The sequence below is a fragment of the Miscanthus floridulus genome, chromosome 8 (genome assembly GCF_019320115.1).
Source record: "Miscanthus floridulus cultivar M001 chromosome 8, ASM1932011v1, whole genome shotgun sequence".
In the NCBI taxonomy this organism is placed as follows: Eukaryota; Viridiplantae; Streptophyta; class Magnoliopsida; order Poales; family Poaceae; genus Miscanthus; species Miscanthus floridulus.
In genome coordinates, this window is record NC_089587.1 from 152316512 (window position 1) to 152388600 (window position 72089).

Below are 72089 nucleotides of genomic sequence, written 5' to 3' on the forward strand. Positions count from 1 at the left end.
CGCCTCCTCCGTGGTCATGGTGATGCAGTTGTCGGAGCCAGTGGTCCAGGTGATCTGGCTGATGGTGAACGTGAGGCCGTTCGGTGTAGCCATGGAACTAGGGATGATGACCATCTTGTTCGTCTAGGGAGCAGTACGCACACCCCCTACCTGGCGCGCCACTGTCGACGAAATATGGTTGGCAGTCTACTTAGGGGTATGCCCAAGGTAGTAGATTGTCGGTAGACAGATGCGCAAGCTACAAACAAGATGGTGACGCAAGACAGACATGAGGTTTTATCCAGGTTTGGCTGCCGTGAAGGCGTAATACCTACATCCTGTGTCTGATTATATTGCTGTATGTCAATGAGAGATCGATGGATCATGATGGATCCTATATGCTAGGGGACCCCTACCTCTCCTTATATACTCTAGAGGAGGTAGGGTTACAAGTAAAGTAGCCTATTTGGTACTATACAATGTCTTGCGGTGCACGCTGAGTAGCGCCGTGCACGTGCATGCCTTGATCTTGTGGGCTGGGTCATCTTCGATAGTGCGGCCCATGTCTTGGGGGCCATACCCCCACACTCCACATTTCCACGTGGAGGTTTTGTGGCCCGGAGGCTCCATAGCCTAGCGTTGAGGCTTTGTGCCCTAACGGTTCAGTTAGGGTTTGGGTAAAAATCAAAATATTTTTCATCTTTCCCATTTTACCCCTCCTAGTAACTTCCCTGAGTTACTGGAACCACATTCGAGCCGCACTCGCATTCGCTCTTGCCATCATCATCGTCGCGCCATCACTTGCACCGCTGCTGCACCGTCGCTCAGTCTATCCTAGTTGTATGCGAGTGCACCGTGGTGGTGCCCACGGTCGGGACTCAGGGGGAGTCCGTGGAGAAGGAAGGAGTCGTCTTCACCATCTTTTGAAGGAGCAATCGTCGCCGGCCAAAATCCTTCGCTCTCGGCTACGCTCGCACTAGAGGAGTAGTCCTTGAGGCCATCTACGATCATCATCGTCCTCCTTCCCTTCAATTTCTCATATCCAAGGTGAAACCCTAATTCCACCATGGATTCAATTTGGGTTATCTTTTCAATCGATTTCTTGCGTAGACAGAGTTGTTTTAGTTATTTAGTGCTGGATTTGATGGTTCATTGTGCTAGGTTCGAGTTGATAGTTGAATCAAATTAAGGGCTCTTCCGCCAGAATGCAGAGGCTCTGGGCATCTGTGCAGAGGCTTTGGACCCTGGAGGCTCCGGGTCAGAGCGCGGAGGCTTCGTGATCTAGACAGACTTAGTGCCTTGATTTGCTTCAAAACTCAACTCAAACCTACTATGATGTTGCTATTATGTTTAAGCATTGTTTCTTATCCTCTCTACGTGTTATTTTCGTTAGATGGAACGTGATCTGGGTCGAAGAAATGAGAAGAGGTTGAAGCGCTCCAATGATCCTGTCGACCACCAGATCAGAGGGATAGTTGTTTGAGAGCTTGCTGGTGGTGGTGAAGATGTTGGTCAAGGCAATGGGCAGTAAGGCAGAGGTCGAGGTAGCCAAAAAGCTCAACCTAGAAGAGGTAGTGGCAGTGGTGCTGGTCATGGTGTTGGTACTGCTGGACTTGGAGAAGGACCTGCCAATGATGGAGGAAGAGAAGGGAAGACCATACCTGCAGTTGGTGCGCCAGACACACCCCCTTGGTTCCTAGAGTTTGATCAGTTCTATATGGTTTAGCATTAGGGTGCCCCAGTGAGGAGAGAGCCAGTGATCTATGATCATGGAGTCCAAAGGCAGCACAGTAACTATCACAATTTGGGAGTTCAAGTCAAGAGAGCTAGGGCAGAAAATCCCTATGTGTTGCTGAATGACAGAGGGATAGACTACATGTTTTGGTCTCTATTTCAGTTTGACTTCTACAAGACTGTGATTCTTGCCAAAGAAAAGAAGCTAGTGCGGATGAAGTACATTGACTGGGATCACATTGAGAGCATGAACACCCCATATTCCAAGAGAGTGGTAAATACAACGACTGAGCATGGGCTAAAGGACATCATGGGTTTCCAATATGATTGGAATTGAGAGATCCTAGCTCAGTTTCATGCCACTTTCTTCCATGATGTGGAAAATGAGACCATTCATTGGATGATGGAAGGAGTTCAATACAAGGTAGATTTCACTACTTTTGCTCATCTTCTTGAGTTTGGGAGTGGAGATAGATATGCAGACACCATTCAGACAAAGAATGTCATGAAAGCCAAGGATATTGTATTTGCATATTAGAGGAGAGATCTAGTTGATGGGAAAACAGTAGGGCTGAAGTCTTTCTACTATGCCATGAACAACCTTTTTAGAGAGACAATCAACCCAAAAGGTGGTGACTCCACTTCACTAAGGAAGTATGCAAAGAACTTGCTTGCAAGGATGGCTCCAGGGAGTGATGCTTTCTCTGTCAGTAGGTTTATTTGGTCTGAGTTGAGTGACTCACTAGATGATGCTAGGAATGATCTCCCATATGCTCCTTACATCATGTACATCATTGAGAGGGTGTCAAGCATCGAGTTTAAGAAGGATATGGAGCAAAGGCCATACAGGTTGACTCAATGGCAGCACACAGACTGGGAGGCACTGGTTGGGGCTGCTGGCACGTCAGTTGTAGCAGGGGCTTCACCCTCAGAGAGACCTAGCAGCAGCATGCCTTCCTCTTTTCACCAAAGATCTAGGGGAGCAAGCTCAAGGAGTTGCTCAAGAACATATTTTGCATGTGTTAATATGCTGTGGATGCCACTTATGAGGGAAGGAAGGACATCAATGACATGAAGAGGCAGCTAGGACTTGAGGTTAGAGAGATTCTGCCACCATCAGTGTTTCCACCCTATGAGGACAGTAGTGAGGATGATGAAGAGATGGAGTATCCTCATGACCAGGAGACACTTGGTGAGAGGATGAACATCCTTAGACATGAGAGAGGACAATCCAGGCCATAGAGGCACATAGCTACTACACATAGAGTCGGCAGGGCTGTTGTGAGTGACAGTGACGAGGAGTCCGATGATAGGACTATTTCAGGCAACAAGCAACAGACTGACCTAGTAGATGATGATGACAGTGACATTGGCAGTGACTGGAGCAGGGAGTAGTGAGACGATCGTGCCTTACCTCTCTTGTTCTTTCCCTTTTTGGCACTTGTTAACAAAGGGGGAGAGAGGCAAGATTGAGATGTTTCTTTTGTGTCGTCGTCTTTTGTCATAGTGTCGTCGTGGTAGTGTAGCGTTGATTCGTTTAGTTATGAGTTGTGAGAGTCGATGTCATTTTTGAACTCTTTTTCATCTTAGCGGTCTGTAAAAATACTTTGTTTCGCCTTTGTGTGGCGATTGGAGGTCATGGACATGGACATGTGGACTTTATGCTTGTAATGGATGCTAGAACTGTGGTAGAACTTGTTTATATTCATATGTTACTTGCATATTAGAATTGTGTGGTGTTTGTTTATTGAGATGCTTCTGTTGCTGTTGAAAAAGTTCTGTGTGTGCAGAACGCGGAGGCTCCGAGCTCAGGCCCGGAGGCTCCGGGGTCTGCAGACCCAAGATATTTTCTTTTGTGCATAAACTGTCATACGTATCTCAGATTATTATTTGACACACTTCTTTTGCACCCCACGATGGTATTAATACAATGTATCTTTCACACTTACTCTTAATATATGCAAAGTATGTCTTGAAGGGACATTTTTATAATTCCAAACAAATCTTGCATATATTAAGGGGAACCCTTGTATTCATGCTATCAAAAGCTCAATCTTTCAATTAAATGTAAGCTTTAATTATGTTGTCAACATTTACCAAAGGGGGAAGATTGTAAGTGCAATCAAGCTCTAAGTGGGTTTTGATGATGTTGACCACATAATTAAAGGACTAATGGCTTTGTCAAGTGTTTGATAGCATATCTTTAATCTTGGATGAAAAAAAGGAGGAGACCCCCCCAACTCAAATGGATGGCTTGCAACGGCTACCAAAGCTAGTTTAATTCATTTTATATTTTGAAATTAAGTCATAGGACAAGCCGTACTATCAAGGGGATACTAATGATCTGCCGGGTGGAACCAAGTGCTCAAAACTCCATCTACATCTCAAATAATCCCAGCCACAAAAAGCTAGCCGAGCTGAATTCTTATCTGCTCTGGCCTGCGCGGAACCTCCGCGCTCTGGCACGGAACCTCCGCGTCCTAACATGGAGGCTCCGGGGCCTGACAGACCCGATCAGTTTGTGGGTGACGTGGGTGGTATTTATACCATACCCCTTTGTCCCAACGGTCATCCTCTCCATTCCTTCATTCCTGACGAACAGAAGCTCTCTCTCTCTCCCAAGCTTGGTGCTTTCAACTCCCTTGCTCAAATCTTTGTGATTCCTTGAGGGATTTGACTCTAGAGAGTGTGAGAAAGCTCGAGAAGATCCTTATCCTCCATTCTTGTGCACTTGGTGAAGCCCTAGCTGATTGGTGTGTTCGTTACTCTTGGAGCTTGGCTCCTAGACGGCTAGCGGTCACCCGGTAGCTTCCAATCCGCTGTGGTTTAGCACCGGAAAAGTTTGTATTACCCTTTGTGACTTAGTGTAACCCTCTAACTAACCTATTGCCTTGGTGATAGGTTGGAAAAGAGGAGCGAGTTAAAGAGACTCCATAGCCTTTGTGGCTAACCTCAACAACGTGGATGTAGACAAGCTTTTGTGGCGAGTTGAACCACGGGATAAATCCTTGTGTTCACTGTGATTGTTGTTGTTTTTGCTATTACTTGTGATTTGGATTGATTTTTAGGGTTTGCACCCGATCTACGAATTCCTCATCTTCTAGGTACAACCGACTGTTTGGATAGCTCAACATACTCCCAGGAAGGCTGGTATTACATTCGATCTATTTTTCATTCGTTAAATTTCACAGTAGATCGATTTCGTACTCCTATCCCTGGAGGTTCCATGCTCAGTCCTGGAACCTCCGTGCCCTGGATCCTCCACGTTCAAACTCGGAGGTTCCACGTTTTGACTATTTTCATAAGTTAATTAAATTTAAAAAAAAAAGCCTATTCACTCCCCCTCTATGTCACTTGCTAGATCCTTTCAGTTCTGCAAAAGGCTCCATATATAAGCAGTTACTACCAAGCTAAATTCAACATTTCCTTATCATCCTTCGGTGCATGTATCTCCAGTTTCACAATATATATGTCCAGACGCCAGTAGCATGCACGGTCGTATTTCCCCCTGGATCACGCATGATTTTGTTATTCCTTTTTGAAATTTCTTTTCGAATTGTGCCGCTAAGCTAAGCAAGATATATTCAATTTCAAGAAAAACACTATCAGTCCTTGTATACCAGGTGCACGTGCTAGCTCGTTACGAGATAAGGCTTGCAAGCGCTTAGTACGAGCTTCCTTTAGAGTTGGGGCTGTCCAATTATACATGGCACTGACACTGTTGGTGCTTCAACGTGATCGCTGAAGCACCCTACACGATGGGTTCATGTGAGCGCGCCCTATTGGCTGTAGTCCGTGCCTGTTGGGCCACACCACAGTCCACAACCACTCTAACTTTTTGCAGGTACACGCACAGTTGGTCGGAAGGAAATGCGTCGCGTCGACCGCACTGTTCCCAGTAAAAGCCATGCCTCGCCGGAGTTGGCATAGCTCCTATTTGGTGATTGTAGTGTCATAGAGATGGAGCCCAGCGGCTGTTCATCCGGGCCAGGCCTGAGGCTGCACGGCTTTGTTGCGAGTTTTGGGCTGGCCATTGGGAGCTAAAATATCCGCCATCGAATGTTAATGGAAGCAGGACCGGGAGTACAGATCCACCAGGCCCAGCAGATTACGACAACACGGGCCTTGGCTCCTGGGCTTCTCCTGATTCCAAACGTGTAGCATCCGTTCGATTTATATAGGTGGTGCCGTGGTGCGTTGATGGTAGTGTATGTGCGATTGTGCGTGTTGGGTTGTGACCGGTAATTTTTTTTTAAAAAAATAAAAAATATAGGTCAGCGTCGTCATATCACGTGGTCGCGACGGCTGATGATCATGCAGGGACGCGCGCCTGCTCTCGCGCACCGTTTTCTTCGAACTGACGCAGGATAACGCTGCGGTCTGGCGCAATGCAGCCGGATCCCGGTCAGGGACTACTGGACTAGGGCGCGTGAGGGCGTGGCGTGCCGAGCTGGTGATAGTTGAGCGACGGCATTTGACTGAACCATCGTCGTCCATCGTGCATCCCGGATGGTTGGCGTCGGACTGTGCCCAGCGCCCCAGCTTGCATCGCGTCGCCATTAACGGAGGGATGGGCCAATTCGGCAAGCAAAACAAGCAACGTACGGAAGCCCAACTTGGTACTACTTGCGAACTTGCAATTGCGATACGAAATCGGAGTTGGACCGGATCGGTGACAGAAGAAAGGAGATGGCGATAAAAGATTGCAAGTTGACGGATAGAGTTGGGGATGATCTGTCAGCCACTCATCATGTGCAGGATGCACATCAGTCCGATGCACCGTGACGAAGCTTGTGTAGGAGAAACATAGGAAATTCACAGAAATTGGATTCCTATAAGGAAAATGTACTGTTCATCATTTTTTATTTTTTGATTCGTAGGATTGGGACAGAGGAATAACGTAGGAAAGAAATATTGCTTTTGCAACCAATTAATAAGAGGAAAGTATATATAGGAATAAAAGGAATCCACTGTAAGCTTTTTGTTTATTTATCTCTTGTGTAGTTGTGTAGGATCAAGGTAGGTTCATACGTGTTTCCTGGGGTTCATTCAAATAATATTCTCCAACGAAATTCCTATATTTCTATCATAATTCTATATTTTTTTCTATTTGTGTGTTTTTTGCAGTACTGCATTCCAAACAAAACCTTAAAACTAATGGAAGCCACTACACAACAGTTACTAGTCTTTATACCGTTACATGCATGGTCTCATTCTATATGTATCAACTGGACTGGACCACTGCAGCACTACTACACGACCCGTCGTTCATTCGTCTATGCACATCGATGCTAGCTACTTGTCTGTCTCTGCGTTGCCAGTGCTAATGACCTTTTGTTAAGCTCCTGTCCTCGTCGTCGTGCAACCAGGTAAACCAAGAAAGGGGAGAAAATCGTAAAATTCTGATGAGTGCGTTGTCGCATCTCTAACTTCTCTCAGCTGCCTAATCTTATCAGGACTCTGGAATGCAAACGATTGCCAGTGGCACGTGACGTGACCCTTACTTTGCAAAGCAAAACCCGACCGTACCGGGACTAGACAAAATTACTGTGGTCGTGGACATGCACATCTCGTCCACCAACGACCTGATGAAGTTACAGCCGGAATGAACAGGCCGGGGGCTTTGACCTCGCCTCGCCTGCGCAGTTTGCCTGTCATTGTTCAGATCAGACGGCCGTCTGCTACGCCCTCCTTTCAAGTTTCATCTGCTGCGGTCCGCGGCCTAATTTGACCGCCCATCCAGGTGCCACAGCCCACAAGTTCGCCTCGCAGTCGCATGTCATGGCATGCGCCTGCGCGCGCCGCCGCCGCGTGTGCCGGCTTCTCCTTCGCTTCTGCCGTTGATTTTTTACCTGTGCCCGCGGGCTAACGGAAGAGGATTTTCTCCCCCGTGGAGTGCGCCGCCAGTTTTCCAGCTAGAAAATCCATTGAATTCCAGGCAAGCCACTAGCAATTACCGCCGCCGGCGGCTGGCTCCGGCGCTCGGGGGCGACTCATCGGAATGCTAGGTGCTGCCGGCCGCCACTACCAGCTTACTGCCGCCTCCTCCTCCGCAGCACACTGAGGGACTCAATTTGCTGTCGCCGCAATCCGTCATCCTCCCCGGATTCGCATTTGGACTCTTTGGAGGCGGCTGGGCAAGTGGGATTTGTCTATCATCCCTACATAGTACAACCGTATGCAGTACAGTACTCCTACAAAAGATCAGGACGATCGAGCAGTTGTGGCAGGCCACCTAAGCCAACCAATGAACCAGGTAGCACAAGCATCATGGATTACGAAGTGGCTGTGGCCTGTGGGGATGTGGCTCTTGCTTTGTTTGGCGCCAGCTTCTCACGGTTCATGCAGTGTGGGTTGCCTCAGCGAGCACTTGGCTGGCGAGAGGCGGGTGGCGACGTAACATCGTCCGACACTTGGGACACGGCCTGCAAAAGGGCGGTCCACATGCTGAGGATTCTTTGTTCTCCTCTCCAACGCTGGGTCTTTTTTTATTTTTAATCCTTTTTTAAACAATGTTTTAATAGTAATTTCAAAAAAAAAGTATTTACAAATATATCCCTTTTGGTCGCACTAGCGCGAGTGGCGCGACTGCACCACTTTGTCGCGCCACATGCGGTGGCGCGACAAGGGGTGCCACGGTGGCACGCATCGTTGACCGGAGCTAGCGTAGCGTTTCGTGGGGCCCGCCCTGTCGCGCCATCGACTCAGGCGCGACAAGCTTGTCGTGACAGGCGAGCCAGCGCGACAGGGTCATATACGATTTGGCCGGCCCGGCCCATTTTCCTTTCTCTCTCGCTCTCCTTCTCCTTCACTCCACGCGCCTGGGCGCCGCCACCACCGCTGCCGCCACCCCGCATCCCCGGCCGCCCCAGCCATCTGAGGCCGCGCTGCCGGCAAGTTCAGCGGCTGCTCCTGCTACCCTCTCTCTCCCTCTCCCTCGTGCGGCAGGGGAGCGGCGCCAGAGGGAGCAGGCGGGTTCAAGGCTCGTCGGCGCCTTGTCGGTACGCCTTGCCGCAGCGGCGCCGCCGCTGAGGTTTGTCCCAGCGTGGTCCATGACCTCCCTGCTCCGTGGACTCAAGTACACCGCCAGGTTGATCTCCCCCCCCCCCCCCCCCCCCCCCCCCCTCTTTTCCTTAATTTCTTGCCTCATGAGTTTGAAGACTAGGGTTAGAAAATTAGGGATGGTGACAATGTTTTGATCGTTGCTTGTTAGTATTTGATGCGTAGATTAGGTTTAGGATATACTCTGCCCGTGGATTGGACGTAAACTATGTGTTGCATGGACTTTAGTAGTTGGTGCATGGTGGATTTAGATCGGAATGTTTGTTGCCTTTGTTGACATCACTGTGAAGTTTTTGTTATTGTAGTGTATTAGTGAATGGATATGATTTATTTCCGAAATGTGTAGTTCATGTGTTGTTGATGTGTTGGTTCGTATTTTGTAGATGGATCGGTTAGTGCGATTGTTTCATGGTGACAAAGTGAAAGGAAACGAGGAGTTCGAAAGCATGCACGAACATGTTGAGTTCTTTAGTGGACCTCCTACCTTTGATGCTTTGGTTAGCAAGTGTCGGGATAAATTTGTGTGGCCACTAAGTTTGAGAGGCAGATTTGACTATGGGAACAAACTGGCACATTATGTGTTGATGTGTTTGTCATGTGAGGATGAATGGAAGACCTACATAGAGGTTATCAAGGGTAGTAGTGTTAGTTGCTTGGAAATTATTATGGAGAAGGGGTGTAGCCGAATTGTGGTGGTTGTGGATGATAATGTGGATGTGGAGCCCGTAGAGAACCTTACCCAAGACGAAGAGTTGCAGGCAGTTGTTGTTAGAGAAGTTGATAGGTCATGTGAGCCCGGTGCCTTGAATGATGATTTCGATGAAGAAACGTTTGATGAGGACGATGGAAATGGAGATGGAACACATGATATGGATGACATATCCCAAGGATCGGAGGATGACGAAGTTGATGTTGTCTCCGCGGACGAAGATGACTTTACTTCAGGGCGAAGTACTTCGGATGATGTGTTAGAGGACGAGTATAGGTCTGAGCCTAGTAGCGAGGATGAAACCGATTGTTGTGAGGGAGGGTTTCCGGACGCAATAGGAGTCCTAGCTGACGGGTCATTAACAATGGAGTACAATGACATTGAATTGAGGCAAATGAAGGTTGTCCATGTGGAGGTACCCTCGGTACCAAATTTCATGGACATTAGTATGGTTGACCAGGCAATATGTGACACATGTTTGTTGTTGTTGCCCGATGAGGTACCAAATAGTGAGGAGGTGGAGATTAAGAAGGGAATTATATTTGATACGTTGGAGCATCTCAAGTATTTTCTGATGGATTATGCCGTTCAGTTTCATAGGTCGTATTATGTTAGCCACTCTGACAAGAACAAGAGGTACACGGTCAAACCTATTGGCATCTACCATATACAAGACCTATGAAATGCCAAACCTATTGGCATTTGCAAAATATGTACTGCACCTTGTAGTTGTTGAGACACTACTCATGGTCATCGCCATCGTCATGGTCATAGTCATGGTCATCGCTATCGTCATCGTCATCCTCCTCCTCCATGGGTGCGGGGATATGGCTGTCGTTCGGTAAATTATCAGGGACTACAAGAATGAAACAATGTCTCATTGGCAACAATTGTAAGAAGATGCACAAGTCGAAACAAATTTCTAAATCAATTACTCACATAATCGACGCAAATACCTGTGGAAAAAGGCCATCTCCCTCTTATCCTCGGCCTCCTTAAAGTCGTAGGCCTCCTTGTTTTGTCGCCAGAAGCTCATCAACTCGGCCTTGTTATTGTAAAAACTCAGTTGTCGACCGGTCACTCTAGGAAAGTCCTCTAAAATCCTGTTATGGGTATTCCATGATGGATCTCTATCCCGTACCTCATCCTCACCTCCATCTTCTTCTCCTCTCACATCCAACGCTTGCTCTCTTTTTGGAGTGGCGAATGTATATTTAGCCTTTCCACTAACTCTCCACGACCAGTGAAGTCCTCCCAATCGCATGTCCTCCCAACCTAAGCAAACACAAAGCAATGAGCAAACAAACCGGTGGCCTATGTTCATGTAGTAACTTCACCGGTTCAGTCAACTTACCCATAACTCAAACGACCCTCCATAAGCATTGCCACAGTAGTATCCATATCCTAGCTCAGATGGAACAACTCCTTCGCGAGCCTTGATGCCACACTTGCACTTATGGTCCGACATCTTTGTGTATGGCCATGGCTTAATGCCTGCTTGAAACTCTATAAATTCAAACTCAGAAGGCCAGTGCGATTTGGGTCCATAGTTGTACTCCTCAAAGTCACAAGATGGGAACCCTCTCTACAAAAAACACACGTTCCAATTGCAACATTGTATGTGCAAAACGCATACAAGCTTAGAGATAGATTGCTTTCATGAGAACTCACATAATCTGACAATCCACAACGATAGAAGGCAGTGAATGCTCAACATTGGCTGAGAGTAGTTAGTTGCGCCAACACTCCACAAGGGCATCTAGGAGGATTGGCTAGACGGCGCAAAGCAGCGTCAACCTTCTCCGCCTCTATCATTTCTGGAAGGTTCGGTGGTGGCGGAACCCAACGAACAAATTCTGAATATGGAACACTCTTCCAGGGGTCATAAGAAAACAACATAATCAACGGATCGAATATTTCATCGCCATCGATCCACTGATAGAAGCTGCATCCCTCTAGGTAGGCATCAAGTGTCGGGGGACGTCGCTTAAGTTGGCAACAGTAGAAAGCACGTCCAGCTGACGCGGGATGCCTCGACTGCTTCACAAATGCCGGTAACCCACAGTAACACAACGGTGTTGGCTCTGCTGGTAGGAAAGGATCGATAGCACCATGGTCCTTCGGATGGTGCACGAATTGGTTGTCGTTTCGAACCACCATTGAACCTATTACAAAGTAGTTCAAGAAAGCAAAGATATGAACCAATAATCATGTAAACCCATGAAGCCAAACCCTAAAACAAACTTATAAATGATGTCTATACATACATAGTCCAACTCATCTATACATCTAATCACCACAAAAACACACTTCGAACAGTGCAACCCATACTGTTGTATAAACCCTAATGCACTGCCAACCAAAACCAATCAAATATATCATAAAAGCTCAACAAGTACAACATGAACCATAATATATTAGACGTGATTAGCCAAAGCAATTTTCATTCAAGCAAACGAAAGCCGGTATTGCAAACAACAGTCTAAACCAGAGCAGTATATAAACATCAACTAAACACAAAAAAAAACAGAGGTGAGGGAGTCATACCTCATGCACAAGACGGTTCAAATCTAAAAAGCAGATGCAAACTTGATCAAAGGCAAATAGAAGATGGGAGGAGGAGAAGAGAGACAACACAGGACACAACGGTGACCTCGAGCTCGCCCAGAGTGGCCTCAGAGTGAAGGGAGATAGACAAGACGGAGGAAAAAGGTGGTGGGCCGCGGCCTTTATATGGGCCTGTCGACAGCGCTGGCGCGACAGGCCGGGGCCCACGCACCACCACGCCAGCTACGGTCAACGCCAGGTGTCACCGTGGCTGGGTTTGTCGCGCCAGCGCATGTGGCGCGATAGCGTGGTACTGTCACGCCAGCCGCGCCAAAAGGGTCACTTTCGCAAATACTTTTTTTTTAGATTAGTATTAAAATATTTATTTAAAAGGATTACAAATAAAAAAAAAATCCCCAACGCTGGATGCGACGCTGTCTACCTTGTCTCACAAAGAGCAATCCTATATGTATATGTTTTCAGCAAACTGAACCCACCATCACAAAAAAAAAAATGGTTGCTCTGTTATCCACCAAAATGACCCGAAACCACAAGGAATTAGTGCTGGTTCTGTGTGTTCATGTACTAGCACTAGGAGTAACCATTATTACCCGGACCGAGGCCTGTCGTTTGAGCTTGAGTTGACTTTGTGTTCATTGCTGCTTGTTCATTTTTGCATGAACTGGCTGGCGTCCGACCCAAGCGAAACTAACGTGTCTGGCACACGCCATAAAGCCAGAACTCACCACTCAAAAACAATATAATAAAAAAAGAAGACTACTGGTCCAAACCCAACGGTCTCGATAGGTACCGACGCGTGGAAAAGTAGAAAACATGCAGGGTAACGGTAGCTGTAGAAAATTGTTGCAGGCTGCAGCTGACCACTCTGTTCGGCCACCGCCTTCAGATTTCTGAATGTTGACGAACCGCAGCTGAACTAAGGAGCGCTGCCGCCACGCAGTGACCGGAGGCGTTACGTTGTTTCTTCTTCTTGTCAGCACCTTCTCTGAGGGGAAGGATTACTAGTAATTACCATCAGCTCCTGCTGGACCAAAACCACAGCTGTGCCTGTGCGTTTTGTCCAAGTGAAGTGGCTTCGTTTCATCGTTTCAGACCAAAACTAGCAGCTGTACGTGCGTAATCCATGGACGACACGTACGTTGCGACATGGTGGTCTTCGTGCGTGTGTGGTCAGCTACTCAGCTCTGTTGATGGTACGGGATCGCTGGCACTTTTCACTAGTGGTGGTAGCGACATAATTTTTTACAATTTAATCTTTTTTTAAAGAAAATTTATGTTTAACCCCTAGACGACGTAAACTGATCTTTGAACCCTGGGGCAGCGCCGTGGCCTACGGCGTAGAGGTAACACGTCTCGACGCCGTAGGCCTTGGTGCTGAGATGTCTGTCCGGGAAAAACGGGGCATCCAAGTGGTGCTGACGTGGTAGGAAGGTCGGCACCACCGACCCTGCCATCGAGGTCGGAGCCACAAATTTTAGCGCCGACCTCGGAGCCATAGATCTTGGCGCCGAGGTCTTATATATATATATATATATATATATATATATATATATATATATATATATATATATATATATATATATATATATATATATATCACGCGCCGTCTTCCTCTTCCTCTCGACTTAAATGCGACCTCTCTATCTCTCGTCATTGCGGCCGCTGCCCGCGCCACCGCAGCAGTCCGCGACACCCGCTCCGAAGAGCTCCGCGCCCCTGTCTGCTCCCTCGGCCGCCCTCATCGCCCCATCCTCCACGTGCACCGACGGCGAGGGCGGCCCCCGCCTCTCCCCGACGTCCCCGCCGCCCCCCCCCCCCCCATCGGCCACCCTGTGAGGCCACCCCTCTCCCTCGGTCGGCCGTCAGCCTCAGATAAGGTATTTTTTATTTTCTGTAATTTCATTTTACAATTTAGTTAGTTTAGATAGTTTAGTTAGCTAATTTATTTATATAGTGATGTAATTTAGTTAGTTAATTTAGGTATTTAGTGAGACAATTTAGTTATGTAGAGGTTATATATTTAGATAATTTAGATAGATTGTTTGATTGTTAGTTATTTATGTACTTTTGTAGGTAGTTAATTTAGTTATTTAGTTTATTTATAAGTTAGATAGTTAGGTAATTAAGTTATATATAGGTAGTACTTGTAGTAACTGTAGTTAGTAAAATTACTTATATAGTTAGATAGATAGCTAGGTAGTTTAGATACTTATTTATTTAGGTAGACAGTGGGATACTTAATTATATATGTAATTGAGTTATATCCATATTCGTTAAACCCGTAATAACTTTGATGTTGTACATACCAACTAGATGGACAACGTAGTCACCCTGTATCATGGAGGAAGTGTGGAGGAAGATGAGCTTGGGAATATCAGTTTTGTTGGAATACAAAGGGTGCCTCTCATGTTCGATGATCGGCCGTTATTTTCTGAGTTGTTTGGTAGTGCTCGTGATGAGCTTCATTGCAATTCAAATGAGGATGGCATCTCAGTTGAGGGGGTACTTCACTATTATAAATCAGGCCGTATTTTTAGGTGGTTGGTCCCAATTGTATCAGATTCTCAATGGGACAAATATGTCAAAACTATCATGAAGAATGAGTTTTAATGTTTGGATTTAGTTGTGTGGAAGTTGTCCAATGATCCCACTCCTCATGGGTATTCACCCCCTAATGGGCATTCACCCCCTCATGGGTTCTCTCCGGAACCAGAGAATCCGGCACCTTCTGACCCTTCGTTATCCAACCGCGAGGTGGATGTGGAAGATGTAGTTCTGGTGCCCGATGCTCAATCCACCCTGAATGAGGTTGGAGTATGTCCTGATGTTCATGCAGAATGTCGGTCCGATGATGGAGTTCCTGCCCCTCAGGAGATCCCTTTGACCCAGAATCATCCAAGTAAGTGACGTAGTAACACTTTTGCTTTCATTATTCTTCCTTCATTCCATTCCTTTGTCTCAATTCTATCCATATTTGTGCTTTATATACAGGAGACAATCCTGATAATGATGGTTGTCCTCCTGTGCCTCCATCAACCAACGTGGACCTAGGGTTTATAGCCTCTAACAGTGTGGATGTTAAAATTGCAGATGATGAGGAGCCTTATGGCACAGCAAGAGCCGTTGATTCTGATGATGACTGCACAGTTGCACCTTTGAGCGAACAATAAATGGAGCTCATCAGACGTTTGTGTCCTGATCGTGATCCACTAGTTCATGAATTCAGCGACCTCAGTCATTCTCAACATGCTTATGGAGAAGGAAGAGATGATGAGCTGCTAGAGGCTCCTGAGGCCAGTGACAGCGTGGAAATTCAGAAGGGCATGGTCTTCAAGGACTTGCCCACCTTGAGAAGGTGGTTACAGGAATATTCTGTGAAACATAAAAAACCATTCAAGGTGATACACTCCTATATAGAGCACCATTACACAGTGGTGTGCGAGAATGCAGATTGCAATTGGAGGGTCTGTGCATGGAAACAGAAAGCCATAGCGAAGTTCAAGATCACCAAAATTGTAGGTCCACACACTTATGCCTAGAAAAATCTAAATCACAAGCATCGACAGTTGACCTCTACCCTCATTGCTAGAAGGTTGTACACAACATTAAAGGGTCAGCCCAACTTGAAGGTCAGGACAATTATGGAGATGACTAAAGAGATATTTAAGTATGACATAAAATATGGGAAAGCATGGAGGGCAAAGCAACGGGCCAAGAAGATGATATATGGGGACTGGGAGGAGGGGTACGAGCAGTTGCCTGCAATGTTCGATGCAATGAAAGAAACAAATCCAGGCATGCATTATGAGTACATCCCCAAGCCGAATGAATGGAAGGATGGGAGGCAGATATTCTTCCGTGCATTCTAGTGTTTTCCCAAGTGTGTCGAGGCCTTTAGGCACTATCGTCCAGTGTTATCTATTGATGGTACTTTTCTACTTAGCAAGTACATGGGCACACTAATGGTAGCCATTTCCTATGATGCAGACAATGCATTGGTTCCTTTGGCTTTTACTTTGGTGGAGAGAGAGAACAAAGACAGCTGGGTTTGGTTCTTGCGTCTTGTCTGGATACATGTCATTGGCCCTGGTAGAGAAGTTGGTGTCATATCTGTAGACACCAGAGCATACTCAGTGCCATACAGGAGTAGATTCCGGGGTATACACCTTTGCACCACCGTTGGTGCACTCGGCACCTTGCTGAGAATTTACTTCAGAAAGATGGTACGAAGGACAACTTTCCTCTATTCAAGGAAGTTGCTCGCATGCTTGAGGTGTCGTTCTTCGAGGAGAAGTTGGAGCAGCTTAAAACAGCAACAAATGGAGAAGGTAGGCAGTGGCTGAGAGGATTGATGAGAGAACCTAAAAAATAGACAAGAGCCTACAATGATGGTGGATGGAGGTATGAGTTTTAGACTAGCAACATGGCCGAGTCATTTAATAGTGTGCTTAAGGGTATACGTGCCATGCCCATCAATGCCATTGTATCATTCATCTTCTATAGGTTGGTTGCATGGTTTAATGAGAGACACGCACAAGCAATGGCACTATAAAGGAATAGTCAGGCATGGGCACCTAAACCTCTGAAGCATCTAGAGAAGGCAAAGGAAAGGGCCCTCACACATGATGTCAAATGTTTTGATCACAACACCAGCAAGTACCAGGTCACGGAAAGGGGGATACAACGTCTGATGGTGAGGTCTGGCCATCAAGGAGTTATATTATGGTACTTAGTAATTTTTCATGTAGATGTGGGAGAACCAGACAGTACCACTTTCCTTGTTCTCATTATGTTGCAGCATCTCAGCATCGCAACTTTGCCTACGAGACCAAGATACCATGGGAGTTCAGTGTTGACAGCCTTGTACTTACTTGGTCTCCCCGTTTTAAGCCTTACCTTGACGAGGGGCAGTGGCCACCATACACTGGTCTGAGGTACATTATGGACCTAGGTACACATGGGGAGAAACGTGGAACTAGGAAGAGGATGAGACACAAGATGGTTATGGACCATGTTTCTGGTAGAACGAGGCGAGGGAGAGCAGCCCCCTTTCTTACTGACCCCGAGCAGAACCAATGTGGCAAATGCGGGAGACTTGGGCATAATTCATGTACATGCCATTGGGCGCTTAGTCAGGTGCAAATAACAAATGAACCTCATTTATGAATTGCCGATGATGTTCAATGTACTTTATTTTTTAATTGTCCAATTTGAGAAGCATGTTTACTAGTATGGAAAAGTTTATTATTTCTTTACATTTAACTAATATGCACTTTCTCAATTTTTTATAGGATGGAGCGGTTCCACCTGCTGGATCCATACTACGAGGAACACCACCGAGGATGACTTACCGCGGAGGGGTAGGTAACTTATTCAGTTCTGCTTCTTCATTTTTTTGCACTGCATATGTATTTGTGTTCACGCATTAATCTAATAAATTCCATTGTTTATAGGAATTGCACCCTCTTTGTTCTCGAACCCATGATAGGTTCAAGGACATGTGGTACGACGACAGGTACACTCCTCTCCTTGAGAGGGTTGGCCTGGATGTTGTATCATTCTAGGTTCGTCGTGGGTTGCCCACTATCAACCCCGTTGCGATCTCAGCTCTAGTCGAGAGGTAAAATAACTATGAAGTAATCCACTTATATTTATATTTTCACTTGTTGATGAGCATATGACCGTAGTACTTGGTCTTTGGTTTGTAGGTGGAGGCCAGAGACTCACAACTTCCACCTTCCTTTCGGTGAGATGACCATTAGTCTTTAGGACGCGCAGAAGTTCCTCGGTCTCCGTATAAGAGGCCGGCTAGTGCGCTGCTAGTGATTGGAGAGCTCGAGTGCATCTCTTCCTCGGGAGAGAGCTTCCTCCAGAGACATTAAGTACCCACACCTTCGGAGTACTCATCAGTTGGCTGAGGCAGAACTTTGGTTAGTGTCCTAACTTTGCAGACGAGCAGACAATTACCTACTACTGCAGGGCATGGATCATGCACCAGTTTGGTTGTGTTCTCTTCCCCGACGGGATGGGAGACACCGCGTCGTGGATGTACCTCCCCTGTCTCACTAACTGGGACACGGCGGGGGGCTATAGCTGGGCTTATGGAGTGTTGGGGTTCCTATACTGCCAGCTTTACAAGGCGTGCCACCAGAGTTCACAGAACTCCTTGCTAGGAGGCTATGTTTACCTGCTTCAGCTTTGGATGTGGTCATGTCTACCGGTGGAACGGCCCATAGTTCTGCCTCCGCATGACTAGTTCCAGGTGCTTGGCACGCGACGTCGCTCGACGTATGCGTACCTTTGGGACCAGGTGAAGGGTCCCTTCACTGGGAGTATACGCGCCTACATCGAGTTCGGCAATGAGCTTGACACACTTACACCAGGGATGGTGAGTTAGTTGTGTTTGACATACTAATTTGTTTTTGCAATGTAAGCACTAATTCACTAATAAATCATTCGCAGGTTACTTGGGAGCCGTACGACGACTAACAGTTCCAACACATTCGGTTGAGCACCATGTGCAGTGAGGACGAAGACCTGTACCTGATACGGTGCCCGCTGATCTGTTTTTACGCAGTTGAGTTTTACCTGCCACATAGGATTGCACGCCAATTTGGGTTGAGGCAGGAGTGGCCCATGGAGCCGTTCTCGACATCCATAGACTTCCACAAGTAAGCGTCTTCAAACTATTCAAAAAATTGTTTCATTTTTAAGACATGCGTAATGTTATCCTCTATAAGTTTATGGCCTGCTATTGATTTTATTTTGTTAAGATATCGTGTTTGGGCCTAAAAATTTGCATATTCATTTATTTTACCTACAGGATCGATCGCCAGAAGTAGAAAAATGAGACAGACTTTGAGACCTTCCATCGTGACTACATCGACTAGTGGGACCTCCTACATGAGAACTTGTATGTGAACGACCAGCTGCACACGAACAACAACTTCATAGCGTACCTATCTTGGTACACATGTGCAACAAGGACCAAGCTGAAGGGGCAATGGACCTAAGCAGGCTACGCCAACATTGAGTCCTCGAATGATGAAGATACGTCGTATGACCTTGCAACAAGAGCAGGGACGCAGGTAGAGGCTGCACCGATCTTGGACCGAGTGGTAATGTTAACTCTAATCCCATCATTTAAATATGAAGATAGCTATATTTTTAGAGATTTAGAACTTATTGGTAACACATAAAGACCATGATATCTTTAATTTTAGCGAATCAACACTTAATACCAAGATAGCTATGTTTTTAGAGATTATAACTTATTGGTAACACATAAAGACCATGATATCTATAATTTTAGTGAATCAACACTTAATACCAAGATAGCTATGTTTTAAGAGATTTAGAACTTACTGGTACCACATAAACACCATGATATTTATAGTTTTAGCGAATGAGCACTTAATACCAATGCATATAGACCATGGTTCCTCGAATTTTAGCAGTGTAACTATTATTGTCATTGTTTATAGGGCAACACTTTGAAACAGTCCGTGCTTGACATCGAACACTTCTTAAAAATAGGCGTACACGATAGGGCAATGTCACATAACTTTCTTATAGTAAGTTTGAACAACAACATCCACTAGTTTGACATGCAAACCATATTGAACTGTGTGTGACTAATAAAATTTTGAACTCTAGAGGTTAGCACGTTGGCTGGGCCATGCTGCTGCTCGTTGTGGTTGTGGGACTAGAGCGGCGATGGAGGCACACGCACTAGCCATAGGACTCTTGGACATGAGTGTATGGCTCGGTACTTCTACTCATGGAGGTACTTCTTCGGGAGGCCAGAGATCATCCCGCGCCACTGTGGATACTTTTCAGGGCCATGGAGGTGAGGATGAGGACGAGGACGAGTGTGGTTATGAGGAGCTTGGACCATCTCAGCTACAGGACACTCCGTCAACTCAACCTATGCAACCTGCAAGCACTAGGCGACGCTGTCTGCTAGACCCTTTCACTCTAGGCACCGACGCTCTTGGCCACAAGGGTAAGGGTAAGACTAGGATGCATTGAGGGCTTTTGGTAGACTTTGTGGTAGACTTTGTAGTAGGATTTTATGGTAGATGTTATTATGTACTATTATGGACTTTTATTTTGAACTATTATGTGTTGTATGGACTATTATTATGGACTGTATGGACTACTATGGACTTTATGGACTGTGTGCACTATTAATATGCTCATGTGTATGGTTTGAGATGAATGTTGTATATATTTGTATATCTGAACGTGTTGTATTGAGGTTATATATTCATGTCATATTTGTGTATGGATTGCATCAAAAAATAGGAGAAACTCTGCCAAAATTTTCTAGTTAAAGTACATGTGTGCAGTACACCTATAGCATCTTGCCTTTACAGTGATTTATCATGTCACCATTGTATCATACACAAACTTTTACAGATGCATTGATTGCGCATATGAATGTAACCTTTTTAGTTGAGCTTTGAAATAGGCTTTTTTAGTCTGCCCTAAAACAATGATTGAAGTGTGAATTTGAATAGGCTTTTCAGTCTGCCTTGAAACAGTGATTGAAGTGTGAATTCGAATAGGCTTTTCAGTCAAGGAATCTAGGCTTTCCAGTGTCCTTCAATGTAGACTTTTCAGTGAATCTAAGTAGACTTTCTAGGAATAGTTATAATACAATACAATGGATAGTAAACCTACCTCCACCTATATATATGCGTTGTGGGATGCATTGTTAACCAAAGCCAAAACTATCATTTGCTTTCATTGGAGTGCGAATGTCTGGAGGGTCATCTACAGGAAAGGGTTTCGGCAATGGGAGAGGAAAGGGGGGGACAAAGGGAACTCCTATAGTGTGGGAAGGGGCTCTTGGTCCTGATTTCTTTGAGGAACCAGTTGATCAGTTTCCCCCCGTGAGCAAGAGTGATTTCACCAAAGAGTGCCCTCTTAGAGGATACGATAACTAAAAAGAAGATTGGGCCAACGGCATGCATGGTGAGGACTGCTTAGTGTAGATATTCATCGAGGGGATGGATGGAGGTCGTCGCTTCTTCAAATGGCCATGAGCATGGGTAATTCCTATTAGTATTCATTTGTTAAATATGTTTCTTGATTGCACTATAACTTACATGACATACTTATTGCAGTCTTCCGAGTCTGAAGAAAACTATAGGTTCACTAGGTGGGTCGATCCTTGTCCAATTTATCCACATCAGCAGTATATCTACTACCTGTAGGACCATATCTTTGAGCTAGAAAAGGAAGTTAGCAGTTGTCGGCATGAAATTTCATCCCATGCCAGGGCACACGAGCAAGTCGAAAGGGTCCGCTCGATGGAGCTGGAGATCCGCCTAGCTTCAACACAGGGATTATCGATCCTACGCACTCCTTTCGAGACGTACCAGTCAATTTGACCCTGCAATTGACAAGGAGAGAAAGCTAATCAGTAATTTAAGGCGAAACATGCCAGTATTGCCAGATAGTCCCAAATGAGTGGCTCTGAGAGCCGATGTGGAAGGAGATCGACTAAATAGCCGATTCTAGCATACTCATAAGAATAAATCAGTTAAAACTCATGGAGTAATAGAAGGAAAATCGATTATAATTCAGGATGAATATCGTTATTTAGACAAATACTGGTCAACGGCAATAGGATGTCAACAATAATCAGTTTATGCTAAGCCAATGACTGCAAGTATCTGAATCCCTTTTTATATAAAAGAAAACAGTTCATCATCATTTAACCATTTAATAGAGATAAATCTAATAAACATATTAGATCTCATCTATCGTTATGACTAGTGGGGCATGAGGTAGAATCATGTAGGCCGTAGAAACAACGATAAATTTGACAACCCTAACTTATTACTAATATCAGTAGGGCATGAGGAAGAATCATGTAGGCCATAATACAATAATAAGATCATAGGGCTAACACATCTTTTAACCTATCTTTACTTCAACGGTCTTGTGACTTGAACTGCATATGTGAAAACACTCGATATCGGCTAAAACAGCCGATTCAGGCATAGCGCACAATTAAAGTCATGCCCTATAAGGAATAGATCTACCAAATAACGATCTTCACTCCATGGTGCTAATAGTGGGCTATAAGGCAGAATCATACAGGCCATGATAACGAGCCATGGAACTGTTCTCATTAGCCAATAGATCTATTCAAGACCAAACATGCCTTAACCGCATACTATGCATAATCAAGATTGACATAAAACAGCCGATAAAATATAACTCATCGTTTAAGGTGTAAATTAGATTAATTTTAGATTAATAAACTATGGGTTAAACATGATATAAGGCTGATCTAGATCAATCTCAATTGGATGAAGTGATATTGCTATAATTAAATAAATAATGAAAGCAATATCGGTAACTTAATGAATCTATCCAAAGGACGCCACCCTTAGATAAAGCTGATAACTTGACCTTAATCTAGTTTGAGCAGTGGAGGTCGACTGGATCGATGTAGCCGTACTTGAACTAAACAAGAGTTGATAACTAGCTTATACCAGAGTCACAGTAGAGGTCGACTGGATCGATGCAACTATACGAACAGAAGTATAAGCCATGACGGTACTTACAAACAAGCCGGACATCGGTTGGACCGATGCAGCCCTACTCTCTTAAGAACTCACCAAGATCTACTCTACTTCTACTCCTAAGGGGTGGCCAAAGCCAAAAAAAGTAAGTAACTTGTATTTGATTGATTGTTTCTCCTCTTACAATAGTTGACGTCCAATATTTATACCCGGAGCCTAAACATGAATCCTACTCGAGCACAACTCATTACAATCTTCGGCATAGAAGAAAACATTCCTAATTTAAGATAACTTAGACCCTAATCTTTTCCTTTTTGTAGAGTCCGATATGTAGTTTCCTGACGCCAACTGTAGCTCATCATCGCTATCTGCTGACATCATCCAAAGAGATCCGATTCTAGAGTTATATCTTAATCAGCTGATATTGATCCTTATGCAATCGATTCCTTGATTGGCACAATCCTGGAAGCCTTCCAATTCCCGCATTGTTCTCCCAAATTCGGGTGTAAACACATGCCCCCCAATTTTGGGATAAAAGTAATTTTATTCCAAAATTCCTTTTTATCTGTTTACCACACCGCAACCATTCTATTCCGAGATATACGCATGATTCCTGACTTTCTGGCCTGAGTTTTATATAATATCCCAACAGTCGCTCTTCCAAGTCACTCGACATGTTTGCTTTTCCCCTTTTCCTTGAGCAAATCTTAATATCCGACACCATCATCGCCAAGGCCTAAAACCCTAGCAAATCCTCTGTCTTATCAAGCCGTTATTCAAGCATTCTTCGTCATGTTTAAATCTACTTCAGCTTTAATGGCGACCAACAACCACGTCCCTCAGGTATGGCCTCCAAGTTTCCCATTCTCCAAGTACTGGTTGCCACCCTGTATTTCTTTTTTCCTTAAATTTATTTCATCCGATTTCTAGAAAATGAGGAACGAAATCTTAATTTCATCAGCTGTTGCTTCCAATGTTTATTCTCTCGGGCCTATGGGTGATCCTGATCCATCTGATTTCATCCATCAAGAAACCAACCAAATCCCCTTGAAACAGTCTACAGTGATTTGTCCTCTTGGAATACCAAAACTCCCTTCAGAAATTGGACCAAAATGCCTAAGGGATGGAGAAATTGGTTCAATAGAGTGTCTGAGAAAAAGGGTGAAGATTAAGAGCTTTATGATTTGAATTAATGCTTGACACTCTTGTTGACCGAGATAGATAGGAATGATTCACTCTTGATTTCTACATCTTATTTCTGGTCCAATGCCCTTAATGCCTTTGTATTTGGTCATGGCCTGATGACCATTACCTTGGCCGATGCTTATATGTTGACCGGCCTTAGAATAACTAGACCAATGCAGCCTTATGCATACTTGAGCGCCGGATCCAAGAAATTAGCCAAGATATCAGACTGCACAGGATGGGCCAGTTACATTCTGAACCATATTGGAGACGAATCAAATGTTAGTGAAAAGGAATATGTAGCCTTTCTGAACATATGGCTTGAGAGATTCATCTTCTGTGGGTCATCTTGTGGCCCGACTCACAATCATAAACTCATGACCGAGCATCTAGCAGTAGGCAAGGACATCCCTCTTGGAAAGTATCTATTAGGAGCCGCTTATCATCTGATATACTAGGTAGCTGCCCAATTATTGAAGAATGAACCAGTGCATGCTATCAGTGGCCCCTGGTGGTTGATACAATTATGGCTTAACCTGCACATGCACAAGATGGTAAGGCTTGATCTTAGAAACCTGAGTTTCCCTTCCTCCAACTTTGATGAGGAATATAGAGGCGAAGAAGGAAGAACCCATTAGTGTACAAGCTATGGTGAGGCTGCATCGGCCCTAACAATCAATATTGACATTGGCCACTTCTTCAAAAAGTTTTATAGAGGGTTTAATGTAGACATCCTAACTTGGCTACCATACGACGAGGATGAAAACAATGAATTGATCTTCCCATTCAAATTTCAATTTGAATCAGGCTGCTCGAATGAGACAGCGGCCGTAATCTTCAATTCCTTTATCAAGCCCTGCGTCCTTCTAGCCGAATTTTGTCATGGTCGTGGTAAAATGGCCATATGTTCCTTCCTCCCAGGCAACCTTCCAACCTATGAATTTTACAACCCCTCTTTTATAGCTCATCAGTTTGGTTTTGGTCTATTGCCTCCTCAACTTTTCTTCAAGGATATACTGAGGCCAAGAGAGGATATTAGTGAAGTACTGGAACTCTCCAGAGTTTTCCAACTGGGGACAGATCTTCCTTCCCTTTGCTTGCATGACTGGGTTAGAGTCAACTTTTCTTCCACTCTCTTTGACTCCTAGTGGCAAGAATGATATTCTCATCTTTTCTGTGGGTTGGTTCACCCTTTGTGTATAGCTCTGGATGGGGAATTTGCTTCTAACAGAGAGGTAACTTGCCATTTCTTTTCAAGAAAACTACTTGACGAATTCCTCTACCAACTGTTCTAATCGACCTTTTCAGGGTGCTGAATTTGATCCTTCGAGCTTGGATAGGAAGGGGCGTCCTATAGATTACCAGCCACCATGCCCAGTTTCAAGAATGGGATCGGTTGCGCCTTCACTGAAGAAATTGATGAAAACTCATGCTGCCTCCACTATTTTAACATATAATTCTTCAAAGCGCAAGGCGGCTCAAGGGACAACCCAGAAAACCACTACTAGGAAGAGGCTCCATAGAACGAGACCGTCAGCTGCTCAGGTAAACAATTCATTTCCTTCTCAAAATGTTATTCAACTGCTGATCCCGTTCCTTCACAGTTATCATACATTGCGTCCCAACCTACTCTAGGCATGGAACTGCTATCCCAGGCGTTTGACTCAGCACCAACTGAACCCCCATCGGCTGATCCTCAAAAGGAGCCAATTTCGGTTGAAATAACCGATGCTTCCATAACAGCAGAAAATGTGAGTTTTATCCTTGATGCTTGTCAGAGTATTTCCTTTGACCTTTTGATTTACTCGGTTTCCATCCTTCACCTGGCCTCTTACCATGCCAGATACTTTCTGAGGAAACACCCATGCAAGAGCAGGAGCCTAACAGTCCACTTAATGATCCTATCGGCGTCGAAGGTGATCCTGTTGCCGTCGACACTCAGACTATTGATTCCCTAGCTCGGCATACAACTGATGGTAAGGAAGTTACATGTCCCTTTATTCTTCTACAATAATTGTGAACTAAAAATTTCCTTGATATTGCAGATACCAATGTTGAAAGCTCAAAGCCGATTTAATCAGATGCTATTGGTGCACCATCAACTGTTCCTCCTCTTCAGACAGAAGCTACTATAGAAAAGGTACCATATTTTTTCATCATCCATTTTGTTATAAACTAATTCAAACCTCCTCACTAAGATTTCTTTGTACACAGGCACTCGATCTTCCAGCCTAGAGCTACTCTTTCAATCTTGAGGAGTATCTTGATAAAGATAAAATCAGCTCGTCAGTCACCTCATCTAAGGAAGCTTTGTTAGAAGAGACTAGAAATCAGCTAAAAGACATATTGTCAGTGTTTGAGAAGAATATAGCCAATTTGGTATAAAATACTAATTCAATGAGGAGTGTCTTCTTATCTATTAAGGGTAACCCATCGCCAGTTCTTTCCAGAGTCTTGTCACCTTTATCTACTTTTGAAGATCTAGCCCTGAAGGTGAGAAAGGCTTAGATCAATCTATTCGATCATGAAACTTTATTGGCAAACAGAACTCCAATAGGCAAGAGGCCAAAGAGTTGACACAGTTGATTGATTATTTTAAGAACTCCTTCCTCAGTATCGATTCAAAATTGTCTCAACTAGAGGCCAGGCGCGCAGAACTTGAGAAGGAGCTAGAAAACATGAAGGCTACCATTGACCATCATAAGTCCATCCTGGCTCAAATACCTGATGCTATTCAACAAAAGAAACAGGAACTGTTGATCAAAGTCAGAGAAGGTAGAGCCATCCAAAGTAGCCTTAAGAGCATTCTTGGATCAGCTGAAGAAGATAAGTAACAAATCGCAGAGGTTGACGCTATCTGGTTAGAAGTGTTGAAAGCAATCCAGGATGTTCTAGACTTGTAATTCATGTATCATATATCTTGTGTAGAATCAATGGTAACCATACTGTTTGTCGCCTAATTGTACTTCCTGCTCTTGGCTAAAGAGTCAATTTGAAAATAGCCGATTCCAGACTTCCAACCTTAATCCAATTAAGTCTGAAAACATGGCCTTTATTATTGCGAAAACCCCTCGATCTTCCATCCTTAGTCACCCGGCGTCATATTCTCTTCGGTATTAGTGGGGTGGCGCTTCACCTTTCTATTAATTGCGGTTGCCTTTTGCACATCTCAAGGCGTCTACCTCTTCACTTCGTGGCTTCAAATACTAGGCGAGGGCTTTGGCCTCGAACACATCTGCACTCGCAACCGCTCCTGTTCCTTTGCACTTCTCCGTCCTCGTGGAACTCTATAGCGGCCTTCCTCCCTTCCTGTAGATCCGATCAACTTCATGGCCAGCGAGGACAACCGCGGCAAGCGTGCGGCGGAGGAGGTCCCGGAGGAGAATATGCTAGTGAATCAGCGCCTCCGACGCATGAGGTGAGATCGACATATTCTGCTTGTGATGATGAACTGTTCTGATTTATCTATAGATTCATTTTGAATGACAGTCTTCGTCCTCTTCCTAGGGCTGACAAGCCCTCTAACACTGCATCTTCTGCGGCGACCTCGTCGTCAGATTCTTCCAACTCCTACAACAGCAACGATGCCTGGCATTTTCTTCGAGAGTGGAGGATGGCTTAGAATCGTTATGCCGAGGTGACTCGGGAAAATGTCTAGCTCGAGATCCGCCTCGAGATCTCTCAGGCTACCCTTCATGCGGCTAAGGAGGAGGCTAGTGCCATTCGAGCACGGTTGGCCAAGTCTGACGCTGCAGTGGCGGGTAAGATGAGTTCCATGAATGCTTCTATTCTGATTTCCACTGTCTTTATCTTGATAGTTCTTCTATTTTCTATGATTGTCATCCCTGACAGTGCTGTTGGAGTCCCTCCAACTAGAGGCGAATGTGGCCACAGATGCCATCAATGCTCGGGGTCCCCTCATCAATGCTCGCCTCCAAGACATTCCAGCCTGTGTTCAGGAAATCGCCCTCCACAATGTTCGTCATGGCGCGTCGGTAGCGCTGACTGCGGCGCAAGTCCAGACCGGGTATGAGCTCCATGCCATGGAGACTGGCTTCCCGATGGGTGATAGCCCCGAGGAGCATGAGGATTTGCTTGAGGAGTTTGTCATCGTGGCGGAAGCCATTGTGGACATCACATCTGCTCAAGATGTGGTGAACAAGGTCTTCGATTAGCTTGTATCTAGGGCAAACTAATGAATGAAACCTTCTATTCTTTCATGAATGTATCTCAGTTCAATGCCCCTGTATGTGTCATGAATGTATTTGTTTTTGTTTTTGCTCTGGAGGCGATACATATCATATCGGCTTTTATATATTCGATGATCTTTATTTTTGAACTAGAGGCGATACCTTCTGGTACCGGCTATTAGAGCCGATGACTAAACAAATTGGCTATCAAGTGTTGATCAAATGCCAGTATAACATCCCTTTAAATATTTTTTGTCGATCGCTATTGATAGGTTGCACCGGAACTTTTTAGACCAAAAGTTAAACGATTGATTGATCCAGGCGAAGCAACTCATTAAGCGAAACAAAACTTCCTTTAATAGATCTATCAACTCTGAATTGCACTTATGATTCAACTTAGCGTTCACATACGTCGGCCTAAGCCTATCTCTAGGACTAATGCTTATTCTTCCTTAATCCAATGGCCGGTGTGAAGCTGTGACTATTTGCTAATACAAACTCTCAGAGCCGATTGCTTGGATTGGTTGTTGGCTTTCATTACTGATTTTAATGAAGCCTCCTTTCCATAACTTGCTAGAAAAAGCATTCGAAGTCTGCTAGCTCCCAAAAGATCAGATCGGTTGTTGCGATACTTACAGACTCATCAGCATGAACCAGTTCAACATCATCTCCAAGCCATTGAATCAAACACTGATGCATGGTCGATGGTACACAATAGTTCGCATGAATCCAATCATGACCAAGGAGTAAACTGTACGACCCTTTTCCATCGATGACGAAGAATGTGGTAAGCAGAGTCTTACTCTTGATTGTTAGTTCAACATTTATTGCCCCCGGGTCTTAGACGCATTACTCCCAAAGTCCTTAAGCATCATGTTAGTCTCAATCAGATCTCCTGGTCCCTTGCCAAGTTTGTGAAAAGTGGTGTAAGGCACAAGATTGATAGAAGCACCTCCATCTACCAACATCTTGTTCATCGGCTTTCCATCGACCAAACCTTTTACATATAAAGCCTTTAAGTGTCGATGCTTGACTGGTTTATCAAATATAGCCTCCCGTATAACCATCAGCTTGGCAACTATCTCTTCATACTGCGATTCATCAAAATTCGAATAAACTTCTTGATCTACTAGAGCTCTAAACTCTGATGGCAATAGAAAAGCCATTAGAATATCGGTCGATGGTTGCCTTGTATCGGTTGTTTGCTTAGCACGTCATACTTGAGGTTTACCGGATGCCTAAGCCCGTTCCAACTCTCTATTTCTTAGGCGTTGCACCCTTCTCTTTTGGCTTCTTATCAAACCTCCTAGACACCATTGGCCTTCCTATCAAACATATTCTCTCTCGTTGCCTTCTTCTTCATAATCAACTAAGTCTTGATCAACAATCCTTTTTTCAAGCCGATTATGAACACTTCCATTTTTAAGCGCCAATCCATGTTATTATTATGATATGCATCTTGAGCATGGATAGACCAACGGTTGGCTTGAGATTGCCTAAACTCTTAATACTGATTGCTGCACTCTGGACAGTTATTCCTGGTAGGTAACTTTAAACCTTTGTTCCAGCAATGTCTAAAGAAAGGACAATTCCAATATGATCTAGCTTGCTTTCTTTCGCACCTCTCTTTTTCTTGTTGACGCTGGTATTCTTGCTCTTCTAATTAACGTTGATAATCATTTTCCTTCTATCGCTGCCATTTATTCAACAGAATTCGAGATATAACCCGTGGCTTTATCGCCCCACCTTTTGATGTTTTTTCCTGCTCATATCGGCTCTTTTGCTTATCGCAGCGTCTTCTAATTTCTCTATATTCGTCAACCGATATTTGCATCTCGGGATCGACTATTCTGGCTTCTCTTGATTTGGTTGATGTCAGGACCTTAGTCTTTCCTTTGAGCAGCCTGGCATCAACCATGTTTTGATCTTCTGGGAAAGGATTATCATCAACTTTTATTTTCTGAGGTGTATCAAATTTGAGTCTTACTTGCTGAATAGCCCTCTGTATATGCTGCCGAAAAATTCTACATTCATTAGTGGAATGAGAAGTAGTGTTATGGAATTTGTAGAACTTCTTATTCTTCAACTGATCAGGGGGCAATATAACATGATTATCAGGCAACTTGATCTGTCCCTTCTCAAGCTAGAAATCGAAGAGCTTGTCTGATTTTGTGATGTCAAAGTCATAGCTCTCATCGACTCCTCTTCCCCAAGGATTTGGCACCATTACTATCTTTTTGCTCCAATTTCATTCAGCCACGGCAACCTCTTCATCTTCATCTTCATAGCCGTCATCGACCGAATATGGATTATAAGCTTTAGCCACTATGGTACTCTTCTAGAATTGGGTATCTCTGTGCATACTCTAGAATTGGCTATTGAGCGCCGCTACTCATTGAGCCAATTGACCCAAGTTGTGAAATTCTTGTCCTAGTAGCTTTTCTTTCCATGTTGGCAGCATTCCTTGAACAGTCAAAGCGGCTAGCTGATCATCAGCCAAATTTAATGAGAAGTACAAATTCCTAGTTTCTCGAAACCTCTAAAGAAACTCAGTGCCCGATTCGTTAGTTTTCTACCTTATAGTTGTCAAATCAGTAATCTTCTTTTCTCTAGTCCTAGTATAAATATATATATATGAAATTTCTTTTCTAGGTTAGCCCAATTGGCAATGGAGTTGACTGGCAGTGATAAAAACCAAGTGAAGGCTGACCCTAACAGGGATAAGGAGAAGAAACGAACTCGATGAGCCTCTTCAATAGATGTTTCGCCCAACTGTGTAAGATACCGACTAACATGTTCTATTATGCTTGTGCTATCTTGGCCAGTGAACTTAGCAAACTCTAGGAGCCTGTAATTTATAGGAAGAGCAACCAAATCATACCATTCTAGATATGAGCGTTTGTATGAGAAGGTTAGCCCTTTTGGCTTTAGATCGAACTAATTCTTCATTATCTCGGTCACCTTTAGCAACAACTCATCAGCATGTGAATTTAGATTTATCTGCACTTGCTGACCTATCTGTGGATTGAAATCCTATGTGCCTTGATACCCTAGATTCAGAATTATGTGAAGGGTGTTATAATCTATGCCATAATGGTACCCCTGTGGAATCTCTATCTACTGGGTCCTTTGCTGGTTTGCAGCTTGAAGTCTCTAGTTATAGATATTAGGATCTATATATCTATGGATCCTTTGAATTGATGGTGCTATTTTTTGCGCCGACGACGATATGTGGCCTGTTGTGCCAAAATTAATCACCTGGTTTTGACCTTGCCCCTCCAGCTGTTGCACATGTTGCACTGACAATCTAGGATTATACTATACCTAATTTGTAGTAACACCTTGAGCTTGTTCAGATGAACTCTGAACTTCCTGGATATCATCATTACCAGCTGGTGCTGCTTCTTGACGGCTGGTACCGGTTTGATTAGTCCCTTGAGTCGATGGATATGGAATGTTGTAATAAGCTGGTCCAATCTGATCAATTGGAAACCTATGAAACACCTCTTTCATGGTGTTATGGAATGTGTTCAAGAAAATTTCATTATGGTTCGATATGGCATCATCAACAGACTTGTTTATAGCTTCCGTGAAAAACGTTGGTCTTCAGTCTCATCTGCATCTGTCTACCCATGCAACAGAACTTTTGGTAGTGGATATTTCTGAACAACTGTACTGTCACATGTTTTGGTATAGGACAACAAACACTTGTTCTAAAATTCTTCTATAGCTTTGTTGATGACATCTTTATCTCTATTAGGTAAGTCTTCATAATGTACCATAAGGATGTCGTTGTTGTTGTAAACCGCCATGACGATTGTGGGGTCCCACTAGGCATGCCAGAACATGTGTCGGCACAAAATTTCGTCCCGTGCTGGGGCACACGAGCAAGCTGGAAGGGTCTGCTCGATGGAGCTGGAGATCTGCCTAGCTTCAATGCAGGGATTATCGATCATGCGCACTCCTCCCGGGATGTACCAGTCAATTTAACCCTATAATTGACAAGGAGAGAAAGCTAATCAGTAATTTAAGGCGAAACATGTCGATGTTTCCAGACAGTCCCAATGTGTGGCACTGAGAGCCGATGTGGAAGGAGATCGACTAAATAGCCGATTCTAGCATACTCATAAGAATAAATCGGTTAAAACTCAGAGTTATGGAAGGAAAATCGGTTATAATTCAGGATGAATATCGTTATTTAGACAAATACTGGTCAATGGCAATAGGATGTCAACAGTAATCAGTTTATGCTAAGCCAATGACTGCAAGTAACCGAATCCCTTTTTATATAAAAGAAAAGAGCTCATTATCATTTAACCATTTAATAGAGATAAATCTAATGAATATATTAGATTTCATCTATCGTTATGACTAGTGGGGCATGAGGTAGAATCATGCAGGCCATAGAAACAGCAATAAATTCAATGACCCTAACTTATTACTAATATCAGTGGGGCATGAGGCAAAATCATGTAGGCCATAATACAATAATAAGATCATGGGGCTAACACATCTTTCAACCTATCTTTACTTCAATGGTCTCGTGACGTGAACTGCAAATGTGAAAACACTCGATATCGGCTAAAACAGCCGATTCAGGCATAGCGCACAATTAAAGTCATGCCCTATTAGGAATAGATCTACCAAATAACAATCCCCACTCCACGGTGCTAACAGTGGGGTGTGAGGCTGAATCAGATAGGCTGTGATAACGAGCCATGGAATGGTTCTCATTAGCCAATAGATCTATTCAAGACCAAACATGCCTTAACCGCACACTATGCATGATCAAGATTGACATAAAACAACCGATAAAACATAACTCATCGTTTAAGGTGCAGATTAGATCAATTTTAGATTAATAAACTATGGGTTAAACAGGATATAAGGCCGATCTAGATCAATACCAATCGAGCGAAGTGATATTGCTATAATTAAATAAATAATGAAAGCAATAAGCAATATCGATAACTTAATGAATCTATCCGAAGGACGCCACCCTTAGATAGAGCTGATAACTTGACCTAATCTAGTTCGAGTAGTGGAGGTCGACCGTATCGATGTAGCCATACTTGAACTAAACAAGAGTCGATAACTAGCTTATACCAGAGTCGCAGTAGTGGTCGACCAGATCGATGCAGCCGTACGAACAGAAGTATAAGCCTTGACGGTACTTACAGACAAGCCGAATGTCGGCCGGACCAATGCAGCCCTACTCACTGAAGAACTCATTGAGATCTACTCTACCCTACTCCTAAGGGGTGGCTAGAGCCGAAAAAAGTAACTTGTATTTGATTGATTGTGTCTTCTCTTACAATAGCCGGAGTCTAATATTTATACCCGGAGCCTAAATATGAATCATACCCGATCACAACTCATTACAATCTTCGACATAGAAGAAACACATTTTTAATTTAAGATAACTTGAACCCTAATCTTTCTCTTTTTGTAGAGTCCGGGATGTAGTTTTCTAGTGCCAACCGTAGCTCACCATCGCTATCTGCTGACGTCATCCAAAGAGATCCGATTCCAGAGTCATATCTAAATCAACTGATATCGATCCTTATGCAATCGATTCCTTGATTGTCACAATCTTGGAAGCCTTCGAATTCCCGCGTTGTTCTCCCAAATTTTAATGTAAACAGCAACGGTTACAAGGACGACTAAGACAACAACAACAACAATGGTGCCGGTTCACAGGAGGCACTCTGCAATGATCCATACTACACCTACCCTAATCACAAGAACAAGGGGACTCCGTCGCCACCCCCGCCACCACCACCACCAATAATGGGAGGATACTATGGAGAAGGTGCAACACAATTTGCTATGTGGCCACACTACTAGGAGAAACCTATCTTATTCACTTGCCACATCCATATGTTTGTTGATTCCTTTAATTACCTAAAGCATGTTAGGTTTAGTCGAAGGACCTATGTACCCTTGTTTGGTATATGTTCTCACATGCCATTTCATGTGCTTGTTGTTCGCTTCAATCACCTAAGGTATGTTAGGTTTAGTCGAGGACCTCTGTACCCTAGTTTGGCACATGTTCTCACATGCCATTTCATCTGTTGTGCGTGTCGAATTATATAATGCACTAGTTCGTTATGTTTTATTTGCAGTACGTGAACTCATTTCACTACCTCCGTAATATAAAAATAATTATTATGACCACAAATAATGAAAACAACAACATAATGAAAAGTCCAATACTATGGCACATTACACAACACAATGATAATAGAAGTACATGCTGGCAAACTAAATAACGTAGTAAATAGTCTAAGTACGTCTATAATTAAAGTGCAGTACATGACAACACAATAAAAAGTATAAGACTAGACAGCATTGTTCATGAATATACCATACCACTTGCAAGTCATGGAGACTACTGAGTGCAATGAGGCTACTTTTCCTTCCTCAAGGCATCAGGATTCTCCTCCATCGCTGCTTTCTCTCGGCGCGCACGCTCAAGCTTCTTCTCCCTCTCCTCCCTGTACGCAGCAACACGCCTCCTTTTCTCCTCTTCCTTGTGCTCTTTTTCTACAGCCACCTCTTTGTGTCTCCTCTCGATCAACTCCTTGTCCTCTGCCTCCCACCGCAAGAGTTTCTGCATCCACTCCTTGTCTTCTGACTTGATCTCTGTGTCGATCCACTGCTTAAAATCACAGAGCGGTGGAGGGGTCTGCAATATATTTAGATGTTACACACCAAATAAACTATGCATGACTTCAAATGACACAAAATAATTATTACACAACATCAATTTCCCATCATCTTGTTAATGCGGCGCTGACGAAGTGTATGTTCAAAGGCAAAATTGGCACACATCCAATACCTCTGCCTATACGTGTCTTTTTCATCGGACTTCGCTACCTTGCAAGGATCACCGCAAAAGCACATGGGCACTGAAACACCACTAGGCAGAAGCAATGGGTCGAAGGCATTTCCGGTCATCCGGCCATGACTACAAATGAAGTAATTTCGTTCTAAGAACCGAAAGCAAAGACCATTAAACCATAAACCTAGGGGTTTCCATTTGTTGCACATAAATGAACCAATAATATAACACGATTGATAGAGATTACCTTAGTTTATTAGCTTTACCACGCCTTAGCATCCTACCGTTACATAATACAAAAAATTAATAATCACTTCAAACAATAAGTACTAACGTATTTAGGGTTGTAAAATACACGTAATATATACCAAACCAATACATAAAAAATGAGGAGGGGAGAGAACATACCTTGCTCTCGAAGATCTATGGATCAAATCCAACTTTCCAAGGTCAAATTGCTCGATTCAAGAGATTGGACGGTTTAGGGAGAGCAAAATCCCGAGAACAAGGAGGAAGAAATGAAAGGAGCCTCGGGCAGAGAAACCTTGGCGTGGGTTTTAAATCCAAGCTCGGTGCCATGGATCTTGGCTCTGAGGTCGGTGCCGAGACCCATGGCTCCGAGGTTGGCGCCAAGATCTGTGGCTCCGACCTCGGCGCCGGAGTCTGTGGCGCCGACCTACCTGCCACGTCAACGCCATTTGGATGCCCAAGTCCTACGACGTCGAGACATGTTACCTCGACGTCGTAGGCAACGGCGCCGATCCTCAGGGTCCAAAGATCAGTTTACGTCGTTTAGGGGGTTAAATGTAAATTTTATTAAAAAAGGCCGAAATAAAAAAAAGGGTGGTAGCGCCAACGAGGGAAGGGACAATGGCAAAACGAAAACCGAATACGACAAGCAACAAAGCCAGCCGGCAGGAGGTAGCCAGCGAGGGATGCAGGGACCCAGCATGCGCGATCGAGGTGGGGCCACCGGGCCGGTGCCACAGAATGGGATGCATTGACCACTACCATCCACTGCCGTTCTTGTTGTCAAAGAAATACACGCCGTTCTCGATCCAGGTCCAATAATATAGGACCCATAAGTCATTGGCGGTTTACGTAGTAATATAAGAGAGAGAGAGAGAGAGAGAGAGAGAGAGAGAGAGAGAGAGAGAGAGACATGCCTTGTGTGGGGAAAGTTCAGATGACCTAGGGCTTGTCCAACAATAGTCTCCGAGGAGAGGACAAAATGACCCAAACTACTGACTAGTGATTCACTCGTCGCTAGTTTTTCCGGGGGGAAAAATAGCAATGGATGTCTGCCGCAAATTCATGACATATGAGATTGCTTCATAAATTTATAAAGAGAGACCAACTCTCTCATGTGTTAGATAATTACGTATGGATACACGACCTAAATCCACATTAGACGAGTGTAGACTGGTCTGAAGTTTCTACTGAGAATGGTGAGAATAGTGAACATATTAATTTAATATGTCAAATATAGGTCAGCAATGATGTCAATATAAATCACCGCGCATGGATGCAAGAGAATTAGTTAGTGTGTTTGGATTCTTCTATAAACCAGTGATACTCCCAAGAAACGTAAGCTTGACATTAGAAGTAACATTAGTTAGAGTCTGTTTGGATCACTGGATTAAAGTTTAGTCCTATACAATACAAATGGGTGGAAAAAAGGGTGGACAATCTTTTTAGTTTAAAGTAACGAATTATTAGTTTCTCTAGTAGTCGTATCCGAACAACATAAGACTCGATTTAAATCTTCTAAACTTTAGCCATCAAACTTTGATCTAAGCTTTAGTTAGACTAACAACCAGTGCATGTTATCCAAATATACCCTTAATTAGTTGTAACACCCAAGAAATGTGTCCATTGTTATTTCAAACGCATATTATATATTATATACAAGTGGTGTGCCAAAGCATCGGATGAGAACATTGCCATCCAATCGTCCATGCACTAGCCGTCGTTGTAGAGAACACGTGGACAATGACATTCACAACGTACCAATTAATATTCTAGAGCCCTTTGGATTCGACTTAATGAACAAAAGATGCTTATATACTATGCTCGATACGCTTTCCCCTCCAAAATATAGCTTATGAATCTTAGCTGATTACGTGAAAACAACACGTTATTTTGTAAAACATAGCGGTGAGAGAAAAAAAGATATCTTTTTACATGTAAACAGAAACAAATGTATTACGTGGAATGGCACTCGAGGAATTAGAAGGGGAGACGGTCTGAAAGGTAGTTGGAAGGAAAGTTCTTTTTTCTACCTAAGTCCGATACATCCAACACAACAAGCAACCTCCAGAGAGATTAACTCCCCAAAAGAATAATATTTTGCATTGACCAAATTATCGTTCTACCACCTCTTTAATTCTTCCTACTTGAAGTGAAAGTGACCAGTGAGTGATATTTAGTACAAGTAAACAAGTAATTAGACTCAAAAGCGGACCTAGAGAATGCCAACTGAGTGCACAGACCGTCACTCAAAATTTGCTAATACTAATGGTTATAGACCAGCAGTATTTTTGTATCACAGGTGTCCCACACAAATGAATATAATGACTATACCCTCATATAATAAGGGCAGGTATATGTAGAACAGTCATAAAAGGCCATCTCATGCAATAGTAGCCGTTATGATTTTTTTATGATATGGAGGAGAGAGAGAAAGATGAGAGAAAGCGCGGTGGAGTTTTTGCAAAGCAAACCCCTTATGAACAAAATTTTAGAACTATGAGATAAGTACGATTCAATGTTGACATGCAAATCATAAACTTTCTTTATTAATTGCATAAATTAAGGATAATTGAATTACTATAAGACAACTTAAAAGACAACATATTACTGTATGTGTTGGTTGTTCAATCATTTTGTGGTTAATTATAAGACACTGGGTGTATGAGATCATTCATGAGAAAAACCAATGTATTTTCCCTTAAGAAATACTATAGTCCTTTCGGATCTTTGGAATTGAAGTTCATTTCAAGCATCACAATTAAGCACATATCCATCAAGTTAGCATGGCCCCATGCGGAACATACTTGTGTGTTGCTAGTGGCCACATAGGGGGACATACTTGTCTGCTGAATTGTCGTGGACCCTAGCAACCTCCACCACTGCCGCCCTAGCGCCTCACCAGCGTCGCGCCACCGCCCGCCACTCTCACCTGAAGCCACCGCCGCTGCTGCCCCTTGTCTTTACACGCGTGGCACCGAGCCCGGCCTTGGTCGCAGGCTCACGAGAGCCCCAGCGCAGGTGCCGCACACCGCCGTCGCCGGTAAATTGGCCGGAGCCGCCGCCCCATCCCCAGCCAGAGCCACCCCCGCGACCCCGAAGAAACCACTGCGCAGCAGCCCTGCGGCCATGGCTGCCAATAGTGGCGAAGCCAGAGCAAACTAGAGGGGGTGCCTTTCTCTTATATGTGTAAAAATTTGATCTGCAACCATGGTGAAAATTTGTTTTTAATAGTGGTTTTTCAAATTTCTATGGGTGCCTGGGCACCCACAACCTTCAACGTAGCTTTGCCCCTGGCTGCCATGGTCCAGACTCTATAGGAAGAAGGACCTGTTTGCTACGTTTGTCTAGTTTTTTTATGTTTTAGGAGTTATTTTTTAGAAATTATTGGAGAGACCCTCCTTTGTTGCTCCCAATTATTTTTTTAGAACTTGGAAAAGTCGAGGATTTTAGGAAGAATTTTTTGATACTTTTGTAGATGCTCTAAGGTTAATTTGATAATCTTCTTACGTGGGTTGGGGGAGTTATTTCCAAATGCTAAAAGATTAGAGGATGGATTAGAAGTTGTTGTAAATGTTTTTTTCAATTTACTAAAACTAAGGATCAGGAAGAGATTTAGGGAGGAGATTTAGGGAACTACGTGCTCTTAGCCGGTGGCGTGGTGTTCGGACTTCAGAGCACCGGCAGCCGGCAGCCGGAGCTTTGACGCGACGTCTCTCTCTCGCTCCCCGTTTCCCCATCCCTCCACCGCCACCTCATCACCTCACAAGTCCATTTCACCTGCACGTCCTCGTCATTTTTTCCCTTGAGATGAAACGCACCTCGTCATTGCTTACATGCGTAACCGGCAGCCTCACCATCGCCTAGCGTATTTTCGCATCAAAACCTGGCCCAAACACGGACTGATGACCCCGTCGACCTCGACGATTCGATTCCTCTTCCTCCTCGTCCAAGGTCGCCCCCAGACCCACCGATCGGTCGATTCCCCCAACCCCAACCACAGGCGCAGCAGCCCCACGCCGTCAGCGTCACTCGTTACTGCCGCACCGGCGTTGGCGTCGGATCCCAAGCAAAGCAAAGCAAGAGTCCGCCGCTCTGGTTCGCACCGGGGAAAGTATACCGAGGGTGGGCTGCGAAAGGCAGGCGCTTTATTAGCGGTGCAAGGAATTGAATGTGCACGGCTGGGTTTTCGCTACGGTAGATTCGTCCCATCCCTCTTGTCATCCTTCTCTCTCGCGCTTACCCTGCGACCCTGCCTGCCTGCTCCCGTGCGGCGTCTCCGCAGCTCTTGCTTTGCTCTGGGCTTTGCCGGCGGCATGGACCCCGCTGGCGCGCCGTGGTGCGACCCTCGCCGCGGGTACGCCTACGCCTACGGCGCCGGATCGGTCGCGCAGGCGCCGACGGTGAAGAGGCAACCCCCGCCGCCGCAGCAGCAGCTACTGCCGACGCGACAGGACGTTGCGGCCGTGGCGAGCGGCGGGGTGCTTAAGAGGAGCCTTGGCGAGGTGGAGAGGTGGCAGCAGGCGCTGTACCTCCGCGAGGTGAGGCAGCGCGTCGCGGCGCAGTCGCAGATCGCGCACCCGCCGATCGACATCGGGTCCGTGCTGGCGGGGGCCTCCGCCTCGCGGGCCTCGGGTCCCTCCAGGCCGCCTTCATCGGGCTTTGCCGGGCTCTCGCCGCAGCCGTCGTCGACGCTGTCGTCGCTCACCACCGCGTCGCACATGGAGACGCGGCCGTCGCATATGCAGCCGCTGTTGCAGCGGCAGATGGTGGCCGCGCCGTCCGCGCCTCCGCAGGCCGTGGCCAGGGTGCCGGCTGCGGGTCGCTCGGCGGCCAGAGAGCTGGTGTTGTTACAGGAGCTGGAGAAGCACCTACTCGGCGACGACGACGACGATGGCGAGGCAGAGGCGGCGGGGAGTGCATGCGGCTCCACGGTCACCAGCTCTGCGTGGGGGGACACGATACAGGAGCTCAATTCCATCACCGCCGCGCCTTTGACGTCTCTTCCCAGCAACCACAGCACCGCGCCTGCCGCCATGTCAAGGTCTCCGTCCAACTCGTCGTCGTCCACGGTTTCGTCGGCAGCGTCCAGCTCGCCGCCGACCTCGACAGCCTCGTCGCGCCAGCTGCTGTCCGAGGCCGCCGCCGCCATCGTCGACGGCAACCACGCAGCTGCGGCCGCTCACCTCGCGGTCCTGAAGGTTGCCGCGAACCCGCGTGGGGACGCGGAACAAAGGCTGGTGGCCATGATGGCGTCCGCCCTGTCCTCCCGCATCGGACGACCACCCGCGTCTCAACACCTCGCGGGCCTATGCGGTGCCGAGCAGCGTGCGGCGTGCCAGCTGCTGCACGTCTCCCCCTGCTTCGGCCTCGCCCTCCACGGCGCCAACCTCGCCATCCTCGACGCCGTGGCCGACCAGCGCGTCATCCACCTAATCGACTTCGACGTTAGCGTCGCGCAGCATATCGCCCTCATCCAAGCCCTCTCCAGCCGCCGCGTGGCCGGCACATGTCTCAAGGTCACGGCCGTCGCCGACCCCACGTCGCCGTTCACGCCAGCTCTAACGCAGGCGCTCGGGGCCACGGAGCAGCGGCTCAAGAGGCACGCCCAGCAGGTCGGGCTGGAGTTCCGGTTCAAAGCAGTCAGCTGCGTTGCTGGAGAGATCGAGGCGTCGAGGCTCGGGTGCGAGCCAGGAGCGGAGGCGCTGGTGGTGAACCTGGCGTTCGTTCTCTCGCGCGTCCCGGACGAGAGCGTGTCCCCGGCGAACCCGCGCGACGAGCTCCTCCGCGGCGTGCGCGCGCTATGCCCGCGCGTGGTGACGCTCGTGGAGCAGGAGCTCAACGCCAACACGGCGCCTCTGGCGGCGCGGTTCGCCGACGCGTGCGCGCACTACGGCGCGGTGCTGGAGTCGCTGGACGCGACCTTGGCCCGCGACAGCGCGCAGAGGGCCCGTGCCGAGACGGCCCTGGCGAACAAGGCGGCCAACGCCGTGGCGCGGGAGGGGCCCGACCGGGTGGAGCGGTGCGAGGTGTTCGGCAAGTGGCGCGCCCGGTTCGGCATGGCGGGGCTGCGGCCCGTGGCGATCGGGCAGGGCGTCGCCGACCGCGTCAGGGCACTGCTACGTCCGGGGTTCGACGTGAAGCTGGACAGCGGCCGGCTCGGGGTCGGGTGGATGGGGCGCGTGGTCACCGTCGCATCCGCCTGGCGTTAGCCGTAGCGTAGCACGCCTGGTGATGAGCTCATCAGCTCCCGGTTACAGCATTGTTACCGCCACCGATCCATCAGAGTACCTTAGGAACAGCCGTTGTGCATCCAAGAATGCCTAGCAGTTGTAATAATCTCCTTAGATTCTTTACGGCCACTGGTAGTTGAATATTGTAGAAGTAATTGGTTTTCTTTACGGCCACTGGTAGTTGGATATTGTAGTAGTAATTGGTTGCATCATTCGTGGTTGCTATCCGACTATCTCCTGTGGGCTCGATTTGGATACGTGGCTACTTGTTGCCTTGCTGGTGTTGTTTTGTGTTAAACATCTACTCAACCTCCCTTCGGTCTCGCGCCTGTAGCGCGCCCGGCAACAGAGCCTGGCAATCGCGTCTCGGGCGCTCGCTTTCCTTCAGGCGCTCTCACCTGCTTATAGGCATCATAAAGTAGAATACTGGATAGCTTTGTTTCCTTGTAAACGTAAATATGTAGGTAACATCACTGCTGACGCGGATTGAATGGGATTTATCGCGTGTTACATCTTTGCTCTCAACGCTGAGTTGCTGTACTGTACTAGCAGTTCAGGTGCTAATAAACCGGTGGCAAATATGTGTTGCAATGGGCCCAGCCCCTCACTGCGACCGTTTCCCTTGACCTGTGGTTTCCTTGAATGCAGGCCCATGGTATGGGCGCTTTCGGTGACAAGTCTCCTCATATCTTGTCGGACTATTTGAATTTCTCTTTCAACTAACGTCGTACCCCGGCGTGCTCAGACGTTGTGACCACTGACTAGCTCGCCGGATCTCATATCTCTCTCTCTCCCATCGCGGTCAGCCGCATCAAGCCCTCAACAGTCGCGCGACGGATTTTTTTTATTTTTAATCCTTATTTATTTAATATTTTAATAATAATCGCACGTGAAATTTTTTTCGGATCTAACAATTTTGGAAAAAGTCTACTTAACCCCCCACCTATCATACTTGGTCTACTTCACCCCCAACTATGAAACCGTCTAAAACCGTCTGTTTCACCCCCCTGGGCGGTTTTTCAACGACGGTTTGCTACAGTAACAGCGGGTTTGCTACAGCAACGGTTGGTTTGCTACCGTTCCCATGGTTTTGAATTTTCTTTTTTTATTATTTATTTTCGGTGAATTTTTGAAAAATCATAGTAAATCATAGAAAAATCATAAAATAAAAAATCTAATTTTATTGGACTCCATATGAGTAGATCTACATAGTGAATATATAATACGGTATACTTTAGTACAAAATTTTTACTGTAGCCTTAGATTAATTGAAAAACCTAATTTTGTATTCAAATTAATTGGAATAATTCATAGCTGCAGCTTCTATTGTCCAATTATGGTGAAATTTTTATGGTACGCTAATTATTGTATGCTTGAACTATAGTAAAAATTTCATACTCATTGGACTATGTATAACTTAGTTATAGATAAATTCTAATTAATTATAGACAAAATTAGATTTTCCAATTAATCTAAAGCTACAAAAAAAATTTGTACTAAAGCATACCGTATTATATATTCACTGTGTAGATCTACTCATGTGGAGTCCAATAAAATTAGATTTTTTATTTTATGATTTTTCTATGATTTACTATGATTTTTCAAAAATTCACCGAAAATAAATAAAAAAAAGAAAATTCGAAATCAAACTGTAGCAAACCCGCTGTTACTGTTGCAAAACCGCCGCTGAAAACCGCTCAGGGGGTAAAACAGACGGTTTTAGATAGTTCAGGGGGTAAAACAGACGGTTTCATAGTTGGGGGTGAAGTAGACCAAGTATGATAGGTGGGGGGGTTAAGTAGACTTTTTCCTAACAATTTTGGTCGCGCCAGCGTTGTCGCGCCACATGCAATGGTGCGGCAATATCCATCACGTTAGACGGCGTTTCTGACGTGGAAAACGCTGTCACGCCTGACAGTATTGTTCTGTTGCGTCACCGGGAGTGACGTGACAAGATCAAATCTTTGAAAAATCATAACTCTTTATAGTTTTGAGTTTTTCATTTGAGGATGTTAAGATACTTAAAAAATAATATAAAATTTTAGGAGCATACTAACTGTGTACCAGTACTTGTCGTATTAGAAAAATAATATTGTTTCTGTATGTTGTCAAATAAAGATACTTTTTACATGAAAGTTATAGCACTCAATGAGATCTATAACTTTGTAGTTTTGAGTTTTAACATTTAGAGTCATTAAGATGCTTGAAAAATAATATAAAATTTTAGGAATATAATAACTGCGTACTAATACTTGTCGTATTAGAAAAATAATATTGTCGGTGCACAAAATGACCAACACATAAATATTTATAGTTTTGTCGTACGTTGTGATCGGAGGTGGCCTAGCACTTAATGACATAGGATTTATAGTGGTTCAAGCAACGTGCCCTACGTCCAGTTTGAGTCGGTCGGTGACTTTATTCCTGAGCCCAGGTGCTCAAAGTTTGCAGTGGGGTTACAAACGAGAAGTAGAAAAATAAGATGTACAAGAGGTCCGGTCGAACTCTGGTTAGAGGGGCCGAGAGTGACGAGAGCTCCACTATGTGCTATGTGAACTTGATCGATCTGAATTAACCTATCTATTGGAAGAGAGCACATGTCCTTTTATAGATGAAGGGGTGGCTTTACAAGTGAGAGAAAGAGAACGTATGCTGCTAAGTCTTGCTGTCCACGCCGGCGGGTATAAGATGATGGTAGGCGCCCACAATATTGTTGATGTCACTGTTGCTGTTTACACCGAAATTTGGAAAGAAGGTCGCGGTGATTCAAGTTCCCAAGATCATGTCGTCAAGAAATCAATTACATGCAGATCAGAACTAGCCGATTCGGATGCAAGAATTATAATCGACTTTCTTCAGATAGCACCAACAGATAAGGACAGGCTACAATCAGTGCTAGGACGGAATATGATGGACTCTCAAAAAAGGAAAAGATTAGAGTCCAAATTATCTTAAATTAGGAATGTTTTTATTATACCAAAGATTGTATTGAGTTATACTCGAGTAAGGTTTGTTTTAGGCTCCGAGTATAAATACCAAACCCTGGCTATTGTAAGGAAGAACCAATCAATCAAAGACAAGTCAATTACTTTTTTCGGCTTCGGCCACCCCTTAGGAGTAGGAGTAGAGTAGATCTCAGTGAGTTCTTCGGCAAGTACGATTGCATCGATCCGGTCGACCTCCACTGCTTGTTGTAAGTACCGTCATGGTTTATACCTCTGTTCGTATGACTGTATCGATCCGGTCGACCACCACTGCGGCTCTGGTATAAGCTAGTTATCGACTTTTGCCTAATTCAAGTATGGCCTATGTGATTCTACCTTACACCCCACTGCTTGAATTAGATCAAGATCAAGTTATCGACTCTATCTTAGTATGGCAGTGTTTGGTAGATTCATTAAGTTACCGATATTGCTTATTGCTTTTATTGTTTATCTAATTACAGCAATATCACTCTGCCCGATTGAGATTTATCTGGATCGACCTTATATCTTGTTTAAATCATCATTTGCTAATCTAGAACTGATCTAATCTGCATCTTAAGCGATGAGTTATGTTTTTATCGGCTGTTTTGCGTCAATCTTAATCGTGCATAGCGTGCGGTTAAGGCATGTTCGATCTTGAGTAGATCTATTGGTTAGCGAGAATCGTTTCATGGCCCGTCATCTCGGCCTGTGGTATTTTGCCTCTCACCCCACTATTGGCACCGTGGAGTGGGGATCGTTGGTTGATAGACCCGTTCCTGAGAAGACATGACCTTAACTGTGCGCTATGCCTGAATCGGCTGTTTAGCTGATATCGAATACTTTCACGAACAGTTCACATCACGAGATCGTTGAAGTAGGGATAAGTTGAAAAATATGTTAGCCCCATGATCTTGTTATTGTATTACGACCTGCATGATTCTGCCTTATGCCCCACTGATATTAGTAATGAGTTAGGGTCGTTGAGTCTATTGTTGTTTCTACGATCTGCATGATTCTGCCTCATGCCCCACTGGTTATGGTAATAGATGAGATCTAACATGTTCATTAGATTTATCTTTATTAAACGATTAAGTAATGTTGAATTGTTTCTTTATATAAGGAGGAGTTCGGTTACTCATAATCATTAGCTTAGTATGGACCGATCATTGTAGCCATTGATTAATATTCGTTTAAATGATGTTTATCCTGAATGATAACCGATTCTCTTCACATAACCCCATGAGCTCTAACTGACTTATTCTCATAAATATACTAAAATCGGCTATTTAGTAGATTTCCTTTCATATCGGCTCTCACAGCCTTACATTCAGAATTGTCTGGCAACACCAGCAAGTTCCACCCCTTAATTACTGATGAACTTTCTCTCCTTATCAATTGCAGGGTCAAATTGACTGGCACACCTCAGAAGGATTACATAGGATCGACCACCCCTACACTGAAGCTAGGCAAATCTACTCCATCGAGCGGACACTTCTGGCTTGCTGCGTGTGTTCTCAGCACGGGATGAAATTCTGTGTCGACACACGTTTCTAGCACGCTCGGTGGGACCCCACAATCGTCATGGTGATTCATAACAACGACAACACCCTTATGGTACATTATGAAGACCTACTTGATGAAGATAAGAATAACATCAATAAAGCTACAGAAGAATTTTAGAAGAAGTGTTTGTTGTCCTACACCAAAACACGTGACAACACAATTATTCAGAAATTTCCACTACCAAGAGTTCTACTATATGGATAGACAGATACAGTCGAAGCTAAAGAAAGACATTTCTTCATGGAAGCCATAGACAAGTCTGTTCGTGATGCTCTATCAAGCCGCAATAAAGCTTTCGTTGACGCATTTCACAACGCCATGAAAGAGGCAATTCATGATATTTCAGTTGGTCAGGTTGGATCAACTTATTATAATATTACAGATCTGTTGACCCAATGGACTAATCAAGTTAGTACCAGTCATCAAGAAGCAGCACCAACTAGTAATGGTGGCATCCAGACACTTCAAGGTTCATCTAAACAAACTCCAGGTACTGCTACAAATCAGATATAATATAATCCTGGACCGTCAGTACAGCATGTGCAGCAGCCGGCGGGTTTAGAACCAGATGATCAATTTTGGCATATCAGGCCACATATCGTCGTCGGCTCAGAAGATAGCACCATCCATTCAGAGGATCCATAGAGATATAGATCCTTATGTCTATAATCAGAGACTTCAAGTAGTAAGCCAGCAAAGGACCCAACAGATTGAGATTCCACAAGGCTACCACTATGGCATGGATTATAACACCCTCCACATGATACGAAATCCAGGATATCAAGGCTGCGGGATTTAGGTCAGCAAGTATCGAGAAATCTAAATCCGCAAGCTGACGAGTTGCTGCTCAAGGTGACCGAGATAATGAAGAATCCATTTGGTCTAAAGCCAAAAGGAATGACTTTTTCATACAAACGCTCATATCCAGAATGGTATGATTTGGTCGCTCTTCCTATAAATTACAGGCTCCCAGAGTTCACCAAGTTCACTAGTCAAGACGGTACAAGCACAATAGAACATGTTAGTCGGTATCTTACATAATTGGGCGAAGCGTCAGTTGAAGATGACCATCGAGTTTGTTTATTCTCCTTGTCCCTGTCAGGGCCGACCTTCACTTGGTTCTCGTCATTACCAGTCAACTCCATTGCCAATTGGGCCGACCTGAAGAAGAAGTTTCATATATATTTTTATACTGGGACCGGAGAGAAGAAAATAACCGATTTGACAACCATGAGATAGAGGACTACTGAATCGGGCACTGAATTTCTTCAAAGATTCTGAGAGACTAAGAATCTGTATTTCTCATTGAGCTTGGCCGATGATCAACTAGCTGCTTTAGCCGTCTAAGGAATATTGCCGATGTGGAAAGAGAAACTGCTAGGACAGGAATTTAATAACTTGGGTCAATTGGCTCAACGAGTGGCAACACTTAATAGCTAATTCCAGAGCATATGCAGAGATACCCGATTCCAGAAGAGTACCTCAATGGCCAAAGCTTATGATCCATATTTAGTCGATGATGGCTATGAAGATGAAGAAAAAGAGGTTGCTGTAGCTGAATGGAATTGAGACAAAAAGACAGTGATGGTGCCAAATCCTTGGGGAAGAGGAGTTGAGGAGAGTTATGACTTTGATGTTACCAAATCGGACAAGCTCTTTGATTTCTTGCTTGAGAAGGGGCAGATCAAGTTGCCCGATGGTCATGTCATGTTGCCCCCTGATTAGTTGAAGAACAAGAAGTTTTACAAATTCTATAACGCTACTTCTCATTCCACTAATGAATGTAGAACCTTCAGGCAGCATATACAGAGAGCTATTTAGCAAGGGATGCTCAAATTTGATATACCTCGAAAGATGAAAATTGATGATAATCCTTTCCCAGGAGATCAGAACATGGTTGATGCTGGGCTGTTCAAAGGAAAAACCAAGGTCCTAACATCGACCAAATCGAGAGAAGATGGGACAGTCGATCCCAAAATACGAATATTGGCTAATGAGTATAGAGAGATTAGGAGACGTTGTGTGGAACAAAAGAGCCAATATGAGCAAAGGAAGACGTTGAAAACAGAGATGTCAAAGCCATGGGTCACATCTTGGATTCTGTTGAATAAATGACAGTGGCAAAAGGAAAAGGATTATCAATGTTGGTTAAAAGATCAAGCATACCAGCATCAATTAGAAGAAGAGAGGTATGAAAGGGAATAAGCTAAATTACATTGGAATTGTCCCTTCTTTAGGCATTGCTGGAATGAAGGTTTGAAGCTGCCTACTAGACACGACTATCCAGAATGTAGCAATCAATATCAGGAGTATAAGCAATCTCAAACCAACCGCCGGTCTATCCATGCTCAAGATGCATATCATCATAACAACATGGATCGGCGCTTAAAAAACAAAAGTGTTCATGATCGATTGGGAAAAATAGTCATTGGATAGGACTGGGCTGATCATGAAGAGGAAGGCATTGAAAGAAGATACATGTGGCAGGAAGGCCAGTGGCTCCTAGGAGATTTGATGAGAAGCCAAAAAAGGAGGGTGCAGTGCCTGAGGAACAGAGAGATGGAACAAGCTCAGGCACCCGGTAAAACTCAAGTGTGGCGTACCAAGCAAATAGCCGATATAAAACAACCATTGGCTAATATCCAAATGGCTTTTCTGTTACCATTAGAATTCAGAGCTCTGGCAGATCAGGAAGTTTATTCAGACTACGACGAGTTAGAGTATGAAGAGATGGTTACCAAGTTAACAGTTGTGCAGCAAGCAATATTTGATAAGCCAGTCAAGCATCGGCACTTAAAAGCTTTATATATGAAAGGTTTTATTGATGGAAAGCCAATGAACAAGATGTTGGTGGACGGAGGTGCTTCTGTCAATCTTATGCCATACACCACTTTCCATAAGCTTGGCAAGGGACTGGGAGATTTGCTCGAGACCGACATGATGCTTAGAGACTTCGGAGGAAATACATCCAAGATCCAGGGGGCAATAAACGTCGAACTAATAATCGGGAGTAAAACTCTGCTCACCACGTTCTTTGTCATTGATAGGAAAGGATCATACAGTTTACTCCTCGATCATGACTAGATTCATGCGAATTGCTGCATACCATCGACCATGCATCAATGTTTGATTCAATGGCATGGAGATGATGTCGAACTGGTTAGTGTTGATGAGTTCGTAAGCATCGCAATAGCCGATCCTGTCTTTTGGGAACTAGGAGATTTCGAGTGTTCTCTGGTAAGACATGGGAAGGTAGCTTTATTAAGATCAGCAATGAAAACCAACAGCCGATGCAGGTGATCAGCTCTGAGAGTTTGTTTTAGTGGAAAAGTGACAGCTTCACGTCGGTCGTTGGATCAAAGGAAAAATGAGTATTAAGTCTTGGAGATGGGTTTTAGGCCGACATATGTGAGTGCTGAGTTAAAGTGTAAGTGCGACTCAGAGTTAATGGATTTGAAGAAGTCATGTTTCACTTAATAGGATGTTCAACCTGGGTTGATTGCTCATTCGACTTTTGATGTGAAAGTTTCTATGGTACGTTGTCCTGACACCTAGGCAACATTCGATAGCCGATTCATTCTTGGCTCTAATAGCCGGTACCAGAAGGGTATCACCTCTAGTTCAAAAAATAAACATCTTCAAAGACAGTAATAGCCGATACAATATGTATCACCTATAGAGCAAAAAACAAAAAGAGCGAGAAACATTCACGGTCGTACACGAAGGCATTGCATTGAAACACAGTCATAAAAGAACAGGAGTCTTCATTCATTGATTTATCTTAAATACAAACTAATCGAAGACCTTGTTCACCACATCCTGAGCAGATGTGATATCTACTACGGCCTCCGCTGCCACGATGAATTCTTTAAGTAGGTCCTCGTTCTCCTCAGGGCCGTCACCCATTGGGAAACCTGTTTCCATGGCATGAAGCTCGTACCCAGTTCAGACTTGTGTCGTGGTCATGAAAGGTCCTAATATGGCTAGAGGGGGATAAATAGCCTATTTAAAAATCTACAAATCAACTAGAGCAATTTGATTAGTATGACAAATAGCATAATACAAACTTGCTCTAGCTCTACAAGGGTTGCAAGCCACCTATCCAACAATTCTAGTTGCAATGATTACTTAGGCACACAAATTTGCTACTCTAAAGAGCTCAACTAGATGAATGTAAACAATAAAGCAAGCTCTCAATTCTAATTACACTAAAGAGCTTGTATCAACTAGTTTGCAAGAATGTAATCAAGTAAGTAGGGTGATTATACCACCGTGTAGGGGATGAACCAATCACAAGATGAAGATCAAACCAATCACCGGGAGAATGCAAATGACAAGAGACAATCGATCTTCTCCCGAGGTTCACGTGCTTGCCAACACACTATGTCCCCGTTGTGTTGACCAACACTTGGTGGTTCGGTGGCTAAGAGGTGTTTCACAAACCTCGTCCACACGATAGGACACCGCAAGAACTGACCCACAAGTAAGGTAATTCAATGACATGAGCAATTTACTAGAGTTACCTTTCGGCACTCCGTCGGGGAAGGTACAACTCCCCTCACAATCACCGAAGGCGGCCACGAACAATCACCAACTTGTGCCAATCCTCCACCGCTGCTCCAACCGTCTAGGTGGTGGCAACCACTAAGAGAAACAAGCGAAATCTGCAGCGCAACACAAATACCAAGTGCCACTAGATGCAATCACTCAAGCAATGCACTTGGATTCTCTCCCAATCTCACAATGATGATGGATCAATGATGGAGATGAGTGGGAGGGCTTTGGCCAAGCTCACAAGGTTGCTATGTCAATGAAAATATGCAAGAGTTATAGCTTGAGCCAGCCAAGGGGCTTTAAATAGAAGCCCCCATCAAAAAGAGCCGTTGGCTCAAAAAACAGGCTCGCGTCGACCGGACGCTCTGGTCAAGAATACCGGACACGTCCGGTCGGCATACCGGACATGTCCGGTAGCCCCAGACTACCATGTGTCCAGTTCAAATCAAACTTAGCTATTGCTGCCCCTTCTGCTGACAACCGGACGCACACACCGGACGTAGAGTCACAAATGACCGGACGCTGAGTCATAGCAGCCGGTGGAGTACAGTAAGCAACCACGCTCGACCGGACGTGTCTGGTGGTACCAGACCAGATGCTGCCAACGTTCGATTGACTACTCAGTCGTCTACTGCCTTTTCTGATTCACACTGGACGCGTCCGGTGTGGCGACCGGACGCGTCCGATCGCTGAGTCTGCCGTAGAAATACCGGACGTGTCCGGTCACTCTGTAACCAGCGCGACTAACTCCTTTTCGATTCAATCTCCTTCACCCTTGCTCAAATGTGCCAACCACCAAGTGTATCACCTTGTGCACATGTGTTAGCATATTTTCACAAATATTTTCAAGGGTGTTAGCACTCCACTAGATCCTAAATGCATATGCAATGAATTAGAGCATCTAGTGGCACTTAGATAACCGTATTTCGATACGAGTTTCACTCCTAATAATAGTATGGCTATCTATCCTAAATGTGATCACACTCACTAAGTGTCTTGATCACTTAAAACAAAAATGGCTCCTACATTTTATACCTTTGCCTTGAGCCTTTTGTTTTTCTCTTTCTTCTTTTCCAAGTTTAAGCATTTGACCATCACCATGTCATCACCATTGTCATGATCTTCTCCATTGCTTCATCACTTGGAGTAGTGCTACCTATCTCATAATCATCTTGATAAACTAGGTTAGTACTTAGGGTTTCATCAATTATCCAAAACCAAACTAGAGCTTTCAATCTCCCCCTTTTTAGTAATTGATGACAACCCTTATACAAAGATATGAATTAAAGTACATTTGAATCCATGTTGCTTGCCCAAGCATATTTACTATGTGTAAAGATAATGGACAAGTTTCATGACCTCCAAATGGTAGTAATTGCTCCCCCTACATATGTGCTAAGAGTTTGGATTGAAGCTTTGCACATATGATTAGATAGGAAATATAGGAGTCAATTTCTACCAAATGATGCTAAGGTATAAGAGATGGACTTTTGAAGCATGATACCAATCAGAGTGCACCAATATGCCATCCTTAGCACCATTAGTAACTAGACATATACAAAAAAACTAGAATACCTCATGAGATCAACATTACATGTAAGGGTCTAGTTTCTATAGAAAGAACATAAGTCTAGTTACTTAGTCTCTGCATGCTAGTTTTTCATTTCAACATTCAAACTTACAACTAGCATACACCACACAAGCATGGATATTTGGAATTAAAACTTATGCCATGCAAGCAAACATATGTAATGCTCATTCGAATGCACCATACAAGTTTATGAGCTTGCTCCCCCTACTTGTGTGCTCAAAATTTTAATTGATCTCTTTCCTTTAGCATATCTCTCCCCTAATGTCCAATACCCTTTGTCAACAATTAGCACAAAAGGTGAGCTCAAATTATGGATAGGTTGGAGTGAAACCATGTGAAATGAGGATCATTTTCCCAATTTGGTTCAATCTAGATTACTTGCACAAGATATGTAACTCGGTTTGATCCAAGGACAAGCTTCTTCACACCTTGAAATAAGGGTTATCTTGTACCATGTTGAGTTAAACACTTATAGCTCATTTTCTAAATCAAACACTAGGTTTACAAGCCCACAAACATGTCGTATGCTACCACTAGATCATTTCAAACATACAAGCAATAGTGGTACCATATAAGCATCAAATTCATTTGATTTTCATGAATGAGCCTAGGATATGATGGGAATGACTAGATGCACTAAACACGTCCTTAGTAATGAATGGATGACATGTCAATCAACTTTACCTTGCTTTGCTCGAAGGAGAGGCATGCCATATAGTGGGGGTGCATCAACACATGTTGGAGAAGTCAAGTATGTTCAATTCATTCCTTAGCTTGCAAAACCTCTTCTCATCAAGTGGCTTGGTGAATATGTCGGCAAGTTGATCTTCGGTGCCCACACTCTCAATGCAAATGTCCACTTTTTGTTGGTGATCTCTTATGAAGTGATGACGGACATCTATATGCTTTGTTCTTGAGTGTTGAACAAGGTTGTTGGTGAGCTTCATGGCACTTTCATTGTCACATAGCAATGGCACTTGCTTGAATCTAATTCCAAAGTCACTCAAGGTAGCCTTCATCCAAAGTAATTGAGCACAACAACTACCGGCTGAAATGTACTCTGCTTCGGTGGTTGAAAGTGCTACACTATTTTGCTTCTTTGATGACCAAGATACAAGTGATCTTCCCAATAGTTGACATGTGCCCGATGTGCTCTTTCTCTCAACTTTGCATCCCGCATAATCGGAATCTGAATATCCAATCAACTCAAATCTTACTCCTTTAGGATACCATAATCCAACATGTTGTGTATGCTTCAAGTATCTCAATATTCTCTTTGTTGCCTTCAAATAACTTTCTCTTGGTGAGGCTTGAAATCTAGCACACATGCATACACTAAACATCACATCCGGTCTTGATGCGGTCACATAGAGTAGACTTCCAATCATGGACCGATACATCTTTTGATCCACCATGTTGCCACTTGCATCACTATCCAAGCTTCCACTTGTCCCCATTGGTGTACTAATAGATTTACTCCCATCCATTTCAAACTTCTTGAGCATGTCCTTGATATACTTGCCTTAACTCACAAATGTGCCATTCTTCATTTGCTTGATTTGAAGACCAAGGAAGTAACTAAGTTCTCCAATCATAGACATCTCAAATTCACTTGCCATCATCTTGCCAAACACCTCATAAAATTCTTGATTTGTTGATCCAAAGATAATATCATCAACATAGATTTGCATTACAAACAAGTCATTTCCAAGCTTCTTAGTAAAGAGAGTGGTGTCAACCTTTCCCATCTTGAATCCCTTAGAGAGTAGAAAATCCCTCAATCTCTCATACTATGCTCTAGGTGCTTGTTTCAATCCATACAAAGCCTTTCTCAACTTGTAGACATGGTTTGGTTTCTTCTCATCTTCAAAACTAGGAGGTTGCTCAACATACACAAACTCATTGATGTACCCATTTAGAAATGCACTTTTCATATCCATTTGGTACAACTTGATGTTGTGGGCACAAGCATAAGCTAGCAAGATCCTAATTGCTTCCAATCTTGCAACCGGGGCATATGTTTCTCCAAAGTCAAGGCCTTCAACTTGAGTATAACCTTGAGCCACTAATCTTGCTTTGTTTCTTATTACTATCCCATCTTGATCTTGCTTGTTCCAAAAGACCCACTTAGTTCCAATCACATTATGATCCTTAGGCCTCTCAACTAAATCTCATACATGATTTCTTGTGAAGTTGTTTAGCTCTTCATGCATAGCATTGATCCAATCAACATCCCTCAAGGCTTTATCTATCTTTTTAGGTTCAATGGATGACACAAATGAGAAATGCTCACAAAATAAAGCCAATCTTGATCTTATTTGCACATCTCTTGAAATATCACCAATGATAGTGTCCAATGGATGATCTCTTGCAACATTGGTTGGTTGAAGCACTTGCACTTGATTGCTAGCATTTGATTGATCACTTGGTTGAGATGATGAACTAGCCATTTGTTGATCTTGCACATTGCCATTACTAGTGCTTGCTTGTATTTGATCATGAGAACCACTAGCTTGCACGTTTGAGTTAGAGAGCACTTGATTCTTGTAATCTTCAACATCAATCACCTCTCTAGGCCTTAACTCACGAATGTCCATGTTCTTCATTGCATTGATCAATTGAGTGCCTCTTACATCATCTAGATTCTCTTCTTCCTCTTGGGAACCATTTGTTTCATCAAATTCCACATCATGAACCTCCTCAAGAGTGCCACTAGCTAAATTCCAAACTCTATAAGCCTTGCTAGTAGTGGAGTAACCAAGCAAGAACCCTTCATCACATTTCTTTTCAAACTTGCTTAATCTAGTGCCTTTCTTCAATATATAGCATTTATAACCAAAAACCTGAAAGTATGCTATGTTGGGCTTTCTTCTATTCAATAGCTCATAAGGTGTCTTCTCTATCATGGGGTGACAATAGAGTCGGTTGCTACAGTAGCAAGCCATGTTGATTGCTTCGGCCCAAAATGAATGACTCACATTGTACTCACTCAACATTGATCTTGCCATATCAATCAAGGTTCTATTCTTTCTTTCAACTAGCCCATTTGATTGAGGAGTATACTTGGCCGAGAATTGATGTCTAACTCCAAATTCATCACATAACTCATCAACTCTAGTATTCTTGAATTCACTACCATTGTCACTTTTAACTTTCTTGATTGTTGTTTCAAACTCATTGTGAATGACTTTGACAAATGATTTGAATGTAGCAAACACATCACTCTTATCAACAAGAAAGAACACCTATGTGTATCTAGTGAGATCATCCACAATTACAAATCCATATTTGTTTCCACCGATGCTAGTGTATATGGTTGGTCCAAACAAGTCCATGTGCATCAACTCAAATGTCTTAGATGTGCTCATCATGCTCTTTTTAGGATGTGTATTACCAACTTGTTTTCCGGCTTGACATGCACTACATAACTTATCCTTCTCAAATGTGACATCTTTCAAGCCTCTAACTAAGTCATGCTTAATCAATTTGTTCAATTGTTTCATTCCAATATGACCAAGCCTTCTATGCCATAACCAACCCATGCTAGACTTAGTGATCAAACATGTTGACAATTGAGCTTCTCTAGCATTGAAATCAACTAAGTATAGATTCTCATATCTAAATCCTTTGAATATCAAGTTATAGCTATCTACACTTATGATCTCTACATCATCCACACCAAATATGCACTTGAAACCAAGATCACACAATTGGGCTACCGATAATAGATTGAAGTTCAAGCTCTCTACTAGTAGCATATTGGAAATGCTCAAGTCATTGGATATTGCAATCTTACCAAGCCCTTTGACCTTGCCTTTGCCATTGTCACCAAATGTGATACTATCAATCCCATTGCTCTTGCTTTCATTGATTGAATTGAACATTCTTGGATCACCGGTCATGTGTTGTGTGCACCCACTATCAAGCACCCAATGCCTTCCTCTAGCTTTATAATTTACCTACAAAAGAAGATCAATTCTTTTTAGGTACCCAAACTTGCTTGGGTCCTTATAGGTTAGTCACCAAGGTCTTTGGTACCCAAATGGCCTTCTTCTTTGGGCCCACAATTGGTGTACCAATGAACTTAGCCTTCACACTATTGGCACCCTTATAAAGCATGTAACAAGAATCAAATTTGATTGAGGATACATTAGGTAGCTTGTTCTTGTTAGTCTTGCAATTTTGCTCTATATGCCCAACTTGCTTGCATCTATTACAAAACCGACCATTGCCCTTCACAAAGCTAGCTTTAGGAGTGACAAAGGCCACCTTGCCTTTCTTGGGGGTATAGCCTAATCTCTCTTTGTTGAGAGAAAACCTTTGGCTACCCAAGCACTTTAGCAAGCAGACATCTCCACCATAGGCATTGCCTAAGGCACGAGTGAGCTCATTTACCTCCTTCTTGAGGTTCTCATTTTCCACCATTAGTGATGTATCATTCATAGGTGGAGTAGACGTGGTAGTGCTACAAGAAGTGTTAGTAGGAGCAACAAAAATAGATTCATTAATAAGATCACATGTTAATCCCACATCACATGTTATGATCATTTGCTCCTTCTTGGCTTCCTCCACTTTGACTTGCTCAATGAGAGAGGAGTGAGCCTTTTCAAGCTTAGAGTGAGCTTTTCCAAGCTTCTCATGGGCTTCCATTAGCCTCTCATGAGTGGCATTGAGCTCATCAAAGGATTGCTCAAGAAATTTTACTTTCTTGTGCAATTCTTTGCACTCCTTTCTCTTCATCTCATTGTAAGCATGCACTTGCTCACACATGTCCAAGAACTCCTCCTTGGAGTACTCCTCATCATCATCATCATCATTATCATTCCTACAAGAGTCACTTTCACATTCATTATCATCACTCTCATCATATTTTACCTTGGTAGGCTTTGCCATGAAGCATGTTGATGGAGTGTCAAAGATGGAGGGCTTGTCGTTGATGGCGATGCTTGCTAGTGCTCTCTTGATAGACTTCTTGCCATCATCACTAGAGTCATCACTATCCGATGAGCCATCACTATCCCAAGTGACTACATAGCCTCCACCCTTCTTCTTCTTTTGGAAGGTCATTCTCTTTTCCTTCTTCTCCTTTTCTTTCTTATCCTCCTTATGCTTCTTCTTCTCATCCTCATCATTGTCACTATTGTATAGACAATTTGCTACTACATGATCGGGGCTCTTGTAATTGTAGCATCTTCTCACATACTCTTTCTTCTTGGTGTGATCTCTTCTTTTTTTTGCACCATAGCCCTTCTTCTTCATGAACTTGCCCATCTTGCGCACAAAGAGAGCCATAGCCTCATCATCAATATCACTTAGATCTTCATCATCACTTGATTCTTTCTTGGACTTGTCCTTGTTTTTGTATGATGATGAACTAGCCTTGAATGCTATGCTTTTCTTCTTCTTGTCCTCTTCTTCCTTCTTGTCCTCCTTATCATCCCCCTCTCTTTCCACACGGTATATTTCTTGTGTCATGGCATCACCTAGTACTTAGTTGGGGGTAATGTCCTTCAATCCTCCTCTTATGATGAGCAATCTTAACATCTTAAATCTTGGAGGTAAGCACATCAAGAATCGATGGGAGACATCATCATCCTTGATCTTCTCTCCCAATACCTTCAAGTCGTTGATAATGACTTGCAATCGATGGAGCATCTCCGGAATGCTCTCATCTTCCTTCATCTTAAAGCTTGTCAATTTATCCTTGAGGATATACAACTTGTCACTCTTCACCACCGGTGTGCCCTCATATGTTTCCTCCAATCTCTTCTACACCTCATTTGCTATATCACAATCCTTGATTTGCTCAAATACCTTGGAATCAATGGCATTATATATGGTGTTTAGAGCCATTGTATTGCATTGCTTGTTGATCTTATCTTGATTGGTTGGATCATCGGGATCAATGATAGCATAGTCATTCTCGATCACTTCCCATACTTGATCATTGATTGAACCAAGATACATTCTTATCTTTCTCTTTCAATAACCATAGCATGTGCCATCAAAGAATGGCGGTTTGCCCCCCCCCCACATGGTTGAACACAACTTGAGCCATAATTTGACACCAAGGTTGTTAAGCCTTTAATCAAATGGTGACCACGGCTCTGATACCACTTGAAAGGTCCTAATATGGCTAGAGGGGGGTGAATAGCCTATTTAAAAAATCTACAAATCAACTAGAGCAATTTGATTAGTATGACAAATAGCGTAATGCAAACTTGCTCTAGCTCTACAAGGGTTGTAAGCCACCTATCCAACAATTCTAGTTGCAATGATTACTTAGGCACACAAATTTGCTACTCTAAAGAGCTCAACTAGATGAATGTAAACAATAAAGCAAGCTCTTGATTCTAATTACACTAAAGAGCTTGTATCAACTAGTTTGCAAGAATGTAATCAAGTAAGTAGGGTGATTATACCACTGTGTAGGGGATGAACCAATCACAAGATGAAGATCAAACCAATCACCGGGAGAATGCAAATGACAAGAGACAATCAATTTTCTCCCGAGGTTCATGTGCTTGCCAACACGCTACGTCCCCGTTGTGTCGACCAACACTTGGTAGTTCGGCGGCTAATAGGTGTTTCACAAACCTCATCCACATGATAGGACACTGCAAGAACCGACCCACAAGTGAGGTAACTCAGTGACACGAGCAATTTACTAGAGTTACCTTTCGGCACTCCGTCGGGGAAGGTACAACTCCCCTCACAATCACTGAAGGCGGCCATGAACAATCACCAACTCGTGCCGATCCTCCACCGCTGCTCCAACCGTCTAGGTGGTGGCAACCACCAAGAGAAACAAGCGAAATCCGCAGCGCAACACGAATACCAAGTGCCACTAGATGCAATCACTCAAGCAATGCACTTGGATTCTCTCCCAATCTCATAATGATGATGGATCAATGATGGAGATGAGTGGGAGAGCTTTAGCTAAGCTCACAAGGTTCCTATGTCAATGAAAATGTGCAAGAGTTATAGCTTGAGCCGGCCAAGGGGCTTTAAATAGAAGACCCCATCAAATAGAGCCGTTGGCTCAAAAAATGGGCTGACTGCGCGTCGACCGGATGCTCTGGTCATACTGCACCGGACGCAGCACTGGACACTCCGGTCGAGAATACCGGACGCGTCCGGTCGGCATACCGGATGTGTCTGGTAGCCCTAGACTACCACGTGTCCAGTTCAAATCAAACTTAGCCATTGCTGCCCCTTCTGCTGAAAACCGGACACAGAGTCACAAATGACCGGACGCTGAGTTGCAGCGTCTGGTGGAGTACAGTAAGCAACCCTGCTCGACCGGACACGTCCGGTGGTACCAGACCGGATGCTGCCAGTGTCTGATCGGCTACTCAGTCATCTGCTCCCTTTTCTGATTCACACCGGACACGTTCGGTGTGGCGACCGAACGCGTCTGGTCGCTGAGTCTGCCGCCGAAATACCAGACGTGTCCAGTCACATACCGGACGTGTCCGGTCACTCTGTAACCAGCGCGACTAACTCCTTTTTGATTCAATCTCCTTCACCCTTGCTCAAATGTGCCAACCACCAAGTGTATCACCTTATGCACATGTGTTAGCATATTTTCACAAATATTTTCAAGGGTGTTAGTACTCCACTAGATCCTAAATGCATATGCAATGAATTAGAGCATGTAGTGGCACTTAGATAACCGCATTTCAATACGAGTTTCACTCCTCTTAATAGTACGACTATCTATTCTAAATGTGATCACACTCACTAAGTGTCTTGATCACTTAAAACAAAAATGGCTCCTACATTTTATACCTTTGCCTTGAGCCTTTTGTTTTTCTCTTTCTTCTTTTCCAAGTTTAAGCATTTGACCATCACCATGCCATCACCATTGTCATGATCTTCTCCATTTCTTCATCACTTGGAGTAGTGCTACCTATCTCATAATCATCTTGATAAACTAGGTTAGCACTTAGGGTTTCATCAATTATTCAAAACCAAACTAGAGCTTTCAGGTCAGCACCACTGCCGTACCATGACGAACGCCATGGAGGGCGATCTCCTAAATACGGACCGGGACGTCTTGGAGACGAGTGTCGATGGAGGAACCCTGGGCATTGACAGCATCTATGGCCACGTTCGCCGCTAGTTGGAGAGATTCCAACTATGCTGTCAGGGCTGACAATCACAAGAAAAAGAAGACGGTCAAGATGAAGATAATGGAAGTCAGAGTAAGAAGCCTTCATGGGATTCATCTTACCCACCACCATGGCATTGGATTTGGCTACCTACGCTCGGACGGCGCTGGCCTCCTCCTTAGCTACGTGAAGGGTGGCTTGGGAAACCATGAGGCAAATCTCCAGTTGGTCGTTCTCCCAAGTCGCCTTGGAGTAATGGTTTTGAGCCATCCTCCACTCGTGAAGATAGCGCCGGGCATCGTCGCCGTTGTAGGAATTGAAAGAATCCGATGATGAGGCCAACGCAGAAGACGCGACATCAGAGGGCCCACCGGCCTTGGGAAGAGGACGAAGACTGTCATTCACAACAAACCTATAGGCGGATTAGAATTGTTCATCATCATGAACAAAATGTCAATCTCACCTCATGCGCCGGAGACGCTGATTCATCGGCATATTCTCTTCTAGGATTTCCTCCGTCGCGCACTTGCCTCGGTTATCTTCACCGGCCATGAAGAATGATTGGATCTAACCGCTATAGGGTTTTGGCAGGCAGAGTTGCGGATGGAGATGTGTTCAAGGTGAAAGACATCGGCTGGTATTTGAAGACATGGAGTGAAGGAACGGATGACTCGGGACACGCAAAAGGCACCCACAATTAATAGGAGGCGAAGCGCCACTTCACTAATGCTAATGGAAATACAACACTGAGCAACTAAAAGGCAGGAAATCGAAAGGTTCTCTTAATAAAAGCCGTGTTGTCAGACTTGGTTAAACCAAGGGCCTAGATCGGCTATATCAAATCGGCTCTTTAGCTGAAGAGGGAAGCATGAGTAAACAACGAAGAATATGATCGGTTCTACACAAGATCCGTGATGACATGCAGATCTCGAGTCTGGGGCACCATGGGTCATTCTCAGTATTTCTAGTCAAATGACATCAGCTCCCATAGGCTATTGACTTCTCCAGTTGATCTAGAAATGCTCTCAAAGACACACTTATGACGACCAAAAAGCAAGACAGCCGGTATGGTCGCCTAATCAGGGGAAACCTTATCGGCTCAAGCATTGCGCGCCTAGTACATTTTGGAGACGCTGGGTGAAGGAAAAGGATTCAACAGATCAATAGAGAAATATTTGAAGGAATATTACCCTAACGTTTGGATTAATACTCAACGACCAATTCGCTCGACTAACAACTCTAATGGCTGATACCAGAAAGGTATCACTGCTGGTGTGAAAATAGATTCAGAAGAGCAAAAGCCTGTACAATGCGTATCATCCGTGGGGGAAAAGCAAGCATAAACCAAAGTAATGTGCATGGTGCCAAGACAGGAAAGTTATCTGCTAAATATCGCCTATTACAAACTACGGACCGAGGAAAACCTTGCCTACTATGTCATCGGCCAAGGTATTAAAAGCTATAGAATTGGCATCACTTATGAAATCCTCAACCAAGCGCTCTTGCTCCCCAGAGTATGTTGCGTTTGGAAAACCATGGGGAAGAAGCTAAAGATTTTGGCTCGAATGGGCTTGGGCGGCAGCCAACGCCGTGGTAGCGCCATGACGAACGCCATGGAGAGCAACCTCCCGGACACGATTCAGGATGTCATACAAACAAACCACCAGAACGGTGCCCCTGGCATTGACAAATCCTACTGCATGATCCGCAGCTGATCAAAGACTCTCTAGTTGGGCGGATAGAACTAAAAGATTCAAAGGGGAGATGATCAGAGCCTTAGAGACAAAATTGAAAAGAAAGCAGAGGTTACGACAAGTATCTTACCCGCAATTCTAGCCTTAGCCTTGGCTAACCTATCCTCCACCAAATCGACTGCAGGAGGTGATCGGCATCAAACCATGGCCAGGGCCGATTCTGCGAGGGAGAGGCATTCAGCGAGGGTCTAGCCATGCCGATCAATGGAGGCAAGCAGATCATCATCATCAAACTACCTCCTCTGATGACAAAGGAACTAGCGACGAGCGATTGATGAAGAGGGCCCTAAAGGTCGAATAGAGTCGGTCCTGTTCCCTGAGGTAGTGAGGGCATCACGAGATGCACCCTCTTGGCGATGGATGCGCTGGTACAATGATACATATCCATCGAGACCCTCCACAGCATGCATCTTGTTGTTCTCCATAATCTCAAACCTAAGGAAGAGCAGGAACTGTATAAGGATATAGAAGGTTTGAGGCAAAGCGGGTTGTTGTTAGATCCACAACCATAGCCCATATATATAGCCCTGGGACGTGGAAAGATAGATTTCACTAAAGATGTGAATCAGAAACGAAGGCGGAACAACACTCCAGGAATTCAGGGGACGGATAACGAAGAGATAACGGACTTAAATTTATTACTTCTCCAAATTACAAAATATCATGGGGTGGATACATTGACCAGGGATTAACTCACTAGAACTTCTTTGGATTGAAGGGAGTCCAAATTTCCACAAGGCCAAAATTCATTGTGAACCAAGTCACATCGGCCCATCAATAAAGTTATATCCAAGAGAAAGAAAGGTCGCCCGCCTAACATATGCTCAACAGATTTCTCAATAAATTGAGGAATTATGGGAAAAAGCCTGAGGCTTTCCGGGTGGGCGTTTGGAGGAATAACAAGGGGAAGATGATCAAACATTCTAGCCCTCGTAAACACTAGAACATCTTCGTGAGCATGAAGAAAAGACTCAGGTGATATCGCAAGGATTCTTCTAAATGCAATGACCGGTCTTCTTGCTCAACGAGGCGCTAGGATAAGTGACGCAATCACCATATGCACAAGAATTCTTCTAGCCGCTCAAGATCTTCATAACAAGAGGGCAGACCATGGAGGGTCTGGCGAAACTAGAGGCACTCGAGAGAGTAGATGGAAACAGGGCATGGCTGAATTGTTGAGTTGCTCTCACCAAGGTCAGATAGCCATTTTTATAGACGGGTTGGAAGGATGAATCCAAAACCCCCATGAAGCAATAATGCTCTAAAAAAGTTTTGAAGCATGGGCTCATGAGTTGATATGGACAACAGACAGTAGACACCTGATCAAAGATTCTTTACCTGTGACGGTGGGCCTATTAGAAACACAGGCATGGTAATTTTGGAATAAAATTTCTTTTATCCTAAAATTGGAGGGCATGTGTTTACACCAAAATTTGAAAAGAAGGTCGCGGTGATTCAAGTTCCCAAGATCATGTCGTTAAGAAATCAATTACATGGAGATCAGAACTAGCTGATTCGGATGCAAGAATTATAATCGACTTTCTTCAGATAGCGCCAGCAGATAAGGACAAAGGCTACAATCAGCGCCAGGACAGAATGTGATGGACTCTCAAAAAAGGGAAAGATTAGAGTCTAAGTTATCTTAAATTTGAAATGTTTTCATTATACCAAAGATTGTATTAAGTCATACTTGAGTAAGGTTTGTTTTAGGCTCCAGGTATAAATACCAAACCCCGGCTATTGTAAGGAAGAACCAATCAATCAAATACAAGTTAATTACTTTTTTCGGCTTCGGCCACCCCTTAGGAGTAGGAGTAGAGTAGATCTCAGTGAGTTCTTCGGCAAGTACGGCTGCATCGATCCGGTCAACCTCCACTGCTTGTTGTAAGTACCGTCATGGTTTATACATCTGTTTGTATGGCTACATCGATCCGGTCGACTACCACTGCGGCTCTGGTATAAGCTAGTTATCGACTCTTGCCTAATTCAAGTATGGCCTATGTGATTCAGCCTCACACCCCACTTCTTGAATTAGATCAAGGTCAAGTTATCGGCTCTACCTTAGTATGGCAGTCTTTGGTAGATTTATTAAGTTATCGATATTGCTTATTGCTTTTATTGTTTATCTAATTACAGCAATATCACTCTGCCCGATTGAGATTGATCTGGATTGGCCTTATATCTTGTTTAACTCATCGTTTGCTAATCTAGAACTGATCTAATCTGCATCTTAAGCGATGAGTTATGTTTTTATCAGTTGTTTTACGTCAATCTTAATCGTGCATAGCGTGCGGTTAAGGCATGTTCGATCTTGAGTAGATCTATCGGTTAGCGAGAACTGTTTCATGGCCTATCATCACGGCCTGTGGGATTCTACCTCTCACCCCACTGTTGACACCATGGAGTGGGGATCATTGGTTGATAGACCCGTTCCTGAGAAGACACGACCTTAACTGTGCGCTATGCCTGAATCAGCTATTTAGCCAATATCGAATGCTTTCACGAACAGTTCACATCACGAGATCATTGAAGTAGGGATAAGTTGAAAGATGTGTTAGCCCTATGATCTTGTTATTGTATTACGACCTGCATGATTCTGCCTCATGCCCCACTAATATTAGTAATGAGTTAGGGTCATCGAGTCTATTGTTGTTTCTACGGCCTGTATGATTCTGCCTCATACCCCACTAGTCATGGTAATAGATGAGATCTAACATGTTCATTAGATTTATCTTTATTAAACGATTAAGTGATGTTGAATTGTTTCTTTATATAAGAAGGAGTTTGGTTACTCATAATCATTAGCTCAGTATGGACCGATCATCGTTGATATCTTATTGCCATTGATTAATATTCATTTAAATGATGTTTATCCTGAATGATAACCGATTCTCTTCACACAACTCCATGAGCTCTAACTGACTTATTCTCATGAATATACTGGAATCGGCTATTTAGCCGATTTCCTTTCATATCGGCTCTCACAGCCGTACATTCGGAACTATCTGGCAACACCTGCAAGTTCCGCCCTTCATTACTGATAAACTTTCTCTCCTTGTCAATTGCAGGGTCAAATTGACTGGCACGCCTTGGGAGGATTGCACAGGATCGACCACCCCTACGCTGAAGCTAGGCGGATCTGCTCCATCGAGCGGACCCTTCTGGCTTGCTGCATGTGTTCTTGGCACGGGACAAAATTATGTGTCGACAGTTGCATATCAGATGCATGTGGGAGGTTGCATCGTCTTCTTTAGGTATGGCAGATGTCGGTGCCTGCCACACTATTTTACCATGTTCACTCGGTACGGTAAATACCGGCATCCATAATATTGTTGATGCCTCAGAGGCACGTGGGGGAGCCTTACCGTATTTGTCTGGTATGGGAGTTTATGGCGCCCACAACACTATAGGGGAAAATGTCAGCGCCTACAACACTGCTTTGGTTCTACCATGTCAGGTAGGTCATAGGGTACTGTCTGGCAGGTGCATAGGGTACGGTCCCTGGTATTGCAGTTTGACTTGTGTACCCTGCCTTACTTTCTCTGTCCGTTTCCTGGTCCTTACCGAGCAGGCATCCCCGGTCGGTTGGTCCCAGTCGGTTTTGATTACACCGGTCGGAGAGGAGCTGTAAGATGGGGTTTAGTGCATTCCCGGTCGGAGAAGCGGATCGGAGTCGGAAGCGGTGTTTAGCCAGGCCTTTCGGTCAAAGAGGCCATCCGGAGGTGGGCTAGAGACCGAAGCAAGCGCTCCGGTCGAAGAGGCGGGCCAGAGTCGGAAGCGGGCACTGTTTCGCCTCGGCTAGGCCTTCCGGTCGGTGATTGGATCGCCCTTTTGGCCTGTTGTTTATGTATTTGGGCCGGCCCATGAGTTGCGCATTGCTCGCAACATTGTCTGTTGGGCTGAGCCTTTGTTTTGAAGCGGTCCTCGAGGGACCCCGGGTTTATGAACTCGACACGAGCCCCTGAGCCCCCAGGCGATTCAGGTAGAATCACCTAGGGGATTTTTGTTTTAATGGCGGGTGCGCGCGAGCGCACTCATGGGTGTAGTCCCTGAGCCCTCGAGCGATTCAGACAGAATTGTCTTGGTTTTTTTTTGTGTTGCCAGCGGGGGAAGTTTTCATTTTTGTTAGTGGGTGCACGCGAGCGCAGCCACGGATGTAGCCCCCGATCCCCCGGGTGATTCGGGCAGAATCGTTTGGGAGGTTTTGTCAGCGGGCGTGTGTGTGTGAATGTTAGTCAAGACAGAGTCATCCACCAAGGTGTCGTTGCACAGCCAAGGTGGTTAGTTTTAGGGATCGGGCGAGATAGAGCTCGAGGATCCTAGCATCGGTGCACGCCGTGGGATCGGGCGAGTCTAAGTCGTGGATCCTAGCTTCGGTGTAGCCCACGTAGCCGAGGCAGTTAGTTTAGGGATCGAACGAGACAAAGCTCATGGATCCTAGCATCGGTGCACACCATGGGATCGGGCGAGTCTGAGTCATGGATCCTGGCTTCGGTGCAGTCTACGCAGCCAAGACAGTTAGTTTAGGGATCGGACGAGACAGAGCTCGCGGATCCTGGCTTTGGTGTAGCCTGTGCAGTCGAGATAGTTAGTTTAGGGATCGAACGAGATGGAGTTCACGGATCCTGGTGTCGGTGCGCGCCATGGGATCAGGCAAGTCTGAGTCATGGATCCGGGCATCGGTGCAGCCCGTGTAGCCAAGGCAGTTAGTTTTAGGGATCGGACGGAGCTCGCGGATTGGGCGAGACAGAGCTCGTGGATCCTGGCATCGGTGCGCGTCGTGGGATCAAGCGAGTCTGAGTCATGGATCGTGGCTTCGGTACAGCCTGCACAGCTAAGGCAGTTTGTTTTAGAGATCGAACGGGGCTCATGGATCCTGGCATCGGTGTGCGCCATGGGATCGGGCAAGTTGGAGTCGTGGATCCTGATGGGGCGAGTTCCTCGCAGACCTAGGCGTTGGTGTGTAGTCGAGGCGTAGCCAAGGGATGGCGTGAGTTCAGGGTCGCAGACCCTGGCGTTGGTGTGCAGTCGAGGCGTAGCCGAGGGATGGGGCGAGTTTGGGGTCATAGACCCAGGTGTTGGTGTGTCTTGAGCCCTCGAGCCCCATTGGGCTTGGTAGGGGTCGGTTTGAGTTTTGTGCATTACCCAATCCTCGGTTTCTCACAATCGGAGGGGCTGAGTTTTATCGCTTGCCTCGATCGCTCGAGCTTGAGTGACGCGCTCGGTGAGCTCGCTAATGCGTATGATCAAGTGGAATCTGGGTCTGTCGTTCATGACAGAGGTCAGTATAGCCCTCTTGTGACATTTCACTGCTCCTTTACCTGCTACCCGGTAGATGCCTCGGTCGTTCTAGAGACCGACCCGGGTGGCCTGCTGGCCTCCCCTCGATGGAGATTCTATGGGTTTGGCGAGAGGTTTAGGATCAAACGAGAAGGTTGAGATGACCCTGTTCGCTTTGGGGCAGACTGGGCGAGGGCCACACGGGGCTCATCTGCGTTTTCTCCTCTAGCTCTGTTTGACATGATGCAGCCTCGAGCCCTTCATGGGCCAGCCTTCGAGCACCGGTCGATCGTTGCTCATGTTTGAATGAGGCAACTGTCGCTTCATGACGCAACATGGAGCGTTGTGATGCATTTAGCTGCATGTGCGATGCCTTAGTTCCTGAACCCTCAGGCGATTCAGGGCCCGAATCATCCAAGGGGCGCGGGCATATGGATTGAATGCGTGTATGGATGCATAAATGATTATATATAAAGAAATAGCAGGGGTCGGTAATGTTACCTTGATGACTCGAGCGATGGGGTTTGAAGAGCTCCAATCGGAAATGTTCGACCGAGACCCATGCTCATCGTTCATGAAGGAGTCGGCATGGCCTACATGGGGCATCTCTCTGCTCTTTACCTATCTCTCGGTGTTTTCCTAAGCCATTCGATTGACTTAGGAAGCCTGATGGTCTCTCCTGGCGGAGATCCTGTTGTTTGGGTTTTTTCAAGTCCCGCCTAAGAAGGTGGAGGGCCGCCTACGCGTGGTGGCGCTTTGTTTTTCACGCCCGATCGTGCGGTAGTGGTGGGCCATACCCAGGCCACATCCCATCTGATCAGGCGTTGTTTCGTCGGGCAGGGTGCGTCTCGTCGGTCAGGGCGCGTCCCATCGTATCCCATCTGCATTAAATGGGGAAGGGAGAGGGTTTTTTGCCTCTGTCATTTTGCCTTTCCTCGATCACCGCGCCTTCCCCAACTGCTACGCCCTTTTAAGTAGGAGAAGGGAGAGGGCTTTCGCCCTGTCCCTTCGCCAATTCCTCATCTACCATCTCTTCTCTTTCTTCCTTCTCGCCAAGGGCGTCTGAGTGCCACGGCGGTTCCTAGGAGAGAACAGGGTGAGAGCAAGGGAGAGGAGAAAAATCACAAATCCATTCATGAACCTGGAGCAAAATGTTGGGCTGGAGGTCATCCACTGTGAGGGAGTCGGTGCTAGAGGCCTTCGTTGTGAAGGGGTTTCTGCCGCCGAAGGAGGTGGAGCACTAGAGGGCTCCCGGGAGGGAGGATTTCCTGCAACCTCGGCCCGACGAGGTGGTTTCCTTCCTCTCCTTCCATGAGCGCGGGCTAAGATACCCCGCGCACTGGTTTCTGCATAGACTCCTCAATGAGTGGGGTTTGGAGTTACAACACCTCAATCCGACTGGGGTGCTGCATATCGCTGGCTTCGTCACCGTCTGCAAGGCCTTCCTCAGGATGGAGCCGCACATGGACTTCTTCCGGCGGTTGTTCTCTGGACAAACTTTGTCGATGGGGAATCCGCCCGAGGCCGCGCTAGTGGGAGGCTTCGCCCTGCAGAAGAAACCAAGCGCGGGGGGCTCGTATCCCACGAACATCCCCTGCGACTCCAACCGGGGGTGGCACGGGGAGTTGTTCTATATCAGGAACCCGGTGGAGGCACCATTCCCAATGTTCACCGGCGAAAGGCTAGAAAGGTAGGAAAGTTGCTCGTGGGGCCCTTGCCATCAGGAGAAGAAGAAGGTGGAGATCATCAAGGCAGAGCTCTAGAAGCTCATGCAGTGCGGCCTTGATGGGGTGCGGGTGTTCCACACCCTTTACTGTTGTCTGGTTGCTCCATTGGCGGAGAGGGCATGACCGATGTGGAAGGACGGCGGTCCGACGGACCCTGATCGTGCGCCACCGGAGGAGCTGCTGAATGATGAGGTCTGGAGTCGCCTCGACCGGGTGCTGCAGCTGAAGCCCAAAGAGAAGGTCGATGGAAAGCCTGGACCTCTCAACGCCTCGGTGGTGTCCAAACTGGTACGCTTCCTTCTCTTTACTCCGTGTTCTTTTTCCTTTGCTTTCCAGCTTTTTGATTTTGAGTCTCCTATTTTTGTAGGGACTTGAAGCTCACAAGTCCCGGCCGCACCTTCCGAAGGGGCCGGAGGGCGCGGCTCGGCAGGCCACCTAGAAGGAAGCGGTGGATGCCAGGAAGAAGAAGAAAGCCAAGGAGGCTCGGCGGAAGTATGAGAAGGAGAAGGAGATAGTCCGATGCGTGAAGTCCACGGAAAGTAGGAGAGACGTTGAGTCAGAGCTCAAGTTGGAGGACCCTATAGAGGTGGGGGATGACATGATCTTCTCCGTGGAGGAGGAGAGCTGGGAGGTCGTTGCGACCTCGGTAGAGCGTCGTGATCCCGTGGCCATGTCTGTTGGCGGTGAGCAGGAGGCGGAGAGGCGCGATGATGTCCCCGTGCCGAGGAAGCGTGCTGCAAGCGCGGACGCCGTCGGCGAACGGGAGGCGAAGCGGACGCGGTCACCACGCCCTTTGGTGGCGTTGCTGGTATCGTCCCCGCCTGCCGCGGATGTGTCCGAGCAAGCCAGGCGGTCAGAGGAGCAGGCCTGCACCCGCGCGTCACTGGGGCCAGCGCCAGTGCGCGACTCACAGCAGGAGGATGCCCCGCCTACTGCTCCGGTCGGCGTGCCCCGAGCCGAAGGTCGTGGTGACTCGTGGACTAGGCAAGAGCCGGTTGAGTCAACTTCGCCCCCGGCAAAAGTGAGGGGGCGTGGGTCACAGCCCGAGAGCGGTCCTCGCCCTGTAGGCCCGTTGGGTTTCAGAGTCGTACCGCTTATATCCCGGTATGCCTTTCTCTGTCCCTTTTCGATCTTGCTGTTGAGTTTTTCGGAGTGTGACCCGTACCTTTTTGACAGCGGCCGAACAGTGATGGGGTTGAGTTTCGCCCCAACTCCCGTGCAGGAGGTTTGGAGGCCCACCTTGCAGTGCGCCGCGGCGAGCGGCGGGGAGAGCAGGGTGGTGGCGGTGAGTCCTTCCCTTCCGGGGGTGGTGCTCCTCGGGTCGGTTGCTAGTACGTGGTAGCGGCGGCGGCGGTGCTGGCGGCGATCCTAGTGGTGACGGCGGAGGCTACATCGGAGGTGTCCCTTGCGGTCCCTCCTCCACCGGCTATGGCGGAAGAGGAGAGGGAGACCGAGCTTCCTGCCTCGCCGAGCGGAGGGCTGCACGGCTCACCCTTGTGGTCGGAGCTGAAGGCACCGGAGGGAGCCGCGGCCAGGATGGAGTTGGAACGCCCGTCGGTGGCCCGTGAAACCAAGATGGTGGAGATCCCCTCCAACGACGAAGCAGATGACAAGGTGGAGCCGCCGGTGCTGTCGCGGGAGCTGGCGATAGTTCAATCGGAGGCTGGGCCCTCCGACGGGCTGGCGGAGGGTGACCTAGAGTGGCCCTGCCCCGAGGACCCGTCAAAGGTTCGGTTAGTCCTTCGGGATTCGCAGGAGTGTCAGCTTTGGGACATCCTTACTAGGAGAGGAGTTGCCATGAAGTCCGATCTCACTAAGCTGCCGGTGAAGCTTGAGGAGGCCCATGAGCGGGTTGAGTCCGTCAAGCGGTTAGTCAGGATCGACCTGCACCGCGCCGCGGTTCTTAAGCAAAATTTTTCAGATCAGGTGACTAACAACAAACCTACACAATTCAGCTCGCAAGACGATGATTCGATGAATATTATTCAATATCTCGACGGAGCTCTGCCACCCTCGGTAAACAATTCAAAATTCCCATAACCATTAAAAATTCGATCATTGCACCATTTACTTTTGTCCGTCACACACAGATCATCGTCCAACATCGTAGAAGCTTAGGGGACGACATGAACATATTAGCAGAGCTCTACATGTCAGTTGTCAAGATGTTTTCCCATATTTTGGCCTGTGACCACACCTTGCCGTAACTCAACTGGGGCCACGCCAAAAATCTGGCGAGAAAAACTGGCTCTGGAGATTTGGCGAGTGAAGACGTCAAAATGATCTAGCTTCACGGAGGCAAAGTACGGTTCGCCGTAAGTCTGGTCAAGAAGCAAACATCGGCTAACGTTGGGCGTGCCGTCCTGTGGCGAGTTGCGGTGTGCTCTGGATATAAACCAAACGCGCCCTTAGCGCCACTGTTTCGTATTCTTTTCCATTTGTACCTAGGGTGATCCGGTGTGATAGACCGGACTTGAAGATCCACGATAATGGTGGAATATCTGACCGGGAGATGGCGCTGCCCTCAGTGGCGAAGCTACGTTATGTCGAAGGGGTCGGCTGACCCCGACGGCTTTGCGGCTGCCTCTAATAGTCTACAAATTTTGGCCATTGTCGACCCCAGCAAAAAAATTTCCTGACCCCAGCGGCCCAACAGCCCAGCACGCCGCAGAAGCAGCAAGGAAATTCCACTTCGCGGACGTGATTCTAGCTGGCCTGTACAGGCAACAGCCCAGACTTCCCATTTGGCCTCCTTTGCACCGATCGAATTCTTTCATTCTCAGCCTGACAGCGCCTCCCATCCGACGATCCAACTCCGCCTCTTGCCCTTGCCCCGCACGTCGACACATCATGCATTCTGATGGCGGCGGCGTCGTGGCGCCCCGCGCTCAGTGAGGCGCTCCGCTCCGTAGGGAACTTAACGAGCTGACGCGGTAACGCAAATCCCAAATTATTACTTTTTTTATACGATGATCAAATCTGCTCTCCATAGATTAACTAATTTGATGCCATACATCTATGTCAATATCAATCTGAATGGTTCACTAAATATGGTTGCGAGTATTGTGAAAATGTGAGTTAGTGTTTGATGATGGACTTGACTAAGTCGTTGTTTGGATCAGTTAAACTTTTTATTAGCTTGTGATTAACAAATGTTAAAAATAGGCCGAGCACCTCTCCCTGGGCGCCCTCTCCGCCCTGGCCTGCACGCCCCGATGGCCGAGCACCTCTCCTAGATGCACGCTC

General features: G+C 45.3%; 2 protein-coding genes and 1 pseudogene across 2 annotated transcripts; 2 read left to right on the forward strand and 1 right to left on the reverse strand.

Moving 5' to 3' along the window:
- The first annotated feature begins 16316 nt into the window (after positions 1 to 16316).
- On the forward strand, positions 16317 to 27953 carry LOC136470024 (uncharacterized; annotated as a pseudogene).
- Positions 27954 to 34377: 6424 nt separating this feature from the next.
- Positions 34378 to 38192, reverse strand: LOC136470025 (rRNA-processing protein CGR1-like). Its single transcript, XM_066468002.1, has 2 exons — positions 38067 to 38192; positions 34378 to 34656 (listed from the first exon to the last, which is right to left on the reverse strand). Exons 1-2 carry the CDS (start codon positions 38190 to 38192, stop codon positions 34378 to 34380), a joined length of 405 nt encoding a protein of 134 aa, XP_066324099.1.
- A 569-nt stretch (positions 38193 to 38761) lies between these two features.
- LOC136473736 (scarecrow-like protein 8) lies at positions 38762 to 41657 on the forward strand. Its single transcript, XM_066471380.1, has one exon. The coding sequence runs from the start codon at positions 38898 to 38900 to the stop codon at positions 41271 to 41273; it is 2376 nt and encodes a 791-aa protein (XP_066327477.1). The 5' UTR covers positions 38762 to 38897; the 3' UTR covers positions 41274 to 41657.
- The last annotated feature ends 30432 nt before the right edge of the window (positions 41658 to 72089 follow it).

Bases quoted from the DNA above. Each gene is read 5' to 3' on its own strand.
- LOC136470025 (XM_066468002.1), bottom strand. From the start codon at position 38,192: ATGGCCGCAGGGCTGCTGCGCAGTGGTTTCTTCGGGGTCGCGGGGGTG. The intron at 34,657-38,066 runs GTGAGCCTGCGA...AATATATTGCAG, and splicing joins GCACCTGCGCTGGGGCTCTC to ACCCCTCCACCGCTCTGTGA.
- LOC136473736 (XM_066471380.1), top strand. From the start codon at position 38,898: ATGCGTAACCGGCAGCCTCACCATCGCCTAGCGTATTTTCGCATCAAA.